This window comes from Salmo salar, chromosome 12 (genome assembly GCF_965601325.2).
Source record: "Salmo salar chromosome 12, fSalSal1, whole genome shotgun sequence".
NCBI classification, from domain to species: domain Eukaryota; kingdom Metazoa; phylum Chordata; class Actinopteri; order Salmoniformes; family Salmonidae; genus Salmo; species Salmo salar.
The window spans coordinates 56,389,359-56,461,447 of record NC_138302.1 but is presented as its reverse complement, the minus strand read 5'-3'; the positions used below and the strand labels follow the sequence as shown (position 1 = coordinate 56,461,447).

General features: G+C 43.2%; 4 protein-coding genes across 10 annotated transcripts in view; 3 read left to right on the top strand and 1 right to left on the bottom strand.

The window, feature by feature from the left end:
* Positions 1-14,226, top strand: part of LOC106565103 (plasma membrane calcium-transporting ATPase 1) — a 166,397-nt gene extending 152,171 nt beyond the window's left edge. For 4 of the 7 annotated variants that reach the window (XM_014131832.3, XM_014131834.3, XM_014131831.3 and 1 more), the window contains one exon: positions 8,372-14,226. In XM_014131832.3, coding sequence (XP_013987307.1) covers positions 8,372-8,614 — 243 coding nt within the window. In that variant the 3' untranslated portion in view covers positions 8,615-14,226. Of the gene's footprint in view, positions 1-144; positions 356-8,371 lie in introns of all 7 variants that reach the window. The other 3 variants (XM_045691506.2, XM_014131833.3, XM_045691507.2) reach the window with 2 other exon arrangements.
* A 6,864-nt stretch (positions 14,227-21,090) lies between these two features.
* On the top strand, positions 21,091-37,314 carry pth4 (parathyroid hormone 4). The gene is made up of 3 exons (XM_014131839.3): positions 21,091-21,765; positions 34,656-34,744; positions 35,046-37,314. Exons 2-3 carry the CDS (start codon positions 34,659-34,661, stop codon positions 35,356-35,358), a joined length of 399 nt encoding a protein of 132 aa, XP_013987314.1. The 5' UTR covers positions 21,091-21,765; positions 34,656-34,658; the 3' UTR covers positions 35,359-37,314.
* On the bottom strand, positions 36,827-45,817 carry LOC100196684 (C->U-editing enzyme APOBEC-2). Its single transcript, XM_014131835.3, has 4 exons — positions 45,195-45,817; positions 42,203-42,427; positions 40,162-40,470; positions 36,827-37,599 (listed from the first exon to the last, which is right to left on the bottom strand). Exons 1-3 carry the CDS (start codon positions 45,575-45,577, stop codon positions 40,167-40,169), a joined length of 912 nt encoding a protein of 303 aa, XP_013987310.2. The 5' UTR covers positions 45,578-45,817; the 3' UTR covers positions 36,827-37,599; positions 40,162-40,166.
* A 24,287-nt stretch (positions 45,818-70,104) lies between these two features.
* elf3 (E74-like factor 3 (ets domain transcription factor, epithelial-specific)) overlaps positions 70,105-72,089 on the top strand; it is a 4,898-nt gene continuing 2,913 nt past the window's right edge. The window contains exons 1-2 of the mRNA XM_014131843.3: positions 70,105-70,385; positions 70,768-70,943. Of these exons, the coding sequence (XP_013987318.1) occupies positions 70,775-70,943 (169 nt within the window). The 5' untranslated portion in view covers positions 70,105-70,385; positions 70,768-70,774. The remainder of the gene's footprint in view (positions 70,386-70,767; positions 70,944-72,089) is intronic.

Here is a 72,089-nt window from a genome sequence, read left to right as displayed (position 1 = left end):
TGCTATCTTTCCCTTCCTCCCTCTTTTTTTTCTCTCCCTTCTTTCTATCTCTATCTCTCCCTCTCTCCTTGCCCCCTTCTCTCTTTCTTTCTCTCCCTACGTCTCTCTGTTTCTTGTGACTATGCTGTGGGCTGTTGTTTGCAGATGGACGTGGTCTATACGTTCCAGACGGGTCAGGCTCCGGTCCCGGGGGCATTGAGACGCCAGCCCTCTGTGGTCAGCCAGCACAACGACGCCAAAACTGTCTCTAGCCCCACCCACGTAGGGCTTTCCTCTTCCTCCCTGTCTGCCAACTCTGCCGGGGCCCCGCCCCTTCCTGCAGCCGCCGCCGCTGCTTCCCCCTCCACTGCAGGCAGTGAGTGAGCGGTTGCGATGGCGACCCCTTAACAACAAGCTATCTTTTCTCTGCCTCCTCCTCCTCCCTCTCCTCCAGTCAGAATGCTGCATGACTGACTGTTTGATTTCTTGATTGAATTGCTGACATGCCGTCATTACCTCATCCACAGCCTGCCGATGCCTGCTGACAACTTCCTCTCTATGATTGTCTTTCTATCTTTCTCTTGTTCTATGTCTGTTTTGTTCCCTTTCTCTCTCATTGTTTTATTTACTCTGTCCTCGGTTTCACTTTCTCCTCGGTTCACTCTGGCTTTCCTATGGCTTTCCCAGTTCATCCTGGGGGTTGGAGTTCTCCAAACTCCTAATATGATCTGCATGTATTAACCCAGGTGAGACCTCGCCGTGAGACGAGATCAACCTAAAATAATTGTCAGGAAGTACAAAGAGCCAAATATGTCTCAGTCCTAACTCTGAAAATCCTAGCATCTGGAATCCTGACGTCCATTTTATTTCCCTGGCTGTGGTCGGTCCGGCAATACAGCGGCCTCGGTAGAGAGATAATTGGACAGGCTAATCTCACACAGGGTATAATCTGAAAAGGTTAAATCCCGCAGGCAGGCCCTAATCTGAGAGGCTGTTATCTGAGGCAGGGCCCAGGAGGTCTCACGAGGGTTAATAGCGAAGGGTTAATTGCATTTTCTAATAACTGTGCATCACTCCATTTCCTGAGCTGCCTTCTGTCTGTCTGTCTGTCTGTCTGTCTGTCTGTCTGTCTGTCTGTCTGTCTGTCTGTCTGTCTGTCTGTCTGTCTGTCTGTCTGTCTGTCTGTCTGTCTGTCTGTCTGTCTGTCTGTCTGTCTGTCTGTCTGTCTGTCTGTCTGTCTGTCTGTCTGTCTGTCTGTCTGTCTGTCTGTCTGTCTGTCTGTCTGTCTGTCTGTCTGTCTGTCTGTCTGTCTGTCTGTCTGTCTGTCTGTCTGTCTGTCTGTCTGTCTGTCTGTCTGTCTGTCTGTCTGTCTGTCTGTCTGTCTGTCTGTCTGTCTGTCTGTCTGTCTGTCTGTCTGTCTGTCTGTCTGTCTGTCTGTCTGTCTGTCTGTCTGTCTGTCTGTCTGTCTGTCTGTCTGTCTGTCTGTCTGTCTGTCTGTCTGTCTGTCTGTCTGTCTGTCTGTCTGTCTGTCTGTCTGTCTGTCTGTCTGTCTGTCTGTCTGTCTGTCTGTCTGTCTGTCTGTCTGTCTGTCTGTCTGTCTGTCTGTCTGTCTGTCTGTCTGTCTGTCTGTCTGTCTGTCTGTCTGTCTGTCTGTCTGTCTGTCTGTCTGTCTGTCTGTCTGTCTGCGTGAGCAGTGTTTAGTATTTTTCAGATTCCTGTTTTCTACTTCCAGTGGCTACATATCAGAAAGCATGTATCTTCTACCTTCTCTCCAACTGTTACTAAAGACACGTAGGGCATCTTAAAGGGCTAGCCACGGTCACATTTCATGGGCTGATAGCTCAGCCATCTCCATGTCTAGCCCTGAGGATACATGTGTGGAAAAGGAGAAAGTCAGTGTATGACTGAATGAGTGTGTGAGTGATTGATTCTGTGTCAGAAGTGATGTAGTCATCTGCGTGGTTAGTGTATAGAGAGTCCATTAGTTCTGGTGATGGTGTTGGACTGTTTTAGTAAGAGAGATGAGCTAAGTCGTGTGAGATATGATAGTCAGCTTCCTCTGTACAGATGAGAGGGACAGAGGGATGGGGATGACCTTGTCCTTTGCTAGGGGGAGGGATGGAGAGGTGAGAGGGAAGAAAAGGGGGACGTCATTCCTCACACCACGACACAGCACTTCCTCTCCCCCCAGAGATACACACATGCCGTCTGCCCAGCAACAGAGTACTGAGAGAGACGCGCACACACACACTCTCTCGCACGCACGCACGCACGCACACACACACACTCGCTCGCGCGCACACATACACCCTCACACCCTCAGAGGGCTGCAAGGAGATGGCTGACAGATGCTGCAGCTACTCCCTTCTCTCTCCTTCCCCCTTTCTCTCGTTCTCTCTCACGCCCTGTCTCTCTTCTCCAGTTGCCCCCTAACTCATATGTATGGATGAGGCCCTCTTGTTTTTCTACTTCACATGCATCTTTCTTTCTCCCTTGCCCTCAATCTCTCTTTCTCAGTCTCTCTCGTCTTGTCGTCTTTCTGTCTTCTTCTTCTCTTCCCTCTCTCTCCTCCCTCTCCCTGTCAGTCCGCTATTCAGGGAGGACTTATGACTCAGTGTGTGTTTTATTACATTTTTTTTTAAAAGACTTGGCTGGCAACCCCAGAGCTGACTTCTTCCTCCATGACAGCCTCTGCATCTCACTCTGCGTTTTTCTCACTAAAAGAGATTTATGGGGAAGAAAGATAGCCATATATTTCTACCACATTTTGTTATGTAAAAAGGGTGATGGATGCCTGTGGTACACTGGTGTATCTTCGCAACCGCCAACACGCTCACACGAGAGGCACGCAGAGATCAGATAGATATGAGAGGACTTAGAAACCTAGAGAACTACACACAAATGTAGACACACACACACACATATATTAGAGGACTTAAAGCCCTGGGCTTAAGAGGCAAGGTTGCAGAGACACTCGTCACACACTGAGGTTCTGGAGCAAAGGAAAAGGTGGTGCAGGTAACGGATTTGCAAATTGAACTAAAGTCTCTGGAAAACGTGTGAATATGATTAAAGGAAGAAAAGATGATTAGGACTGAAGAATACAGTGTGGAAAATATCTAAATATATTAAATAGGTCATGTAAGACTGAGAATACAAAGTGGAATTGAAGTAGCTCATAGGAATTTGTATCAGCTTTAAGGCTCATGGAGTGTTGAGTCAAGCTGTCACCTTTTACCTTTCACCCCTGACCCCTATCCCCAATCTATGCACACATTTAGAGCTGCTGGATGATGGTCGTTTAACATGATGACTTCTTTTTTTCACCCATGACCTTTTCTCCTTTCACTTTCTGATCCAATTGCTGTAGGCCCTGATTCCCAAACCTTTTGCTATTTTTCTTATTTGTCTTTCACTCTGTTTTCTCTGATACTATTTCCCATGTTGCACTCCTTCATCTCTTGCTTCTCTCGCTCTGCTGTATGTTTCCATCCTCTCCCACTCTTATGTCTCTTTCTACTCCTCTGTCTCCCTCTTCTCCCAAGACTCTCCTTAGTGACTGCAGGGTAACAATAAAAGACCAGTAGTTTTCATCCTTGTTTTACCATGTTTATTTGTGTGTGTCCGAGCGTGCATACGTGTGTGTGACTATTTTCTTCCTGGCACGGAAATAGAGCAATGAAAATGAAAATATTTTTTTTTCGACATCACAATGCTCTCTTAAACAAACACATACACACATAGCCAGAGAAGTCTGCCTGAAATAAGAATATAAATATCAAGAATCATCACAGAGGTTGGATGCTGATTGGATAGTCTGTAGAGATGAGGTCCACATACAGTCCACCAAAGTGGAGCTCATTTCTCGACATAATCAGCCACATCATGCCAGAGAACGCTGTGGAAATGGAAATGATTGGATATGACCCTTTTTCATTTTTTCTTATTTCTCTCTCTCTCACACACACACACACATACTACCGTTCAAAAGTTTGGGGTCACTTAGAAATGTCCTTGTTTTTGAAAGAAAATCACTTTTTTTTGGTCCATTAAAATAACATCAAATTGATCAGAAATACAGTGTAGACATTATTAATGTTGTAAATGACTATTGTAGCTGGAAACGGCAGATTTTTTAAAAATGGAAATGGAATATCTACATGGGCGTACAGAGGCCCATTATCAGCAACCATCACTCCTGTGTTCCAATGGCACGTTGTTAGCTAATCCAAGTTTATCATTTTAAAAGGCAGAAGATCTCGTACAATGCTGTGTACTACTCCCTTCACAGAACAGAGCAAACTGGCCCTAACCAGAATAGACAGAGTGGGAGGCCCCGGTGCACAACTGAGCAAGAGAACAAGTACATTAGCGTGTCTAGTTTGAGAAACAGACGCCTCTCAAGTCCTCAACTGGCAGCTTAATTAAATAGTACCCGCAAAACATCAGTCTCAACATCAACAGTGAAGATGCGACTCCGGGATGCCTTCTAGGCAGAGTTGTAAAGAAAAAGCAATATCTCAGACTGACCAATAAAAATAAAGGTTTAAGATGGGCAAAAGAACACAGACACTGGACAAAGGAAGATTGGTTAAAAGTGTTATGGACAGACAAATCTAAGTTTGAGGTGTTCGGATCACAAAGAAGAACATTCGTGAGACGCAGAAAAAATTAAAAGATGCCAGAGGAGTGCTTGACTCCATCTGTCAAGCATGGTGGAGGCAATGTGATGGTCTGGGGGTGCTTTGGTAGTGGTAAAGTGGGAGATTTGTACAGAGTAAAAGGGATCTTGAAGAAGGAAGGCTATCACTCCATTTTGCAACACCATGCCATACTCTGTGGACGGCGCTTAATTGGAGCCAATTTCATCCTACAACAGGACAATGACCCAAAGCACAGCTCCAAACTATGCAATAACTATTTAGAGAAGAAGCAGTCAGCTGGTATTCTGTCTATAATGGGGTGGCCAGCACAGTCACCGGATCTCAACCCTATTGAGCTGTTGTGGGAGCAGCTTGACCGTATGGTACGTAAAATCAAATCAACTTTTATTGGTCACATACACATGGTTAGCAGATGTTAATGCGAGTGTAGTGAAATGCTTGTGCTTCTAGTTCCAACCATGCAGTAATATCTAACAAGTAATCGAACAATTTCACAACAACTGCTTTATACACACAAGTGTAAAGGAATGAATAAGAATATGTACATATAAATATATGGATGAGCGATGGCCGAACGGCATAGGCAAGATGCAGTAGACAGTAGATGGTATAGCGTACAGTATATACATATGAGATGAGTAATGTAGGGTATGTAAACATTATATAAAGTGGCATTGTTTAAAGTGACTAGTGATACATTTATTACATCCAATTTTTTATTATTAAACTGGCTAGAGATTTGAGTCAGTATGTTGGCAGCAGCCACTCAATGTTAGTGATGGCTGTTTAACAGTCTGATGACCCTGTAGGCCGTCTAATTGTTGTTGGTAATCAAGTCTACCACTGTAGTGTCGTCTGCAAACTTGGTGATTGAGTTGGAAGTGTGCATGGCCACGCCGTCATGGGTGAACAGGGAGTACAGGAGAAGGCTGAGAACACACCCTTGTGGGGCCCCAGTGTTGCGGATCAGCGGGGTGGAGATGTTGTTTCCTACCCTCACCACCTGGGGGCGGCCTGTCAGAAAGTCCAGGACCCAGTTGCACAGGGCGGTGTCGAGACCCAGGGTCTCGAGCTTAATGACGAGTTTGAAGGTTACTATGGTGTTAAATGCTGAGCTGTAGTCGATGAACAGCATTCTTACATAGGTATTCCTCTTGTCCAGATGGGTTAGGGCAGTGTGATTGCGATTGCGTCGTCTGTGGACCTATTGGGGCAGTAAGAAAATTGGAGTGCGTCTAGGGTGTCAGGTAGGGTGGAGGTGATATGATCCTTGACTAGTCTCTCAAAGCACTTCATGATGACGGAAGTGAGTGCTACGGGGCGATAGTCATTTAGCTCAGTTACCTTTCTTGGGAACAGGAACAATGGTGGCCCTCTTGAAGCATGTGGGAACAGCAGACTGGGATAGGGATTGATTGAATATGTCCGTAAACACACCAGCAAGCTGGTTTGCACGTGCTCGAGGACGCGGTTAGGGATGTCGTCTGGGCCGGCAGCCTTGCGAGGGTTAACACGTTTAAATGTTTTACTCACGTTGGCTGTGGGGAAAGAGAGTCCGCATGTTTTGGTAGCGGGCCGTGACGGTGGCACTGTATTGTCCTCAAAGCGAGCGAAGAAGTTGTTTAATTTGTCTGGGAGCAAGACATCTGGGTCCGCGACGGGGCTGGTTTTCTTTCTGTAGTCCGTGATTGACTGTAGACGCTGCCACATTCCTCTCGTGTCTGAGCTGTTGAATTGCGACTCTACTTTGTCTCTATACTGACGCTTAGCTTGTTTGATTGCCTTGCGTAGGGAATTGCTACACTGTTTGTATTCGGGCATGTTTCCGGTCGCCTTGCCCTGATTAAAAGTAGTGGTTCACGCTTTCAGTTTTGTGTGAATGCTGCCATCAATCCACGGTTTCTGGTTGGGGAAGGTTTTAATAGTCGCTGTTGGTACAACATCACCGATGCACTTGCTAATAAACCCGCTCACCGAATCAGCGTATACATCAATGTTGTTGTTCGACACTATCCGGAACATAACCCAGTCCACGTGATCGAAGCAATCTTGAAGCGTGGAATCATACTGGTCAGACCAGCGTTGAACAGACCTGAGCACGGGCGTTTCCTGTTTTAGTTTTTGTCTATAGGCTGGGAGCAACGCAATGGAGTCGTGGTCAGATTTGCCAAAAGGAGGGCGAGGGATGGCTTTGTATGCGTCACGGAAGTTAGAGTAACAATGATCCAGAATTTTCCCAGCCCGGGAAAGTAAGAAGTGCCCATCAAGCCAATTGAACTTGTGGCAACTAGAATGCCAAAGGTCTGCAAGGCTGTAATTGCTGCAAATGGAGGATTCCTTGACAAAAAAAAGGTTGAAGGACACAATTATGATTTCAATTAAAAATCATTATTTATAACCTTGTCAACGTCTTGAATATATTTCCTATTCATTTTGCAACTCATTTCATGTATGTTTTCATGAAGCTCTGACGAAGGCCGTGAGGCCGATACGTAAACTCATTAATGTTCAGTGATACTATCAAGCGCAATGTGCGGTTTCCTTTTTCCTTCATGTATGTTTTCATGGAAAACAAGGACATTTCTAAGTGACCCCAAACTTTTGAATGGTAGTGTAGGCAAGTAGATAGAGAGAAATTGTTTGCTCACATTGTGGTGTAGTACAGATTATAGTCTAATTAGGTTATTGTAGGGAGTGTTGAGTACCATCGGCTTCATAAGTATATTTGAGTGTGTTTTTGTGTGAGAGGCTGAGCGTGTACTGTGCGTGCGTGTGTGTTTGTGTGTGAAAGGCTGAGTGTGTACTGTCGTGTGCGTTTGTGTGTATGAAGTGCATGTTTTTTTTCCCCCATTGATGTGTCAACCTTTCATGTCCTCTACCAATGTCTTCTCATCATCTCTCTCTTCCTGCACTTTCCCTCACCACACTCCCACCTATCACACCAAATATCCCACTCGTCTTTGGTCGTCAACCAAGGAGCCCAACAGACAACTCCCTCCATCCCTTTATTCACTGAAGAACATTGAGATGCTGCCAGCTAGCTGTACTGTTCTGTAGCTGTGTGTAGGCTGGTGTGTTGGTGTGCATCCTAGCGTCACAGTGATAAGACACTGCAGCTTGTAGCCTCAGATAGCACTGTACTGTATGTGTTTGGGGGGGGGGGGGGGGGGGGGGTGTTGTAGAATTAAGTATCTGTGTGGTTGTGTTCCTGATGCTTGCTAAATATCCATCCATCGTCATCATCAAGTGTTCCCACCTCGTAAGTTGGTATTTTAGTATTGTACTGTGTTTTTGTGCTCTTTTTGTTTTGCGGTGCTCCTTCTCTATTTTCCACTCCACTCTTATGTACTGTACTGTATTGTAGTGGACTGGAGGTTTTTGTGTGTATGATTTGGGGGTTGTTTGTCTTCCTTTTGCTTGCTGTTTGATTTAATGCTCGGCGAGTGATCAAGACTGCAAAGGGCGACCATGACATTCCAGAATCCTTCACGTCTCACCTCTCACTGACCACTTTTTGCCCCCCCCCCCCCCCCCCACACAGCAGATTACCCATAAACCCCTGCCTGTCTGCCTGACTCCTCTCATCACCATCAACACAGGAAGACCGAGCCAGGACCCTCATACTAACTGTCCTTTTTATTTATCTCTTTCTCTCCATCTTTCCCCTCTTTCTCTCCCCTGTCTCTCTCTCTCCCCCTCTCTCTCTCTCTCTTCGGTCTCTCTAAAAGATTAAGGTGGTCAATGCGTTCCGTAGCTCCCTTTACCCGGGGCTAGAGAACCCAGAATCCAGAAACTCCATCCATAACTTCATGGCCCACCCTGAGTTTGTCCCCCTGTCTGAGGAGGAGGCGCAGATCCCTGAGAGAGAGGAGTCCAGCAGCGATGAGGTGGATATGGAGATCCAGCCCATCCCCAGCTCCTCGACTGGGGGGGGACAAGCTCCAGACGTCAGCCACGAGACCTCCTGCTGATCACCTCCTCTCTTCTCCTCCGCTCTGATCTATCTATCCACCCCTGTCGGCCAGCTGGCATCCCCCCTGCAGTTCCTCTCCTCCATCATGAGGAGGACCAGCGGTGCGCCCCTCAGATCCTTAGACTCATCCCACAGAGGGTGCACCCAGAGTGGGCAAGGGGTCCCGGTCCCAGCGCCTCCCCCTCTTCACCCCTTCCTCTTCCCTCCACTTCCTGAACCCTACCCCCACCTCTCACCTGACCACCCCCACCTTGCCATTCTCATCGGCTTGCACTGACTGTGTCGCGTGTGCCCTTTAAGTCTGTGCAGAAGAGTGACATGCAGAGCATCCAATCACATTGTGCCCCTAACTCATGGGTGGGAAGGACCATTTGGGGTCCACCAATCTGCTCCGCCGAAGGCCGTAGCCTGTCCTTCTGTCCATCTTTGGGGTTTTATATCAGTTTTTTTTTGTTTTACCTCAGAGTAGCCTAGAACTGAAACGCAACATGTTTATCCTTCTGTACTAGCTTATACTCTGCATACACTAACTGGCACAGAACTTTAAGAATATACCCATGTGTACATTAATGTTGGATGTACATGCATGTAACTGCCAAAATAAATAAGACACTTAAGTGAGGGATACAAAGTATATTGAAAGCAGGTGCTTCCACACAGATGAGGTTCCTGAGCTAATTAAGCAATTAACATCCCGTCATGCTTAGGGTCATGTATACGAATACCCAGTTGCCCATTATTTTGGCTACCATGGTTAGAAGAAGATGCCTCAAAGGAGCATAGGGGGTTTAAAGTGTGTGTGTGTGTACACATGTCTCAGTCCCTCGATCTCAACCCAACTGAACGCTTATGGGAGATTCGTGAGCTGCGCCTGAGACAGCATTTTCCACCACCATCAACAAAACACCAAATTATGGAATTTCTTGTGGAAGAATGCTGTCGCATCCCTCCAATAGAGTTCAAGACACTTGTAGAATCTATGCCAAGTCGCATTTAAGCTGTTGTGGCAGCTCGTGGTGGCCCAACGCCCTATTTAAGACACTTTATGTTGGTGTTTCCTTTATTTTGGCAGTTACCTGTATATATGCTTTATAGGCTCAACACAGCTCCAAGCTGATTGGATGATCAGATGTACATGGCCCATGTGATTAGCAGCTTTCAGCTACTACGTTTCTCTTCTCTATTTCTCAATCTGTGTTTTAATTGTACAGCATGTATGCATTTGATCTGTTTTGAAGCAGGATGTACTAATGGGTTATTCAGTTCAATGCAGGAAACCATGTCTTCATTAATTCTGATACACTACAGCTTTTCAATGATATCGGTTCAATCATCTAAACATCTCTCACTTTAATTTGGTTCTTCTGGGTCCATTTAACATGATTCCATTACGATTTATCCAGTTTTTTTTTGAAGGACAGTGTAAAGAATGCTATGATATTTTAACAGAAAAGTGAATTCTCTTAAAACAACATTTTCAAAGTAAAGCTTGCAGCAGGCTAGAGCCAGAGGGCACCAGTTCTCTGTGGAGTAGGGTCATAGCAAGACGATGTGGAGGTAAAAAAGGGGGAAGGGGCGTCTCCCTCATCCGATGACCTCATCCTTATCTCATCCAATCAGGGTTCTGGTTTTCCCTAGCCCTTTGAGAGTAAGTTGACAGCTTATGAAACTGCCTCAATATGGAGTAAGATTAAGAACGTCAGAGTGAAGTGAATGATATTTCACCCCCATCTCTCGTATGCATGACGTATATTATCCATGTTTCATCTGTGTTGAGTAGAATGGGAATTTAGAGATGGGTTATGTGAGACATTATTTGGGGTGGGGTTAGGACGTACGTATTCCTGTGGACAGAAATGGGTAATTGTTTTTGCTTTAGTATGTCTCAACAAAAAATCCACCAAAAAAAGTCCACACAAATACATTCTCTGTACCTTAACAAGACAAATTTAGTCCTCGTTTTACACTGTTGACAAAGGGGTGTTGGGCTTGTTCCTGTTAGCTCCGGTGTGAGTGTGTTATGTTGTTATCGAGCATCACTGTGTTGGCTGCAGAGTGACACAGGGGACTATCGATCTCTCCCATCATGCCTCTGGGAGAGCCAACCGTGAGTGGCCCAGATATAAATCCAATATCTCCCCCTCCCTCCTCACCCGCCCTGCTCCCTCACACCCTCCCTCCTCCGGGCTGCTAGGATAGGGACACAGCACATCCCCACATGTCCTCTAAGGTCAACCAACCACAGATAATAGCGTAACAATAAGAGGAATACTCTAATAAGAAGAAGAAGGAAAAAAAAAAATACTCAACCAGAGATGTGTATGAGAGCTCCTGTATTCAGTAGTGTATGTTGTTGTCAGAGGTGTCATGCCCGTAGGGGGCACAGAGGCACGTGCTCCCTCAGATTTGTCATGTTTAAAATATATTTTTTGGGGGTCTTTTTTTTTCTCTGTAATACTACTAGGCACCTAGCAATTTTATATAACTATCTACCAAGAAACCATTTCAGGCTATCAATACAGTTAGAGTAGCTAGCTTGTCGTCCTCTTAGCTGGCAAGCCCGCTGGCAAGGTTGGTAGACTTTAGAAAAGCAAGCAATAACTAAATGTACTGAATAAGACTCACATTCCTTTCAATATTTTACCAGAGATGCAGAGAAGTATATTTAGTTTCTTTTTTTTTTAAAGAACCACCAGTCAGGAGGACACAGACGGCTCAATTGGTATGCTTAGATATTCAGAAAAATAGATATTTTTTTACATAGAATTAAGCATAATGATTATGGCTCTAGATTACAGGAAAAAGCTGCTTCAGATGTTTGAAAAATGCTAAATTCTCCAATTTATGGTCGGGGGGCTTACCACCCCTCCGGACCACCCCACAGCCATCCTCACGTACTTTGTGCCCCCTAAGAATTTTGGGGTGCATGACTCCCCTGGTCATTGTTGTATTTGATGGTAGAGAGAGTGTAAACTTGGGCTGACCCCCTTTCCCGCCTCCGGCCACCAACTCTGTGACAGAGATTGTGACGCCCTCGACAGGACGTGTGCTATCGATTACCAGTAATGTACTACTGCCATATTTTCAACCTTATTTTCATATCTAGGTTGCTTACTTCGATAGAACCCTCTGGTGATACGCCTTTTCTACTTACTCAGAGCCATATTTTCTAGGTTGTCGTTGTTCTTTTGTATCCCATCGTTATTGAGGTTTCCTTTCTATTCCCCCTGACCAAAAAAACAAAGACAAAACAATGTGTCACTGCCGATACAGTATATAAGTCATGGACCACTACGATGTTTACAGAACATAGTCAGCCTGACGCAGTAAGCCTGCTCGTGCTGCACTTCACTCAACCGGCTAGTCTCCCTCATTCCCTTTGCTTTCGTGAGTCTTAGTACATAGTTATGGGGAAGCTTTCTTGCATGATTTTCATAGAAACTCAGTGTTTTGTTCATTTTTTACAATTCTTCTTCTGTATTTTTATATTAAGTACTTTTTGGAAATATATAAATATGTATAGGCTGAAGAGTTTTGATGACAGTACAGACCATGAATAAGATCAATCGACAGTGTAACATGTTTTTGCCGTTCTATATACAGTATATTTATGCCACATTTGTAAACCATGCTTGGTCGTCTGATGCTGGGGCTAACTAAATTAAAATAAACTGTTTACTCACTGTAGGTCATGTGATTGGGACATACTCTTTCAGCAATCTAGTCTTACCGCCCCTTTCCCCTTCACTATATACAGTCTTAAAGAGATAGTATCTTAAATTCTGCTATTTCTTTCAATAGCTTAAAGGGATAGTTCGGGATTTTGGCAATGAGACCCTTTATCTACAGTACTTCCACAGAGTCCGATGAACTCGTGGATACCGTTTTTTATGTATCTGCGTCCAGTATGAAGGAAATTAGACGTAGTTTCGGGAGCTAATGCTAAAGCAATTGTGCTAACACTAGTTAGCAACTTCCTTCAAACTGCACACCGATACATAAAAATGGTATCCACGAGTTCATCTGACTCTGGGGAAGTAAATAAAGGGCCTCATTGTCAAAATCCCGAACTATCCCTTAAAATAAAATGTGGTCCAATGAAAGTGAGTGAAATAGAACATGGTAGTAAACAGAACATTGAAGATATGCTAAATGAATTGGGGGTATATATATATATATATATTTTTTAATCTCTATATAAATATATTTGTTAATTTTTTTCTGTTCTTTCAGACTAATATGACTGCGAGTTTAACTTATTTTGTGAGAGGATCGGTGCTCTCAGATGCCTGTGTAGTGACGTTAGTCGACTTGTCAAAGAGGGTATGAATTTCATCCAAATTCAGCATTACCCTTTTAATTCTAATGGCTTAGTACACTGTTTATGGGAAGAGAATAGAACTGTTAAACCGGTAGTGACATCACTTCCTCTTCCTATTTTTGTCCATAAACAGAAACTAGATGCCTTCGATGCGGTGTCCGTTCGACCATTAGACAGTCTCACTTTGGGGACACATTTTCAATTCGAATCCTTTCTTTTCTTCTGACGTACTCTATTTGGAAGGCTGCGCTTATACATTCAGTATGTGTAAATATTGTCATAGGATGATTTTGAACTTAACTTTTAACTCTAGGTAATGAAAAGGGGGCAATCAGTCAGGGATCACCGAGCATAGCTTTAAGAATGTTCTGCCAAAGTCTTGCTTTGTACAATCATTGCTTTTCTGTCCTTTTTATTTTTGCACAGATTGTTTTAAACAATTATTGTCAGGTTAAGGTGTTTTCCTTATTTTCCATCTTCCCAAAATAGCAAATGTTTTTGCATGTAAACGTGGACAGAGAATACAAAGAGTTTGAAGCGTCACTAAGATTGTCCCTCTTTTATTGCCATGGCCTTGGTTTGTGCTGTTGTGATCTCTTACTGGTTGCCCTCCCATTCCATCCCACAGGTGAACATATACTCCATCCTCTAGAAACACCCCAATGTTTTTTTTTTAAATTATTTTTTTTTACCTTGGCACAACTGTACAACAGAAGCAGACCAACAGGTCTGTATGTCTGAGGTGGAGGGAGAACTAAAGAACGGCTAGACCGACCACATAAAGCCTATGTTTGGTTTCTGTGATGGATAAGCCCACCGTGGCTACTGACCAATCTGTAAGACCTTTTCCTCTTATTGCACAGGTCTCCATAATGACTCATGTATGACAAAATGAAATTGCTAAGGCATTGTGCAATAACTGTTAACTGTAATGGACTGCATTGCTTCTCTAAAGCTTATCTTTCTTAGATAGCTTTTTTTTCTTCTTTCGATTTGGGGGATTTCTTTGGGGAAGCTTCTCCGCAGTTGTAAATAAAAAAAAAAAAAAGGTTTGAAAACTGGAATATCACAGTTTAAAGTCATAACCCCTTATTTTACGTAGGACGATATTTACCCGAACCAGTTCTTGTGTTTTAATACATTTTCAATTGTATCTAATTGAGAAAAGACCGAAAAATAACTTTCTGTCATTGATATGATGCACAGTAATAGACACTGGTGTTATTTTTGTATAAACATAATACCATCTATGTGGCATGCATGACGTATAAACAATTTTGTGGTTTAAAGCAATATGTCCGACCTGGTTGATTGGTACTTTCGTGTTCTGTGTAGCTTAAACCACGCTGTACTAAAAGAAGAAAAATATACCTGCATTTGGGAAAAAAGCTAAGTGTTTAATATGTGTTCAATGTTCTGCATGGTTAAGTATGGAATGAGACATCCCAAACGTTGACTTGCTTTCAAAACAAAAGTTGCACGTACAAACTCGTACACATTTTGACTCCGTTTCTGTCCTCCGTGAAACATACACTGAGAAGATGCTGCCTTGAAGATATGGAATGGATGTGTGAGTGAATGGGACTTAAATTCAGTTGCACAAAGATATGTTCAATTAAGGGTTGTGTCTGTAGGTAGCAGGTCCCTGTTGGGTGCTTCATCACTAGTGTTGAATGATTCCTACTTGGTTATTAGCTAAGGTACTTCTTGACTGTATCCTGTGTCATTGTTCATTCCCAATGTGTCTCACTGCAACCATGCAGTCTACCATCCTACTTTACCCCATCTCACCACAGAGGACTGATGTGATAACCAACAAAAACGGCATACACACAACACTGCTGTATATCATGCATAACACAATAATAGTTTCGCAGTTAATATTAGTTTTATTTATCCATGAGAGAAGTCATTACTTGGGGTTTTATTTATTGTTGGCATTTAGAAATAACATTCCTAAATCAGTACCCCCATGCTGAATCTATTTCACCACCAAATGACAAGTAATTATGATACCACGCTGTTCACTGTTTCTTCCATCATCCAGCCACAGCCACGGAGAATCACTCTTTACCAAGGTAGGCATTTGCTCATCAACTCATTTCACACCGATCACATGAATCGATTTCCTCATTGCCCTCCCTCAACTCTCTTTCTCTCCTCTCTCATTCCATCTCCCTCCATCCAAGGACAGCGCTCATCTGTCAATTCCAAACAGCAGTCAACCTCTCTTCTAGCTGCAGCATCTAGATGGCTGCGATTCTTCACTGGTTTATTCAACAGTTCTATCCATTATGGTAGTTTCTTTTTAGTTGATGCTTTGAGGCTCGTACACAAATTGACCACCACGGTTTCTGTCTTCCTCTCTTTCGATATCCCGCTAGTTGTTTTTTCCTAGAAAGGCTGTTGCTCTGTCGGTGCGACCTGTGTGTTTGTCTCTGTGTGTCTTGGGGCCCCAGCTTTCCATGTTGATAGTCCTGCACCACCTGCCCAGACTCGCTTAGATTACCAGGGCTCAGACCTGTGTGTGTGTGTGTGTGTGTGTGTGTGTGTGTGCGTGTGCGTGTGCGTGCGTGTGCGTGTGTGTGCGGTCACCAACGGCTATGGGGCAGAGCAGAGATGTTTCAGAGGCCATATGTCTCTTGTCTAGTTAAAAACACATGGCTAACTTGCTCTTGTACCAGAGAAGAATTCGATCTCGGTAACAAATGAATGGTATTCTGCTAGTATCTACAGCAGCCTAGCTTGTCTCTTCTCTACTCTGTGGGTTGAGCTGCTGGTCCAGAGGAGTAAAACATAAGAGAGAGAAGGAGAGCTTCTCCTCTATTCTTCCTCTGAGTCGGTGTCGTTTACATCCCCAGTTACTGTGACCATCACAGCTGTGCCTCGTCTTAAACACTGCTTTCAACTGGTGTCTCTCTTCATCGCTATGCTGTTGAAACCAGGCAGTTCCATAGACCGAGAGATATTCAGAATCTCTGTTCCCAAGGAGACCTGTCCCGAGAAGGCGGCTGATTGGTTGATCTGAGCATGTTGGAGTGACCGCATTCCATCACTCATTCTGGTTGGCTTGGCGTGAACATAATTGTACAACCATTTCAAAGAGCACTGTCTTGTTTTGTTATCTTGAACTGTGTTAACACTGACAGCTTTTGAAATGTGTTTTGCTAATTTCTCTCGCACTTTGGATGAGCCGTTGTTTCATCACCCTGTCCTGTGCTGACGTTAATGCAATCATGACTAATTCTGACAGGCACTCGGCATGGCTTGGTGTTAAAGTGAAATGCGTTTTGGCTTCATGGTCATGTTCCCACAGCGCTGAGATACTGAAACAGTCAGGCCTGTTGTTTTAGAGAAACAACCGCAACATCAGAGATAAGGGAGGAATTAAATTGGCTGAAATTGTTCATTAAATACGTCGCTGTGGTTCCTTGAATTGTGTGTGCGTGTGCGCATAATAATGAATGTGTGTGAGGGTTTGTATTGAAGCTCATTTTCTGTGGGTACAGTAACAGTCTGTAAAAGTTCTTGGAGGGCCTTTCGAGCAGCACTTTTCCTCAGTGTGTGTCTCACCTGACAAACATACAGACACAACACATACACATTCGCTGTACTCTCCATATCCCCCTTTTGTAAATAAGATTCATTATCATTCTAAATGTCACCCGTTTGCTTCAAACTATGCAACAGTATTCTACAATTATAATACTGTTGTTTTTAGTTATTTTCACAATTCTTCTCTTAAAGGCCCAGTGCAGTCAAACGTGATTTTTCTTGTGTTTTATATATATTTCCACACTATGAGGTTGAAATAATAGGGGAGAGTGGGTTAAGTTGAGCCTATGGGGTAAGTTGAGCAACCCTTGTGTTAAGGAAATCATAAACAAAATGTATAATTTGACTAAATATTTAAGAAGGTAATTTCGTGGAGTCTGTGAAGGAAGAAACCATATTAAAAAAGTGGTAAGCAAGTTAGATCAAAAAAACAAACAGATTTTATCCAAATCAAATGAATTCATTGTGTCAGAGCAGCGTTTCCCAAACTAGGAGTCTTTTTGAAAATGGGGTCGCGAGAGAAACTCTGAAAATAACCAAAACATTAGGTCCGTAACCTCCGGTAGCCGCTAGAAGTGGTTGTAAAAAACAGAGCCATTTCTGTTTTCTTCCTAGTGTGTGTCTCTTTCTAACGGTTTAAGTATTTTGTTTCCCTCTACAATGACTCGATAGAACAGAGTGGACAAGACCAGGCAATAAATCAGGCTGTTGGAAAAAAGAAAATCATCAACAATACATTATTTTCTACACAGAAGATCATACAAAAGTATTGCCTGATGATCTTCTGAACTTCCCAATACCTTTCTGATGCATTTTAGTCACTTCAACCCATACTTCCATCAGAATTAAATACTTTCAAAAATACTTTCAGACTGATTTGTAATAGACTGTCATAGCCCAATTAGAAAGTTAACATTGTCAATTGATTACATTATTGTCTTTATATGGCGGGGTCGCGATTCATTTTAAATATTTAAAATGGGGTCGCGGGACAAAACACTTTGGGAACCCCTGTGTTAGAGGTTTCATGATGCTTGCATCTAAACCAAAGTAGATCATTTTAAGATGTTCTATAAATCAGTTGGGGTCTCTAAAAGCTTCAATATGAGGTCCTAAACCTAGCATGAAGTGCATCCTTGTAACTGTGTGGGCTAATATCGTCAATATGTTTACCTTGGGGTAAGTTGAGCCAATAGTTGAGCAAATTGAAGTGTTTTCTTCCAAGGCATAATGCAAGACATTATCGCTGGGATATGAAGTAACAGCAGGGCCTGGCCTTTGTTAATAAGTGTTTTAAAAAGGTACAATGTTTTTCTTAGGTATTAAGCCTTTGTTAAAAGATGCTTAAAATGATTAAAAGACAAAAATGCGATTGTGTTGAAATGTATTTGGAAATAAAGATAGACATGGTTTTAGAAAGATACTGATAATATTTAATTTAGTACAGATATTTGTAGGAGGCTTAACTTATCCCATACCCAGGATAAATTGTGCCAAGAGACCACTTTTTTTGGGACAAACTATGTTTTCAAAACTGTAATGTTTACATTACATTAATTCAGACTATTTCCAGGGATACACAACATCCTGAAATACATGTAGATATCTTTGTTAGAAATAATACTATTTCGTTGACAGAGTGATGCTGAATATAAGAAATGGCTCAATTTACCCGTCTCCCCTACTGTGAAATTGTGAAAATGATGATAATGACTGTTTAGTGTAAGAGCTGTTGAAAAGACCACCTGAAATCTTAGGATGTTTTGGTGGGATGGAGTTTAGGCCTGCCTGGTAATATCACCAGTAAATGAGTTAATAGACAAATGACAGCTAGTTTTCAGTTTTCCCCTCCTCACTCAAACCAATCCCATACATTCCTAGCAAAATTGCTCTTTGCTAAGAAGCTATTTGTACTTATTTTTGACCATTTCAATTGAAAACAATCATCGTAAGGTTACTGTTACCCTGAAATGATTTGATATTGAGATAAAAACAGCTGCATTGGACCTTTTTAATGCTCTCCTCCTCTCTCTCTCCCTCTCGCTCCTCTTTCTTTTTGTCTGTGTGCTTGTTTATGTCTCAGTGGATGCAGTTGTTTCCCATATTTCAATTCTTTATACTAAAAGAAAAGCAGGTGTATTATGTGTGTGCACGATGTGCACCCACCCTGAATTTTTCTTTACTCTTTTGTAATATATGATCATGTGGAATGCCTTGGTCTTTATGTCCTGTTGTTTTGAATTTAACAGAACAAAAAAATGATAATCAAGCAATTGAGGTGAAAGTTATTATAAATATATATATATATAAACAAATCTATATACATAAAATAAAGCCATTGGAATTTGAAATACATTGGTTTCAGCGTGATGCTTTTTGTCATGGTTCATTGTCTTGTGTTAAATCACTATTTCACTGAAGTTTTTTTTTGTTATTCTATGATACAGTATCACATTTGATCCTTCCTCTCAAAACATTCAGGCCTTCTGGTTATGGAAAAAGTCCATGAGGCTGATTTTCCTAGAATAGAGATGTTGCTCGAAGAGTGTAAGAAAGAGTGATTTATTTGTCCTCTTTGTCTATTCTATTCATGTTCATCAACTTCTTTTTATTCCGGATCCTTCTCATTTTCGATCCTTCTCATCTCTTTCATGAAGTCAAGGTCAGAAAGGGTTTTAATGACATCAAATAATTGATCAAACAACACCACCGTGTGGGTAACATTGGTATTCCAACATTGGTATTCAATCAATCCATCAATCAAATTCTCTGTACCATATTTTGTAGCTGAAAGAGGACTGTTCAGATTATAGCATTAAAACATTGAGGTTTTCCTAGGCTATGGCCTAAGAAATTATGTGCATAGCCAATTGAACTGATATTTGGGCAAGAGTTGTACAAATCTATCTTTACCTACCAAATGAGAACTACAGCACAAGGTCTTATTCTGTGCTCAAGCAGGCAGCTTGAGTGTGTTTACAGGGTCACCAGGGCCTAGTTCTTCAAAATGAAAATGAATCCAGATCAAAATGATCCTGTGTTGGGTTAAATTCTGGTCCCCTTCAGATGTGGTCCATCCTTACTTTGGATGCAATTTTAAGGGAAAACTGAACAAAATCTCTGAACATATCACATCATATGATACAACAAAGAACATTTTCTATAATCCCATGACATGTCTATGTCTTTCTAAACTGAAGGAGGAACACTATGAGATCTGGATTGAGGTAAAACACAATAATTTGATCTGGAATAAATGTTTTGAAGAACTGGGCCCAGGTGGATAGTACTGATTAGTATGGTACCAGATTTGTTTTGATGCAGAAGAGCATGGGTGTAGTAAGACCATCACACCACTAGAGGGATTATACATTCTGAATCAATGGGGCGGCAGTAGGTCAGGGCTGTGCAAGAATACTGCATACTCCCTTACCAATGGAGCAGCAGTAGGTCAGGTCATGGCTGAGCATGAATACTGCATACTTCCTTCCCTCCTAGAAGTAATCAATGTTCTGAAAAAATGAATTGGTTGAAGAAACGTTGTTGAGACCCAATATTGTTGTTCAGCTAAACTCAGTTGGACAATTAAAGGAAAGACAGAACATTGCTCATAGATGCACAAATAAGATATAATATTTAAAATGGGTGAATCTTTCATTTAAATCAATTAAAAGTAGCTTTGTTACCTCATCCTGGTTTGAAAACACAGGGTTGCCGTCTCACTTACAATGGAATCGTGTTGGAACTGTTACTGCCAACATGGTGACCGTTGAAATTTAAAGCATTAACACAGCTGAATTCTGTCTGCACATTTTAGTGGCCTTTTATTGTCCCCAGCACAAGGTACACCTGTGTAATGATCATGTGGTTTAATCAGCTTCTTGATATACCACACCTGTCAGGTGGATGGATTATCTTGGCTAAGGAGAAATGCTCACTAACAGGGATGTAAACAAATTTGTGCACAAACTTTGAGAGAAATAAGCTTTTTGTGCATATTGAACATTCCTAGGATCTTTTATTTCACCTCATGAAACATGAGATCAACACTTTATATGTTGCGTTTTATATTAGTGTTCAGTTTAGTTGGTTGCTGGTCAGAGGTCTTCAACAAGTGAGAGAATCCAGCATTATAATCGCATACCGTAACTGCCCAAGCTCTTCTTTTCTTTTCTCCTCTCTCTCCCTCTCTCTCGCCCACAGACTTAACAGCAGGCTGCATTTCTCACCTAGGGAAACCTGGCCCGGAAGGTGTCAAGACGACTGCATTTCCAATGGCAACTCTCTCAGTGCCGTGGTAACGGGAGACTCCACTGTGGCAGGTTCATTAGGGGGAGGGTTGTGTTATGTCAGAGACCTGAAGAACAGAACAGCTCTAAGGCCCAGGCATCTTAACTAGTGGTGAGAAGAGGTGGGTATGCTAACAGAGAAGTTCAACCTGCTGCCCACTCAAAGTCTCTTCTCTGTTTCTTCATGCTTGTGCTACAGTTTGTTGACTGACACTCAAGTTGAATCCGAATGCTCCTCACAATACCCAAGGACCCAAAGCATCAAGATGTTGCTGAATAGCCTTTGTCTTGTACTTCACAAACACTGTAAATAAGATTGATTTTGGTATGCATTGGAATGACAAGCACCCCTATTCAAAGCGCTCTCTTTTCATTTAATGGTCTTTCAAAATTGTCTTTGAGAGAAATTGTTGGACAATGCTGATAAATCCTCTTTTCCTCCTACCTGTCATTAAACCAGACAATGTAGACAATACCTCAACTGATGAAAGCTATCCAAACCCCAAATCCTGAACATCAGAGGAATTCAATTATACTGATACAAATAATCTGATGAATTGCACGTTTTCCCCTCACATCCCTACCTCTTCTGGGAAAAACACCAGTCGAAAGCGTATAGACACTAGACAAAAAGCTTTGAAAATCCATTTTGGGATTGGAGTTTATGCCTACATTGACTTGGCGATTTGAACATACTGCATATTAGCATATCAATGGCAGAGAATGATCTGTGTCTCTATTTGAGGAAGGGGGAAAAAAACGGAGTGACATTTTATCTTTAGCAGTGTGACGTGTGTGTGTGTGCGTGACTGTGTAGCCTAATTAACGAGGGGTGTGAGTGTGGGTGTATGTGTGAGGTCAGCTATGGTGTGTGTGCAGGCGTGTGTCAGGGAGAGGTATAAAAGGTTAATGTCACCCTATCTGGGGGCTAATACAGTAAGAGTCTGAGGAATCAGGGAAGACTATAGCTGTATCAGGGACTATGTAAGTACACCTTAATACCTTCTAATTTCCCACAGGTAAACTGGCTGGAGATCGAATTAGAATTGACCATTACTGACTAGAGATTCTTGATTTCCGGGCGTTTGTAATAACTTAGTTTCAGGAATGTATCATACATTATGTCGTGAAGTGTGAATTGAGTAACTATGTAGTAATTACTTTGGTAACTCATTTTAAATGTGTCAAGTCTGTTATCATTACATTTCAACATTATTTCACAGTATCTGTTATTACCATGTATATCTGCATGACATAATTTTATTAAAAAAGGGGTTTCCCAAACTGTGGGTTCTCCAAGGGCTATGCAAGCAAACTCTGTATTACTCCAGTTGGTAATTACTAAAAGTCAACATGTATTTTTTTTTTGTGTTTTCTGAGAGTTTGATTGATGATGAACAGATTAACACCTAAACGATGGATTAACATTAGAACACCGAAAATGTTGCTCGTTTTCAAAGGAATATGCAGATAGAGACAGAGATACAGTAGGATGCAGATAAAAAAAAAATTATTGGGCCACGCTTGCGAACATTAGAAAAAGTTTAAGTTTAAACTTTTTCTCCATCTCAAAATGTGCATCAGCTAATTACAATTGTTGACGTAGTGGCACGTGATCAAATATATTTGTTAGCTATTCCCAACAGAGCTCTGTGCTAACCTGCACAGCTGGCCGTGATTATATCCGGTTCAAATTTCATATCAGCCAAATAAAATTGTTGGCATAGTTGGACCTGATCCAACATTCGTTCACGAAAGCACCCTTAACAGACGTCCAACGGCACGTTGTGATAATCAAAACAATGAGATTAGGCGTGCTTGACTGACTTCTCAAACAGCGCTCTGTACAGAGTGCCTTGCTCTTTGAAATTATTGCAGATTGTGGCATGGGTTCAAAACTCACATATGTATTTAATTCTTTCTTGTGTTAGTGTGTTGAGAAGAGAAGTGCCGCCAAAACCTTGTAAATGAAGATTACAAATACATTTAATGAGGACCTTCTTGCTGGAGTCCCTCTTGCAGACCAACACATAGGCTACTGGCAACGCTACATAAATGACCATCTGTACTATAGGCTATATTACGTAGACGTTTAGGCCTACAATTACATATACAACATGTTATATCCATTATTATAATCATCCACTTAGTCATATATAGGTTATTTGAATCGAGCATCGAGGACCAGAAGTGAAGTGTTTTCCTTCAAAAAAAAATGCCTGATGTGAGGGGGGGCTCAAACCCACGGTTAATGATGTACGATAAACTTAAATGTTGTATAGACCTTTGTTTTTTTCATTAAAGCACATGGATGTGTGCGAAACAGTTTAGCAAAAACTTGTGATTTTGTCATATGTGAAAACATGCCTTTTAGAATTTTGTCTAATTTTAGTAGTAGCCTAGTGTAACGCGGGGGATTTACACCTAAATATCTATTCATTTACATTTACGTCATTTAGCAGACGCTCTTATCCTGTAGCCAATACTACACCGCCTTTGTTATACACGAGCAGGAAGTCATCAGGACTTAACTTCAACACAAGTTCTTCAAATCAGGAGTAGAGCATGGGAATAAACAGGCCAGGTATAATACACAAATATAGATTTGATTCACAATAGGACTAATAGAAAGCTTAGACTAGAACAATCGTCTTCAGCGCTTAGCACTCTGCACAGAATCTTCTGGCCAAGGAATCAGAGTTATACCATCATCAATATCATCATCATCATCATCATCATCATTCAATAATCAAGGTATCACGTTTAAGTTCTGTTGAACTGGCCAACATACAAAACATGCATACCAACAATCCAGGAGGGCACGTCAAGGGAGATAGAGAGCGGCACCAATGGAGACGTGCACTCTTGCCATCGAACATTAAACTCCTCCATTTGAGCTACACCATGGTCACTGCTCCCATCCTCCCATGACATGCCAGTCTTTACAATGTTAGGGGAGCCCCTGAAACAAAAGAAAATCACAGCTTTTATACCAACAGCCCCTGTAGGTCTAAGCCTTTTATCAATGAAGCTAACATATGTAATTGTTGGAAGATGGTCATAAAATGGATCATTTTGCCATTTGATTTTAAGGACATAAATTATGAAACATTGAATTTGGCCTTTACTGCTGTAGCCCATAGAAACACATTGAATATCACATTTGTACATGGAAAAACTGAAAATAAATCCTTAGGAATAAGATTTTAAAGTGTCTGTCCTATATCTGAGGTATATGAAAACTCAGAAAAAAAAATGTTTTAGACCCATGTTGGGTAACTTTATTTGTGGCACTTTTTACCCCCATGCACTTTGTGCCATTTAATGGGTTACCTTCAGATGACTCCCCTGAATACCTTTCGATATTGGTGACTTATTAGTTTGTAGCTCAAACGGTTCAGATTCTATAGACGATTGTGACAATTTTCTTGTCCGGATCCTCTCACGTGTAGAAAAACACTGCTTTCACAATCCCCATGTCATGCTCAGTCTTTGCAATGGCAGAAAGGTGATTGAGCTGCAGCCACTCCAACAAACGGTAAGGCTCTAGCATAAACACATCGGGAGCTATTCAATATCCAAAATGATGTCACTGTTTGACTCACGGGCCACAGGCGCATCTATCGACTTATATATTTTTATTATTAGAATGAGGTGCACCTGTGACTGACAGACGCAGGAGGCTGTGTTCAAGAACCAGAACAAACTTCAATCCCTTCCACCCTAATTTTGGAATGTGTCCTCATATTCGACACAAAGTCAAAAAAAGCAATCTACTCAAAATCTCTGCAAGAAATAAGGATAAAATAAGGGTAAAGGGTAATAATGCAAAAACACACTATAAATAAAGTTTTGGGCAACAAATAACATGCAAAAGGCACACTCGAGATACTTACGGGATAGTAAATATCTGTAACGGCTGTCTGAGGAAGAAGTGGACCAAAATGCGGCGGAGTTAGGGTTCGTCATATTTAATTCAACGAACACTATGCAATTCACAAAAACAACAAAACTGACAGCCAACACAGTCCTGTCAGGTGCAACCACAATGACAAGAACAATTACCCACGAAACACAAAGGAAACGTAGGCAACTTATGTGTGACTCCCAATCAACCACAACCCTCTACAGCTGTGCCTGATTGGAAGTCACACGGCCAAAATCAATGAAACAATAAAAAACACACACTCCCTTCTGCCACATCCTGACCCAACTACACCCTCAACTGGTCAGGACGTGACAGTACCCCCCCCCCCCCCCCCCCCCCTCAAAGGTGCATACCCCGAATGCACCTACACAAAACACAGAAAAAAACGGAAAAAAACGACAACAAACCAAAAAAAATCCCCTAAACAAAAAAAAAGGGAGGGAAGGGAGGGTGGCTGCCGTCAACGACGGCACTGTGCTACACCCTCCCTCCCCAACCCACTTATCCTGGAGGTGGCTCAGGTGCAGGACGTGAACCTCGCTCCACCTTCGGCGTCGCACACTTCGGTGGCGCCGATAGCTGCGCCGGGCAGACGGGCCACTCGGGCTGACCCTGGCAGACGGACCACTCGGGCTGGGCCGGAGGACAGGAGGGTCACTCGGGCTGGGCCGGAGGACAGGAGGGTCACTCGGGCTGGGCCGGAAGACAGGAGGGCCACTCGGGCTGGGCCGGAAGACAGGAGGGCCACTCGGGCTGGGCCGGAGGACAGGAGGGCCACTCGGGCTGGGCCGGAGGACAGGAGGGGCAGTCTGGCCACTCTGGCAGCTCCGGGCAGTCTGGCCACTCTGGCAGCTCCGGGCAGTCTGGCCACTCCGGGCAGTCTGGCCACTCTGGCAGCTCCGGCTCAGGATTCACCAGGCTGGGGAGACATAACGGAGGCCTGGCTCTGGGCGCAGGCCCTGGACTCACCAGTCTGGGAAGACCCGCTGGAGGCCTGGTTTGAGGAGGTGGCACAGGAGGGACCAGGGTGGAGAGACCCACTGGAGGACTGGTCCGTGGAGGAGACACGGGCTTGACCAGGATGGGAAGACATGCAGGAGGCCTGGTTCTGGGCTTAGGCACAGGACGTGCAGGGCTGGGAAGACATGCAGGAGGCCTGTTTCTGGGCGCAGGCACAGTCTTTACCAGACAACCAGCACGCACCTCAGGACGAGTATGGAGAGCTGCCTCAGGTGACATCATTCCCACGACACGCTCATTAGGGCGAATGCCGTACTTTATGCACCACACTAGCAGCTCTCTCATCTCTCTCTCTCTCTCTCTTAATTTCCCCATTAACCCCGTCACAGTCTCTGCCTCGTATCCCTCGCTCACCTCCAATGTCATCCCGACTGGCTCTGGTTCCGATCTCAGTTCCACCGACTGTCCCGTGTGCCCCCCCCCAATTTTTTTTTATTGGGGCTGCCTCTCGCGCTCGTTGCGCTCTCTCTCCTCGTAATAGCGCCTCTCCGCTCTCGCCGCTTCAATCTCCCACTGCGGGAGGCGATGATCCCCAGCCTGAGTCCATGGTCCCTCTCCGTCCAGGATCTGTTCCCAAGTCCATTGGTCCATCACGCTGTACTCCTGCTGCTCCTTCCTCTTCCGCCGCTTGGTCCTGGTTTGGTGGGTAATTCTGTAACGGCTGTCTGAGGAAGAAGTGGACCAAAATGCGGCGGAGTTAGGGTTCGTCATATTTAATTCAACGAACACTATGCAATTCACAAAAACAACAAAACTGACAGCCAACACAGTCCTGTCAGGTGCAACCACAATGACAAGAACAATTACCCACGAAACACAAAGGAAACGTAGGCAACTTATGTGTGACTCCCAATCAACCACAACCCTCTACAGCTGTGCCTGATTGGAAGTCACACGGCAAAATCAATGAAACAATAAAAAACACACACTCCCTTCTGCCACATCCTGACCCAACTACACCCTCAACTGGTCAGGACGTGACAATATCAAAAAGACAGAGCAAAAAGGGATGTAATCTCGTCAACTTCTTGTTTCTTCATATTTTCTCCAGCTTCTCATCACCAGTCAGTTCACTTGGGGACCATAAACATATACAGTACCAGTCAAAAGTTGACACACCTACTCATTCAAGGGTTTTTATTTATTTGTACTATTTTCTACAGAATAATAGTGAAGACTTCAAAACTATGAAATAACACATGGAATCATGTAGTAACCAAAAAAGTGTTAAACAAATCAAAATATATTTTATATTTGAGATTCTTCAAAGTAGCCACCCTTTGCCTTGATGACAATTTTGCACATTCTTGGCATTCTCTCAACTAGCTTCACCTGGAATGCTTTTCCAACAGTCTTGAAGGAGTTCCCACATACTGTATGCTGAGCACTTGTTGGCTGCTTTTCCTTCACTCTGCAGTCCAACTCATCCTCATCTCAATTGGGTTGAGGTCGGGTGATTGTGGAGGCCAGATCATCTGATGCAGCACTCCATCACTCTCCTTCTTGGTCATATAGCCCTTACACAGCCTGGAAGTGTGTTGGGTCATTGTCCTGTTGAAAATCAATTGATAGTCCCACTGAGCGCAAACTAGATGGGATGGCGCATCACTGCAAAATGCTGTGGTAGCCATGCTGGTTAAGTGTGCCTTGAATTCTAAATAAATCACAGACAGTGTCACCAGCAAAGCACCCCCACACCACCACACCTCCTCCTCCATGCTTCACGGTGGGAACCACACATGCCGAGCTAATCCGTTAACTTCTATGGGCGCAAGCGTCCCACCCCTGGTACACCCTATCAACAGCAGGTGAAATATCAAGGGCGCCAAATTTTAAAACAATTAAATGTCATAATTCAAATTTCTCAAACATACAACTATCTTACACCCTTTGAAAGATAAACATCTCTTTAATCTAACCACGTTGTCCGATTTCAAAAAGGCTTTACTGCGAAAGCATAAAGTTAGATTATGTTAGGACAGTACATTGAAAATAGCTGTGTGTAATGTTTTGTCAATGCAAAGACAGGCGTCACCAAAAGCAGAAAACCAGCTTAAATTCTGCACTAACCTTTGACAATCTTCATCAGATGACACTCCTAGGACATTATGTTAGACAATACATGCATTTTTTGTTCTATCAAGTTCATATTTATATCCAAAAACAGCGTTTTACTATGGCGTTGATGTCGAGGAAATATTTTCCCTCCAATACCGCCAGACAATCAGCACAACAAATTAAATAATTACTATTCAAAAACATTGGTAAAATATTATATTGTCATTCAAAGAATTATAGATTAACATCTCGTGAAAAAATTATCTTCATCAGAAGGCACTTCCAGGATTCCCAGGTCCATAACAAATGTAGTTTTGTCGAAAAAGCTCATAATTTGTGTCCAAAAAGCTCCGTGTTGTTAGAGCATCCTGTAGGCTACTCAAAAACATGAACGACGCCCGCCGGACTTGTCTTCACCAAAGAGGGAAAAAAAATATTTACGTTCGTTCAAACATGTCAAACGTTGTATAGCATAAATCATTAGGGCCTTTTTCAATCAGAACTTCAATAATATTCAAGGCGGATGATTGCATTCTCTTTTAAAACGTATTGGAACGAGAGTACCCAAACATGCACTCGCGCGCCAGAGTAGTATCGGCCATCCGCTTATGACCAACATTCCAAGTCTCTTGTTCGGTCAGTTTTCATAGTAGAAGACTCAAACCACTTTGTAAAGACTGGTGACATCTAGTGGATGGCGTAAGAAGTGCTCAATGATTAATAAGTCCCTGTGTGTTTCAATGGCATAGGCTTAAAAGTTATTCAACACATCAGATACACACTTCCTGTTAGAAATTGTCTCAGGGTTTTGACTGTCATATGAGTTCTGTTATACTTACAGACACCATTCAAACAGTTGTAGAAAATTCAGAGTGTTTTCTATCCAAATATGTTAATAATATGCATATCCTAGCTTCTGAGGTGGTGTAGGAGGCAGTTAAAAATGGGCACATATTTCTTTCAAAATTCTCAATACTGCCCCCTAGCCCCAACAGGTTTTAACCTGTTGGGGCTAGGGGGCAGTATTTGCACGGCTGGATAAAAAAATGTACCCGATTTAATCTGGTTACTAATCCTACCCAGTAACTAGAATATGCATATACTTATTATATATGGATAGAAAACACTCTAAAGTTTCTAAAACTGTTTGAATGGTGTCTGTGAGTATAACAGAACTCATTTGGCAGGCAAAACCCTGAGACATTTTCTGACAGGAAGTGGATACCTGATGTGTTGTATTACCTTTAAACCTATGCCATTGAAAAACACAGGGGCTGAGGAATATTTTGGCATTTCCTATTGCTTCCACTAGATGTCACCAGCCTTTACAAAGTGTTTTGAGTCTTCTGGAGGGAGATCTGACCGAACAAGAGCCATGGAACGATGATGGCCCATTAGACACCTGGCGCGCGAGTTCATGTTGGGTACCCTCGTTCCAATACGTTATAAAAGAGAATGCATTCGTCCACCTTGAATATTATTCATGTTCTGGTTAAAAAAGGCCCTAATGATTTATGCTATACAACGTTTGACATGTTTGAACGAACGTAAATATATTTTTTCCCCTCGTTCATGAAGTGAAGTCCGGCGGGCTTAGATCATGTGCTAACAAGACGGAGATTTTTGGACATAAATGATGAGCTTTTTTGAACAAAACTACATTCGTTATGGACCTGTGATACCTGGAAGTGACATCTGATGAAGAGAATCAAAGGTAATGGATTATTTACATAGTATTTTCGATTTTAGATCTCCCCAACATGACGGCTAGTCTGTATCGCAACGCGTATTTTTCTGGGCGCAGTGCTCAGATTATTGCAAAGTGTGATTTCCCAGTAAGGTTATTTTTAAATCTGGCAAGTTGATTGCGTTCAAGAGATGTAAATCTATAATTCTTTAAATGACAATATAATATTTTACCAATGTTTTCTAATTTTAATTATTTAATTTGTGGTGCTGACTTGACTGCAGGTTATTGGAGGGAAACGATTTCCTCAACATCAATGCCATAGTAAAACGCTGTTTTTGGATATAAATATGAACTTGATAGAACTAAAAATGCATGCATTGTCTAACATAATGTCCTAGGAGTGTCATCTGATGGAGATTGTAAAAGGTTAGTGCATCATTTTAGCTGGTTTTATGGTTTTGGTGACCCTGTCTTTGAATTGACAAAACATTACACACAACTCTTGTAAATGTACTGTCCTAACATACTCTAAATTTATGCTTTCGCCGTAAAACCTTTTTGAAATCATAAAACGTGGTTAGATTAAGGAGATGTTTATCTTTCAAAGGGTGTAAAATAGTTGTATGTTTGAAAAATTTGAATTTTTACATTTATTTGGATTCAAATTTGCCGCTCTTGAAATGCACCTGCTGTTGATGGAGTGCACCACGGGTGGGACGCTTGCGTCCCACCTAGCCCATAGAGGTTAATGAACCTGCTCTGCATCTCACAAAGACACGGTGGTTGGAACCAAAGATCTAAAATTTGGGCTCATCAGACCAAAGGACAGATTTCCTGTGGTCTAATGTCCACTGCTCGTGTTTCTTGGCCCAAGCAAGCCTCTTCTTTTTACTGGTGTCCTTTAGTAGTGGTTTCTTTGTAGAAATTCGACCATGAAGGCCTGATTCACGCTGTCTCCTCTAAACAGTTGATGTTGAGATGTGTCTGTTACTTGAACTCTGTGAAGTATTTATTTTGGCTGCAATTTCTGAAGCTGGTAACTAATGAACCTATCCTTTGCAGCAGAGGTAACTCTGGGTCTCCTTCTCTGTGGCGGTCTTCATGAGAGCCAGTTTCATCATAGCACTTGATGATTTTTGTGACTGCACTTGAAGAAACTTTAAAAGTTCTTGAAATTTTCCGGATTGACTGACCTTCGTGGCTTAAAGTAATGATGGACTGTCGTTTCTCTTTGCTTATTTGAGCTGTTCTTGCCATAATATGGACTTGGTCTTTTACCAAATAGGGCTATCTTCTGTATCCCAACCTTACCTGGTCACATAACTGATTGGCTCTAACGCATTAAGAAGGAAAGAAATTCCACAAATTAACTTTTAACAAGGCACATCTGTTAATTGAAATGCATTCCAGGTGACTACCTCATGAAGCTGGTTGAGAGAATGCCAAGAGTGTGCAAAGCTGTCATCAAGGCAAAGGGTGGCTACTTGAAGAATCTCAAATATAAAATCGATTTGTTTAACATTTTTTTGGTTACTACATGATTCCATATATGTTATTTCATAGCTTTGAAATCTTCACTAATATTCTACAATGTAGAAAATTGTAAAAATAAAGAAAAACCTTTGAATGAGCAGGTGTGTCCAAACCTTTGACTGGTACTGTAGCTCGCCAGACTCTATAATACATCATACCCTACTCACTCGTGCGCCCTGGCACAGTTCTCTTCATAGATAATTTTTCATCTTCATAATTATATTTAAAAAAATACTTGGTGCATAGGATCAGTTGCCAAATGTTATCAATAATAGGCCTACTTACTGGAGCTCCTCGTCAGCAACTTGAAGCCAAGTTATGCTTGCTCTGGAAATGCGATCTGGAGGCTCTGTACTTAGGGTTCGTGCTTCGTACTGACTCTTCATGTGCCTCCCAAATTTTGTAACAGTGCGGAGCGGTCCGTATAGCTCAGCATCGACATGATTGGTTGATGGTAGATGAGGGCGGTAGGTTCTGTATAAACACAAACTCACTTCCTTGACAACTCCCTTCACAACAGCTATGCGAAACACAAGAGGTAAGAATGCTCTGACTTCATGCGGAGACCGCATCTCATTAAATGCTACACGGCCACCACAGACAATGTCAGATTGACCATGTAGCGGCTGTTACGCGCTCATTGGTTACACTGATGGCATGGGCCATTTCTCGGCCTGCACCCCACAGCCGAACCGAAACGAAGAACCCAGTCCCTCTATGCTCAACCATGTACTGTCACTGAGGCAGCCATAAGCTCCGTAACAGAGAAGCACTCTTCTCAGCAACATCCACCTCCAACTTCCCTCAAGGCAGTGACACCTCCAACCTGACACACATACTTATCCAGCTGCCAGGCTACACGCCACACACACTGTGATGTCAGCGGGCACCGCCATTATGGACACAACCGTGCCAAGTACCGTTCCTTAGCGCATCTCAATCCCACTCACCCAAACACCACAGCGCACACCAGGCTTCAGAGGCTCCCTAAAACCAAGGCCAACCCAGGGCCGCACACAAAATCAAAATGCACCAATACCAGTAACGACCCGTCATCAAGGGCAGGTGGGTCAGAGCACCTGTTTTGAGCCAAACCTGTTTAGCTAAAATATAGATATCTATTTTTAGTGCCTGTTTTGCATGTTATTTTGGCATTAATCAGTTTGCAAATAATGTAAAAAAAATAATAATGGAGTTATTACAGTCACTGTTCCTTTTGTACTGTCAGCTCATTGTTATATAATACTTTGGTAATTGCATAGCAATGTAAAGTGTAAAGTGTTACTGAGAATGCTAACAGTAACAAAATATGGCTATTAAGTGTTGAAAGGGTGACTGCCTGCTTAAATCAACTACTGCCAGTGCCGGACTACAGCATTTGAGGCCCCGGGGCACAGACCTTTTTTTTAAGAAAAAGCTAATATCCTGCAATTCTACACTTTTTACCTTTGGGCAGAAAAAATTGTGTTGTTTCATAGCTCACCTCATGCTTTTGTTCACATTATGACAGGAGGCTGAGAGAGAATTTTGCCATTTTAAAGCACATTTTTGGTTCTTCTACACATTTTGCCATGCAGTTGAGAAAGTTGTAATCCTGTAATTCTATACATTTTGCTAGCATATGCCATCTGGGGCCCCCCCGACACATTTTTGGGGGGGCGGGGGTTGTGGGCCCCCTTGAGGTGGGGCCCCCGTTTGGTAATCCGGCCCTGACTACAGCTAAGGTAGGTTGAAAATCATGTTACTTTGTATTCTAAGTAACCTATCTCTTTAAAGATGGCATAGTGTGTTTGAAACAAGAACACTTGCCCTCAGATGAACAAAGAGGTTCAAAGTTGTTTTTGGTAAGCATCCAACTTACTGTTTGCAAATTTTGCAAATGGCTTTGAATTATTCTGCAGTATGTTCAGGTATCATAAAATGAATTGCAGCTTTCCAGATACGTTTTAAAATGTCACGTTCACAAGTACAGTGAAATGCCTTAATTGCAAGCTCCAAACCCAACAATGCAGTAATCAATATCCATTTAGCACTAAAATTAACATGAGGTAAATAAAAAAATATATATATATAGATATGTACACAATACAGTGCATTCGAAAAGTATTCAGACCCCTTGACTTTTTCCACATTTTGTTACGTTACAGCCTATTTAAAAAAAATGGATTACATTGTTTTTCCCAATCAATCTACACACAATACCCCATAATAACAAAGTCAAAACGGAAATATCATATTTACATAAGTATCTGACCCTTTACTCAATACTTTGTTGAAGCACCTTTGGCAAAGATTACAGCCTTGAGTCTTCTTGGGTATGAAGCTACAAGCTTGGCACACCTGTATTTGGGGAGTTTCTCCCATTATTTTCTGCAGATCCTCACAAGCTCTGTCAGGTTGGATGGGGAACATTGCTGCACAGCTATTTTCAGGTCTCCCCAGAGATGTTAGATCAGGTTCAAGTCCGGGCTTTGGATGGGCCACTCAAGGACATTCAGGGACTTGTCCCGAAGCCACTCCTGCGTTGTCTTGGCTGTGCGCTTAGGGTTGTTGCCCTGTTGGAAGGTAAACCTTTGCCCCAGTCTGAGGTCCTGAGCACTCTGGAGCTGGTTTTCATCAAGGATCTCTCTGTACTTTGCTCTGTTCATCTTTCCCTTGATCCTGACTAGTCTCCCAGTCCATGCCACTGAAAAACATCCCGACTGCATGATGCTGTCACCACCATGCTTCACCTTAGGGATGGTACCACGTTTCCTCCAAACATGACACTTGGCATTCAGGCCAAAGAGTTCTATCTTGGTTTCATCAGACCAGAGGTGGCTTTTGGCAAACTTCAAGCTGGCTGTCATATGCCTTTTACTGAGGACTGGCTTCCATCTGGCCACTTTACCGTAAAGACCCGATTGTTCAGTTTGGCTGGGCGGCCAGCTCTAGGAAGAGACTTGGTGGTTCCAAACTTCTTCCATTTAAGAATGATGGCCACTGTGTTCTTGTAGACCTTCAATGCTGCAGAAATGTTTTGGTACCCTTCCCCAGATCTGTGCCTTGACACAATCCTGTCTCGGGGGCTCTAAAGACAATGCCTTCAACCTCATGTCTTGGTTTTTGCTCTGACACGCACTGTCAACTGTGGGACCTTATATAGACAGCCTATGTGTGTGCCTTTCCAGATCATGCCCAATCAATTGAATTGACCACAGGTGGACTCCAATCAAGTTGTAGAAACATCTCAAGGATGATCAATGGAAAATGGATGCACCTGAGCTCAATTTAGAGTCTCATAACAAAGGGCCTGAATACATATGTAAAGAAGGTATTTCTGTTTTTTTTGCAAACCTTTCTAAAAACCTGTTTTCGCTTTGTCTTCAACCCATTACACTAGTCAAGGATGCAGAATTTGTTACAGGAAATAATCACTGTCACTGCTCAGGTTAGCATGGGGATACATGTGCCAGGTTATGTAATGGGAACAGCTAATATGTAGCGTTTGATCACGTGCAACTACATCAACGATTTTAATTGGCTGACTCGCATTTTGACAGGCAGAAAACGTTTCAAATGAAACTTTTTCTAATGTTCGCAAGAATGGCCCCAGTGAGTTTTGAGGAATTACATGAAGTTGTTGTGAACGTTTCATCTCTGCAGACGATGCTGGTATCCCAAAAGCATGTGCAGTCGGTTGCTGTCATGGTTCTTGTCGTCTTCACAGTCGGTCACTGTCAGGAGAATGAAAGGTAAGTCTCTGGTTCCTCTTAAGGTTTATTCCTTTATTGTTTTTTTTAATACTTTTGAACATGCTGAAAGTTCCTGAAGTCTATTTTTCACACCTTGTATTTGTTGCGAGCAAACTACACACTGCAGCTCTCTCCTCCTTGTCTCTCCTCCTTTATCATCTTTCTATCACATTATTTTCAGAAGACATTACTGTACTCCTCTCCCTCCCTGCTTAATAATACATATATTCTCTGCCCCTCACCCCTCCTCTTCTCTCCTTTCCTCTACTCCTCTCCACTCCTCCCCTCCTCTCCACTCCAGCAGGCGAGCGGTAACGGAGCACCAGCTGATGCATGACCGTGGCAGGACCATCCAGAGCCTGAAGAGACTCATCTGGTTGTCCAGTGCCATGGAGGGGCTCCACACCGCCCAGACCCGCTCCTCCTCCCTGCTTCCCCGCACCGCACTGAACCCCATCCCAGGCTACACCCCGGGCCTCTCCCCTGCCCTCAAACCACACTCTGCTGGCTCACAATCTGGGGAGGCCAGCAACAACCACAAGGGGTCACTGGAGAGACTTATGAAAAACTTCTTCAGCCCCAACCTCATGGACCTCTCTGAGGGGGAACCATAGACCCCGCAACTCCTCAACTCCCAGAACCATCTCTATTTCGCATTCTGTGTCGCTGCTTTGATTTTCAATGAGTATGTTAGCCTACTAAAAGTCTGCACATGAAAGTAAAACAGACCATGACTTTTATTCATGGCTATCTGCTTTGAGCCTGCTATTTTTTACATGTTTTTCACCCATTAGATCTCTCAGCCTGGTCTCATAGACTAGATGTAACATAGTAAATGCAAATCCGGGACACTCAAATGAACTAAAGTAGGGTGGGTGGGCGTATAATGCGAATGTCTAGCAACCTTAAGGTTGCGTGTTTGAATGTCATCAAGGACAACTTGAGCATTTTTGCTGATTAGCAACTTTTCAACTACTTACTACTTTTTAGCTACTTAGCATGTTAGCTAACCCTTCCCCTAACCCTTTTAGCTGATCGTTCCCCTAACCTTAACCCTTTTAGCTAAACCTAACCCTAACTATAACCTTAACCCTTTGACCTAAGTCCTAAACGTAACCCTAACCCCTAACCTCAACCCCTATTCTAGCTAACTTTAGCCAGCTACCTAACGTTAGATACCTAGTTAGAATTCGTAACTTATCATACATTTTGAAAATGATAAACATATTGTATGTTTTTCAAATTCATAACATATTGTAGGTTCTGTAAATTCGTAACACATAATATGAATTTTAATTTGTAACAAATCATATGAAATGGGTGATGGACATCCACAAATGAATACATACAATATGAAAGGTAGCATATCATACTAAATGGAGTGACTCGGATTTACATGCAGAATAATACTAAATGCTCTGAGATCAGGTTGGATCTCTGTGAAGATGTACTGTAAATGTCAACTAGTGCTGTATGCAACAATGCATGGTCGTCTCAAAATACTTTTTCTTTATCCGCTTGACGATGATCGCAATCATTTTTAATTGATTCTTAATTTACTCTAATGTTCTGTTAAATGTCTTTATTAACCAAGACCCAGAAATATCTGCAGATTGCTTTGACTCCCCTGTCTCTGATGGTCGTTCACATGTTCCCAGTGTATCAGTGCTGTAAATATTGTGTGATGAACATTCCACAGTCTTTTAATAGAACCACTCTATTATAGAACCACTCTAATCTGGAACCCCTCTAATCTGTGAATAGTGGCTGATTGGCGCTCGTTTGTCCCATCGGGAGACTAGAGGCAGTCCTCTTAAAAGTCGGCTGGAGCTAGGCTTTTGTCTAGATAACTCAACAGCCAAGGATTTCTGCTCTGAGTTCCATGGATTCTAACTGGGTTTTCAACCTATTAGTGGAGATGATTATGTGGAAACTTGTAGACCAGGGGATGTATCATTTAAAGGAAAGTAGATGGCTTTAGTTGTCACAACAAGAAAAAGGGGTCAACCACATTTATTTCAAATCCAAATTGTCCGTTTTTTTTGTGCTAACAATGATTTAGAAATGAGAAAAAGATAACACTTTTAAAACTCCACACTTCTTTATTTTCACTGTGTATAAATAATGTACTTTGCTTCAATTTCTACAGACAGATCTATATAATCTTGAAGTTGAAATCGTGTGCTCATGCGACGCTACAATCTCTACTCATTCTTTCTGTAAGAAATGTTGGATCATTCAATCACTATTGAAAACGAACACCATCAAGTAACATTAATGTTTTTTTTGCTACAATAAAACGTGTAAAACAAAGATATTGAACGTATCTCATCATAACTCACAAATGTTGAATTACTCCTAATAACAAACATATCTGTTAATTCTCTAGAACTTAACAGTTTGGGGTATTGTCATTAACAATATCTATATGAATATTCATACATAGAATATCATTCTAGTCCTCTGAATGACAGACTCAACATTAGTGCAGTTATGAAACGTCCTTTCAGGACAGAAGGAGAAGGATGAATTATTATAACTTCAATTGTAATAAAATAATAACTTATACTTTTATTATAACCAATAGTCATTGCAAAGCTCTTATCTTGATGTTGAGGATTGATCCACAGATCCATGTGTCCTGTGAGGACAACCCCAGAATAGAGAGTGGAAGCTGGGACAGAGAGCTCCATGTGGAGGAGGTGGTCTGGAACTGGCTTCATAAAGGCATACACAGCAGGATGGCTTGACGCACATGCGCAAGCACACAAACTGGTTGAGTCCTGTACACATCACTGAGGATCTGAGATGGTGGAGGTGGCAAGTGATGGGAGAATTCTGGGCCAACAGTATTCCTGACAGAGACAGAGAGAGAAAAAGAGAGAGAGAGGAGGGAATGAGAGAGCATTGAAATCCACAGCAACTCAAAAGTTATTGATATCGCTTCATCGGAAGACAAGAATACTACACTTCACACTCTGTTGACTTATCAGAACTTTAACTAACCTTTAGGCATCCTCTGAGGATCAGAACCCCAGGATTGAAGCTAAACTTCAAGTCTTCAGGCCCTAATCCCACACTGACTGGTTATGAGGCTGATTGATGACTCTTCTATCCCTTCTCATGGCCCTAACATTCAATGCTCATCGACACCCTGCCTCCATGTATACCCCTGCCTTCCCCTGTATCCCCAGCCTCTCTCCCAAGGCACCTCTCTGCATCCCCCCTGCCTCTCTCTGCCTCTCCCTGCCCCTACCTGATCTGTCTTTTCCTGCCTTTCCTTACCTTCCTGCTTTCCCTACTTTTCCCCACCTCCCCTGTCTCTCCATACCTCCCCACCTCCCCTGTCTCTTCCTTTCTCCTCTGCCTCTTCCAATCTCCCCATAAATGTTAGCAGCTGCCCCCATTAGGCAGCAGTGGATCAGCCAGGGGAAAACAGTAACTGTATCTGTTTGTCTTTCTCTCTGGCGTCATCCTCGTTGGCTTCATTGGTCTGGCCCCTCACTGGTTTTGCATGAGAAAAATACACATTTCTGAGATCAATGACTGCATGCAACTATGTGCATCCCTGCATACCGGCATGTGTATTTGTGCCTGCATAAGTGTGCATATGTTGGCCTATGGCCTATATGTGTGTTCCTCTCCCCTCCACCTAATGTGATCACTACATGATGTCAGCCAGTTTCTCTTTAGTTATACTACAGTAATATTACAGTAACTCACTGTGATCACTGCATGATGTCAGTCAGTTTCTCTTTAGTTATACTACAGTAATATTACAGTAACTCACTGTGATCACTGCATGATGTCAGTCAGTTTCTCTAGTTATACTATAGCAGTGTTCAGCAACCTTTCAAGATCACTTTCGCAGTCAAAAAGCAAGGTGAGCTCTACCACTCAGATAAAAAAAAACTAACTTAAAAACCTAAACCTAAACATTAACTTAATAAAAACAGTTCTGTAGGAATGAGGTTTGTGCGGTAGGCCTAATACATTATCACAGCATATTGGCTACATGCCTGGCCTGCCAATATTGTTATTCTCAGACCATATTAAATTTGATAACAAAATAGATCAGTTGGTATAGAAGCTGCAAGGCACAGTTGAGCATAAATATAAATAATTTGCAGATAATTAGCTTTTTTATTTTACTGGTCTGATGGTACCTGGTCTGATGGTCATGGTGCTTTCAAGACAGCTGGGGAAAAAACGAAGTCAAATCATGACAACAGTCAACTTCAGGTCAGTCAATTCCCAGATGTCTTGAATGCACTGAAGTCGGAAGTCTGAGATTTCCAAATTGCCAACTGGGCTCCCGAGTGGCGCAGCAATCTAAGGCACTGCATCTCAGTGCAAGAGGTGTCACTACAGTCCCTGGTTTGAATCCAGGCTGCATCACATCTGGCTGTGATTGGGAGTCCCATAGGGTGGCGCAAATTGGCCCAGCGTTGTCTGGGTTTGGCTGGGGTAGGCCGTCATTGTGAATAGGAATTTGTTCACTGACTTGCCTAGTTAAATAAAAATTATATATATAATAATTTGAACATGGCATTAGTCTCAGTGGTGGGAGAGAGCAGCAGAGGGTCTGCCTCTCACGGTCCCTGCTCTTTCCTCCGGTGAGACTGGCTAGAGAGAGGACACAGTCTTCCACCTGAAGGTGAACCTCGAGTTGCATCTGCCTCAGGCACAAATTCATGTTGTTCCTATGACCAGAGAAAGTGAAATACTCCTCGATATTAAAATAGACAGGACGAGCTGCTATTAATAATAGAAACGCAGGGCTATCTATACACTTGGCTACGTATACATTGCAGCGGGAGTGGAAGTAGAGAGAAGCGTCTTTTATGTTTTGTAATAGTGTCGAATAAAAGCAGTGTTGACAGTGTTGAATAAAACTTAGACATGAACTCACTCATAAAAACTGCAGCTCTTTGCTATATTTGACAGGCTCTCTTTGCTGTATTCTTTGACAATTATGAAATCTCACGTAGGCTAGCATCACACTTTGCTGTGGATGGGGTCGTGGAAGCTGTAGGTATGCACAGTAATTTCAGCTATCCGATTGGCCAGTAAAGTAGGTGCACTGGAGTTAGCCACAGATAGCCACAGAGTTTTTCTTTTCAGACAAATGAAATTGTTCAAAATGGGAACACTTTGCCTACCCGGTGTGCAGGGCTTCTGAATCAAGTGCATCTACCGCCAACAGTGCAACACGAAGAACAAAGGGAGCTTTTCTACAGAAATGTTTGGTGATCTACTAGGAATGCCTTGAAGGTCGACCAGTTGATCGTGTTCGACCAGTTGGTGACCAGTTGGTGACCACTGTACTACAGTAATACCACAGTAACTCACAGCGATAACTGCATGATATCAGCCAGATTCTCTAGTCATACTACAGTAACACTACATTAACTCACTGTAGTCACTGCATGATGTCTGCCAGTTTCTCGTGGTAGTACTCATAGTTGTCCTGGCAGTCCTCCCAGGGGGTGAACGTTAGGTCGTCATTCGCCACAAAAGTGTCCCAGACATAGGTGAAGTCCATGGGTTTCATCATCCTCAGCTTGCACCCTGCTTGAGACAGAGCATTCAGCCCCGCCTGGATGTCTTGATCCTCCCACTCAAACAGCCGGGCTGAGAAGAGAGTCATCTTGATGCTCTTCCTGGCCTGAAGGGCCTCTGCGATCTTAGCTGCACAGACCGCACAGGGACTGGATGACATGTACCTGGGACAGGGGAGGAGGTAAAGTTGAATTAGGCACAGATGATGAGGTCATAGTTAGGGTTCTAATTGTTGCATTAAGTGCTGCTAAATTTCTGTGAAACGAGCCACAGCTTTCTGCGTAGATACTGTACGGATGTGACAGTGCATTTGAGAGAGATTTCACAGGTCACGGTATATTTGATAGATATGGAACAGGTGACTGTGTGTTTGGCCGATAGTTACCAGGTGTATTTCACAGATATGTGTCTGAGAGATATGTACCAGGAGACCATGTATTTCAGCAATATGTCCCAGGTTACAGTGTATTTGAGAGATATGTCCCAGATTACAGTGTATTTGACCGGCTAATACTGTAGATATATCCCAAGTTACAGTGTATTTGAGAAATATGTCCCAGGTTACAGAGTATTTGAGCAATATTTCACAGGTTACAGTGTATTTGAGAGATATGCCCCAGGTTACAGTGTATTTGAGCAATATTTCACAGGTTACAGTGTATTTGAGAGATATGCCCCAGGTTACAGTGTATTTGAGAGATACATATCAGGTGACAGCGTATTCGAGAGATACTGTAAGCTAATGGTCAAACGTTTTAGAACATCTACTCATTCAAGGGTTTTTCATAAAGCTTCTTAGGGCTAGGCCCCTTTTTTCTCAATTTCCACCTGAATGACGTGCCCAAAGTGAACTGCCTGTTGCTCAGGCCGTGAAGCCAGGATATGCATATAATTGGTACCATTGGTAAGAAAACTATTTGAAGTTTGTAGAAATGTTAAAATAATGTAGGAGAATATAACACAATAGATATGGTAGGAGAAAATCCAAAGAAAAAACAACCAGAATTTTGTTGAGAGAGACCATGCTCTTACAATGGCAAGGGCATAGTGAAAATGAGCTCCCAGGATGCAATTCTTATGGCTTCCACAGGGTGTCAGCAGTCTATGTTCAAGGTTTCAGGCTTGTAACTTCCAAAACGAATAAGAAATATCAGTTTTAGTACAGGGACACAGTCTTGGAAATGCGTGTTTGCGTGCACCTGCTAAAATCGGTTTCCTATTGAACATACTTCTTTCCGTAATAAATATTATAGTTTGATTAGATTTTAGGGTATCTGAGGAGTAAATAGAAACATATTTTGACTTGTTGAAACAAAGTTTAATGGTACATTTTCAAATTCCTTTCTCTGCATGTTGAACAAGTGGATTACTCAAATCGATGGCGACAACTAAACTGACTTTTTGGGATATAAAGAAGGATTGTATCTAACAAAACGACACTACATATAACATGTTATGACCATCATGTTATAGCTCTGACAAATCAGAGGAAGATTTTCAAAAAGTAAGTGAATATTTAATCGCTATTTGTGAATTTATGAAACCTGTGCCAGTGGAAAAATATTTTGATGTGGGGTGCCATCCTCAAATAATCGCATGGCATGTTTTCACTGTAATAGCTACTGTCAATCAGACAGTGCAGTTAGATTAACAAGAATTTAAGCTTTCAACCGATAAAAGACACATATGTATCTAAATGTTTAATATCCATAATTTGTATGATTATTTAGCAGGCTTCAGAAGTTTTCTTAACACTTTTTTGGTTACTACATGATTCCATATGTTATTTCATAGTTTTGACGTCTTCACTATTATTCTACATTGTAGAAAATAGTAAAAATAAAGAAAAACCCTTGCATGAGTAGTTCTAAAACTTTTGACCGGTAGTGTACGTACCAGGTAATAGTGTATTTGACAGCAGGGTCGTAGTCTGGGAGAGTCTGGAGGAAGAAGGCCAGCTCAGCGTGGGCTCCTGAGTGTTCATCCTCCAGGTAACCTCTCATCAGACTTTCATCAGCCTTCCCCTTGTCCACCAGGTAACACAGGAACGTCTTGTTACGACCTGACGAGTACTCCACGTTCTTGAACTGGAACTTGAATTGGAACGGGTCGATGCGGTCCCTGGATGGAGAGGGAATATGGGGATGGGGTTAATTTAACAAATGGGAGAAGGGTTCTCTACCTTCAGTTCTCCATTCAAGGTTATTTAACTTTGGAACATTTTGTCAACCCAAACTTAATTGTGTTATAGTATATTATATCGAAGTGTTTCTTCTAAGAGTACAAATGTTATACAGTTATCATTACAGAATCACTCCTATAAGGGCCTCCCGAGTGGCGCAGTGGTCTAAGGCACTGCATCACAGTGCTAGCTGTGCCACTAGAGATTCTGGGTTCGAGTCCAGGCTCTATCGCAGCCAGCTGTGACCGGGTGACCCATGGGGTGGTGCAGAATTGGCCCAGCGTCATCCGGGTTAGGGGAGCGTTTGGCTGGCAGGGATGTTATTGTCCCATCGCGCACCAGTGACTCCCGTGGCGGGCTGGTGGCAGTGCACACTGACATGGTCGCCAGGTGTACAGTGTTTCCTCCAACAGGTTGGCTTCATGGTTAAGTGGGCATTGTGTCTAGAAGCACTGCAGCTTTGTTGGGTTGTGTTTCAGAGGACGCGCGGCTCTCGACCTTTGCCTCTCCTGAGTCCGTGTGGGAGTTGCAGTTGGGGAGAAAAGTGGTAAAAAGCTATATATAATAAAATATTATCTCCTATATCAGACAGACCGGGGTACACAGGACTAATTTTAGGGCATTGGCGTGGCTTAGCGTGGAATGCCAGCTCTGTATTTTTAGCCCTCTGACTCAATGACCCACCTCAACATTAACCATGGCGGTCCAGGGCTTTGTGTGGCCCCGAGGTGCTCAAGATCATCCCACTGGTACAGTATGTGGTCGGTACTAACTGGACAGGACAGAGGTACAGCACTACACTATCTAGCTATGGACACAACTCTATTCAAAAACCCTGTTCTTAACATTTATCATAGCCCTAACTCAAAATCAAGAGCAAAAAGCTCATATTTGTGCTCATCAATTTCGAAATTTGTTCCACTTTAACCCTGTCTAGTAATAATCTACGCTATTGTATATTGTGATGTAGTCAGATGGTGAAGGGGAACAGTCGCTTATTGAATACAATAGTTTTAGTGCCTCACCATAAACTAGAAGAAGTGCATACAACTTTTACGATAATTTATTTCCCAAGATGTCACAGCTCTTCAGGAGTCCTCTCTGGAAGGCAGGTCCATATCATGACAGGCATTCAGGAAACCTGACCCAGTCCAAATGTTTTGATTATGAGTCAGCTATTTTGTGTGTCTAACGGAGGATTTTAATGGATATCTTGAGTCAATTGCGAAGTGAATACACCGGTAATCACTAAGTAATGCGTAGGCTCTGTCCACAGAAATGGCTGAGGGTTGTTGTTTGGGCCTGTCCTGTTTTAAGAGGGTCATGTGTTTCAATCTCATAACGGAGTCTTAATCCCCTTTGACTAGCAGATCTCCTATTAGTCAGGCTGGGCTCTACCAGACGTGACACTCACAGACACAGAGGCCCTGTCCCAAAAATATGGAGAATGACTCTTATCTTATCACTTGTTCCTTCCTTAAATGTTGTCGTGCTGGTTTTGATTGCGTTCCTTTTATGTTGTCATGCTGGTTTGAACCAATTCAGGACACTTTCAAGAAGACAACACATCTGAAGTAAAAAAAAAACATTAAAAACATAGCTGAAACCCATACAAAGGTGGTGACTGGAAAGTATTACACTTTATCCCTTTGGTTTCGCAACATATGCGCTGTATATATTTCATTTGTTGCAGTGTTAACAAATGTAACCTCCAACACAGTCACACCCAAAGGATGACAACAGATCCACCAGATGGAGGGGTGATAAAAACAAAATCAGAGGGTATTTCCGTGCCCTGGGCCCCTCCGAAACCAAGACCCTTAAATCCCACCCTAAACAGGAACCCAAACACAGATCAACTCAGAATGGAAAAATCCCCCAGAGCTATATCTGAACCAAGCCCCTCACTGCTGCAACATGACCCACCACGCTAACACACCAAGTCACAGGTGATCAACCAATGACTGTGCAACTTTACAATCCAGGCCTCTGGTGGTTAACCAATGACTGGGCCAGATGAAATCGGTGGAGGCATATTTAAGCTCTCAGACAACACTGTGAAGGTATTGATAAGAGAACTTCCCTACATTTTCTGTCTGGCCTTATCAATAGGTTGGAAACGATCCAAAACAGTACGCCTTCATTTTGGATTTAATTTGACTTTATGGTTAAAGTCAGTGGCTATGTTCCTACCTAATATTTGACCACTTAGTTAACATTGTGACAGCAGTGCCACTCTTGAGTCGTATGGACAGTCACAACAAAACCACTGTGAACGTTCCAGTGTTCAACAGAGTTGAACATTCCACAATGTTCTACAATGTCTTTCAGTGTTTCACGATGTTCTAAAGCCATTTCCCACTGTCATGTTGGTATTTCTCTCCATAGTAGGAAAAGTAACCCTCGCCATCCCTCTAAAGGTCATTTGGCAACACTTTACATTCAGTTCTTTATGCCTACCTTTGGTAACAACTATATTATTACTCAGGTGAACATAGTAACTGCTATGTACAGTAGTAAGTTACTCTGTACTTTGGTAATTACTATGTAATTACTCAGCTATATTGTAGGAAACAAGACTTGAATAGTAATGACATGAAAGGCAAGTCCATGGCACTTTATGTATAATGAAATGAGAATGACAGCCAACCAGCTGCCAACAACAGACATACAGTACACACACACATGGTATCTGTTGTCACCCACCCTTCGATGATCTCCCAAGGGGGCAGCTCAATGGGTTCGTACTCCCCATTTTCTCCGTTAGCTTTAGCCGCCGCCGCTTCCACGTTAGCCACGTCTTCATTAGCTGTTGCTCCCTCTTCCATTGGGACCTCTCCGTTCCCCTCCACTTTCTCCCCCACTGCCAGGACCTTCCCCTCCTTCTTCACTACACTCGACTTCACCTCCCTCTTCACCTCCCTCTTCATCTCCGTCTTCATCTCCGTCTTCATCTCCGTCTTCATCTCCGTCTTGACCTCCTTCTTGACCTCTTTCTTGACCTCCAGAGTCACCGCTGTCTTTGTCGTCCTCTCTTTCTTCCTCGCCACCAGTTTGCTGCTGGCAGCAGCGCCCTTCTTGTCGGCCATGGTGACTGGTCCGGGAATGGTAGTCCTGTGTATGATTGTGAAGTGTGCAGTTGAGTGTGTGTGAGAAGGGGAGGTGGTAAGGGTCTGGGGTTTGAAGCAGAGATAGGGGAACGAGGACAGGAGAGTTACAGAGAGATAGAGGAAGGGGGATAGCAGAGAGAAAGAGAGAGAGATAGGAGTGGGGGTGAGAGAAAGACAGAGGAGGGGTACGAGAGAGAGAGAGAGAGAGAGAGAGAGAGAGAGAGAGAGAGAGAGAGAAAAAGCAGGATAAGGGGACAGACAGGGACAGGGGAGAGGTGGTGCAGACACACTCCGGCAGCTGCTGCCCTAAGTCCAGCCAGGTCTATTAAAAGACCCAGGGGGAGGGGATCGGCTCTGACTCCCCCCTGATGCCCCCCCCCCCCCCCCGATTCCCCTCTGTTGTGGTAGGAGAAAAGGGAGGGAGGGACCCCAAGGGGGGGCAAAGGCTTGATAGGTATTTATTTTGTACGATGTAACATGAGAGCCTTGATTAATGTGTTTGTTATTGCAGGGGGATGGTTAAAAAGATGGAAGTGGGGAGCCGGGTTTGTACACTGAGTGTACAACACATTAGGAACAAATCAAAATCTATTTGTCACAAGGGTAGACCTTACCATGAAATGCTTACTTACAAGCCCTTAACCAACAGTGCAGTTCAAGAAGAGTTAAGAAAATATTTACCAAATAAACTAAAGTAAAAAATAATAAAAAGTAACACAATAACATAACAACAGGCCATATACAGGGGGTACCGGTACCAAATCAGTGTGCGGGGGTACAGGTTAGTTAAGGTAATTTGTACATGTAGGTAGGGTTGAAGTCGTAGATAATAAACAGCGAGTAGCAGCAGTGTACAAAACAAAGGGGGGGGGGGGGTTCAATGTAATAGTCCGGTGGCCATTTGATTAATTGTTCAGCAGTCTTATGGCTTGGTGTTAGAAGCTGTTGAGGAGCATTTTGCTCCTAGGCTTGGCGCTGTGGTATCGCTTGCCATGCGGTAGCAGAGAAAACAGTCTATAGTATGACTTGGGTGAATGGAGTCTGACAATTTTATGGGCTTTCCTCTGACAACACCTATTATATAGGTCCTGGATGGCAGGAAGCTTGACCCCAGTGATGTACTGGACCATACGCACTACCCTCTGTCGCGCCTTACGGTCAGATGCCGAGCAGTTGCCATACTAGGCAGTGACCCATGCCAAATCTGGGGACCCATGCCAAATCTTTTAAGTCTCCTAAGGGGGAAAAGGTGTTGTCGTGCCCTCTTCACGACTGTCTTGGTGTGTTTGGACCATGATAGTTCGTTGTTGACGTGGACACCAAGGAACATGAAACTCTCGACCTGCTCCACTACAGCCCCATTGATGTTAATGGGGGCCTGTTCGGCCCGCCGTTTCCTGTAGTCCATGATCAGCTCCTTTGTCTTGCTCACATTGAGGGAGAGGTTGTTGTCCTGCACCACACTGCCAGTTCTCTGACCTCCTCCCTATAGGCTGTCTCATCATTGTCGGTGATCAGGTTGTGTCGTCAGCAAACTTAATGATGGTGTTGGAGTGCTTGGCCACGCAGCCGTGGGTGAACAGGCAGTACAGGAGGGGACTAAGTACACACCATTGAGGAGCCCCAGTGTTGAGGATCAGCATGGCAGACATGTTGTTTTCTACCCTTACCACCTGGGGGAGGCCCGTCAGGAAGTCCAGGATCCAGTTGGAGAGGGAGGTGTTTAGTCCCAGGGTCTATAGCTTAGTGATGAGCTTAGTGGGCACTATGGTGTTGAATGCTGAGCTGTAGTCAATGAACAGCATTCTCATACAGGTGTTCCTTTTGTCCAGGTGGGAAAGGGCAGTGTGCAGTGAGATTGAGATTGCGTTATCTGTGGATCTGTTGGGGCAGTTTGCAAATTGGAGTGGGTCTTGGGAGGATGCTGTTGATGTGAGCCATGAGCAGCCTTTCAAAGCATTTCATGGCTACCGATGTGAGTGCTACGGGGCGGTAGTCATTTAGGCAGGTTACCTTCACTTCCTTGGGCACAGGGACCATGGTGGACTGCTTGAAACATGTTGGTTTTACTGCTAACCTACAAAGCATTACATGGGCTTGCTCCTACCTATCTTTCCGATTTGGTCCTGCCATACATACCTACACGTACGCTACAGTCACAAGACGCAGGCCTCCTAATTGTCCCTAGAATTTCTAAGCAAACAGCTGGATGCAGGGCTTTCTCCTACAGAGCTCCATTTTTATGGAATAGTCTGCCTACCCATGTGAGAGATGCAGACTCAGTCTCAACCTTTAAGTCTTTACTGAAGACTCATCTCTTCAGTGGGTCCTATGATTGAGTGTAGTCTGGCCCAGGAGTGTGAAGGTGAACGGAAAGGCTCTGGAGCAACGAACCGCTCTTGCTGTCTCTGCCTGGCCAGTTCCCCTCTCTCCACTGGGATTCTCTGCCTCTAACCCTATTACAGGGGCTGAGTCACAAGCTTATTGGTGTTCTTCCATGCCGTCCCTAGGAGGGGTGCGTCACTTGAGTGGGTTGAGTCACTGACGTGGTCTTCCTGTCTGGGTTGGCGCCCCCCCTTGGGTTGTGCCGTGGCGGAGATCTTTGTGGGCTATACTCGGCCTTGTCTCAGGATGGTAAGTTGGTGGTTGAAGATATCCCTCTAGTGGTGTGGGGGCTGTGCTTTGGCAAAGTGGGTGGGATTATATCCTTCCTGTTTGGCCCTGTCCGGGGGTATCGTCGGATGGGGCCACAGTGTCTCCTGACCCCTCCTGTCTCAGCCTCCAGTATTTATGCTGCAGTAGTTTATGTGTCGGGGGGCTAGGGTCAGTCTGTTATATCTGGAGTATTTCTCCTGTCTTATCCGGTGTCCTGTGTGAATTTAAGTATGCTCTCTCTAATTCTCTCTCTCTCTTTCTCTCTTTCTCTCTCTCGGAGGACCTAAGCCCTAAGACCATGCCTCAGGACTACCTGACATGATGACTCCTTGCTGTCCCCAGTCCACCTGGCCGTGCTGCTGCTCCAGTTTCAACTGTTCTGCCTGCGGCTATGGAACCCTGACCTGTTCACCGGATATGCTACCTGTCCCAGACCTGCTGTTTCCAACTCTCTAGAGACAGCAGGAGCGGTAGAGATACTCTCAATGATCGGCTATGAAAAGCCAACTGTCACAGGTGTCATAGTGGAGAGAAGACCAAGGCGCAGCGGGTATGTGGAGACTCATTTTAATTAAAAAAAGAGTAAAGCATCCACCGGACAAAAAACAATACACACGACAGGAACAGTCTTGCAGGCACACAAAACGCAATGCAAGAACAACTACCCACAACCCCAAAGAAAAACACACACTACTATATAGGGCTCCCAATCAAAGGCAACTCAACACACCTGCCTTCAATTGGGAGTCCAATCACCAACACAACACTTAACACACACAAAAACCCTGCCACGTCCTGACCAAAACTAATACAATTGCTCCCTCTGCTGGTCAGGACGTGACACCAACTGACATTTACTCTTGAGGTGCTGACTTGTTACACCCTCGACAACTGTGAATATTATTATTTGACCATGCTGGTCGTTTATGAACATTTGAACACCCTGGCCATGTTCTGTTATAATCTCCACCCGGCACAGCCAGAAGAGGACTGGCCACACCTCATAGCCTGGTTCCTCTCTAGGTTTCTTCCTAGGTTTTGGCCTTTCTAGGGAGTTTTTCCTAGCCACCGTGCTTCTACACCTGCATTGCTTGCTGTTTGGGGTTTTAGGCTGGGTTTCTGTACAGCACTTTGAGATATCAGCTGATGTAAGAAGGGCTATATAAATACATTTGATTTGATTTGATTTGGGTTTATGCAGATTCAGTCAAGGAGAGGTTGAAAATGTCAGTGAAGACGCTGCCAGTTGGTCCGCGCATGTTTTGAGCACACGTCCTGGTAATCCATCTAGCCCCGCGGCTTTGTGAATGTTGACCTGTTTAAAGGTCTTGCTCACATTGGCTACCAAGAGCGTTATCACACAGTCATCCAGAACAGCTGGTGCTCTCGTGCATGCTTCAGTGTTACTTGCCTCGAAGCGAGCATGAAAGGCATTTAGCTTGTCTGGTAGGCTTGCGTCACTGGGCAGCTCGCGTCTGGGTTTCCCTTTGTAGTACGTAATAGTTTTCAAGCCCTGCCCCATCCGACGAGCGTCAGAGCCGGTGTAGTAGGATTCAAAATTAGTCCTGTATTGATGCTTTGCTTGTTTAATGGTTCGTCTGAGGGCATAGCAGGATTTCTTTTAAGCGTCCAGATTAATGTCCTTCTGCGGCAGCTCTAGTCTTTAGCTCGATGCAGATGTTGCCTGTAATTCATGGCTTCGGGTTGAGATATGTACATATGGTCACTGTGGGGACGACGTCGTCGATGCACTTATTGATGAAGCCGATGGTATACTCCTTAATGCCATTGGATGAATCCCGGAACATATTCCAGTCTGTGCTAGCAAAACAGTCCTGTAGCGTAGCATCCGCGTCATCTGACCACTTCTGTATTGAGCGAGTTACTGGTACTTCCTGCTTTAGTTTTTGCTTGTAAGCAGGAATCAGGAGGATATAATTATGGTCAGTTGTGCCAAATGGAGGGCAAGGGAGAGAGCGTTGTATGTATGTCTGTGTGTGGAGTAAAGGTGGTCTAGAGTTTTTTTCCCTCTGGTTGCACATGTGACATGCTGGTAAAAATTTGGTCAAACTAATTTAGGTTTGCCTGCGTTAAAGTCCCCGGCCACTAAGATCGGCGCATCTGGATGAGCATCTTCTTGTTTGCTTATGGCCTTATAGAATTGGTTGAGTACTGTCTTAGTTCCAGCATCGTTCTGTGGTGGTAAATAGACAGCTACGAATAATATAGATGAGAACTCTCTGGGTAGATAGTGTGGTCTACAGCGTATTATAAGGTACTCTAACTTAGGTGAGCAATACCTTGAGACTTCTTTAATATTAGACATCGCGCATCAGCTGTTACTGACAAAAAGACGTAGCTTCTCTGTTCTGCCGGTACATGGAAAATCCCGCCAGCTCTATTACACCTGCCCTTTCCATGACTTAGACTGACTAGGTGAATCCAGGTGAAACCTCTGATCCCTTATTGATGTGACTTGTTAACCTGTAACCTCCCCTTCATGTACACTAACTGAAGTGGATTTAAAGAAGGATTTTTAAACCTTGAGATAATTGAGACATGGATTGTGTATGTGTGCCATTCAGAGGAGGAATGGGCAAGACTAAATATTTAAGTTCCTTTGATCTGGGTATGCTAGTAGGTGCCAGGCACTGCTGGGTTTTTCATACTCAACAGTTTCCCGTGTGTATCATGAATGGTCCACCACCCAAAGGACATCCAGGCAACTTGACCCAACGTTGGGAAGCATTGGCGTCTACATGGGCCAGCATCGCTGTGGAACGCTTTTGACACCTTGTAGTCCATGTCCTGACGAATTGAGTCTGTTCTGAGGGCAAAGGGGATGAAACTAAATAATAGAAAGGTATTCCTAATGTTTTGTACACTCAGTGTATTATGTGTACCATATGGGTTTGCAAGTGAATATAATAAAATAAACATTAAGCCTGTTTACTTTCAATCGCTTCCACAGCCTTGGCCTTGGCCCACTGAACATACCATCCACTGCAGTGAACCATTCCCAGTATAGAGAAACAACAGTGTAAAGAAACAGATCAGTCTGTACAGGGTAAATCCATATGAATTCAATAATAAAAATGCTCATGGAAGAAGTGGTCAGAAAGTGACTTTTTGGACCTGAATCCCAAAACATTTAGGAGATAAAGTTGCTCAAAATTGACCTATGTTGCATACCTCACCATACCATGAGACATCCAGCACTGGAAATGATAAACGGTTGAGTTTGATATAATTTAATTAAAAGCTTACAAACAGGGTTGTGAAACTACTTCATACAATTTTGAATAATGCTTTAACCTTAAACATCAATTATCTAAAAACGCGTAAACTACAATTTCATTTTCGCATATGTCGTAGCTTAGGCCTTACTTTACATCCTCTGAGGTTTTTGTGGGTTTTGTCTAGAAGGGTTACAGCTTTTGTCAAAATGTACTTTTCGTAGCAGGTTTAGGATAACTTACGCAGCAGGTTAAGAGAACTAACGTAGCAGGTTAGGATAATTAACTTCTTGGGGCTATGTGGGACGCTAGCGTGCCACCCGTGGTGCACCCTATCAACAGCAGGTGCGTTTCAAGAGCGGCAAATTTGAAACCAAATAAATGTCAAAATTCAAATTTTTCAAACATACAACTATCTTACACCCTTTGAAAGATAAACATCTCCTTAATCTAACCACGTTGTCCGATTTCAAAAAGGTTTTACGGCGAAAGCATAAAGTTAGATTATGTTAGGAGAGTACATTGACAATAGCTGTGTGTAATGTTTTGTCAATTCAAAGACAGGGTCACCAAAACCATAAAACCAGCTAAAATGATGCACTAACCTTTTACAATCTCCATCAGATGACACTCCTAGGACATTATGTTAGACAATGCATGCATTTTTAGTTCTATCAAGTTCATATTTATATCCAAAAACAGCGTTTTACTATGGCATTGATGTTGAGGAAATCGTTTCCCTCCAATAACCGGCAGTCAAGTCAGCACCACAAATTAAATAATTAAAATTAGAAAACATTGGTAAAATATTATATTGTCATTTAAAGAATTATAGATTTACATCTCTTGAACGCAATCAACTTGCCAGATTTAAAAATAACCTTACTGGGAAATCACACTTTGCAATAATCTGAGCACTGCGCCCAGAAAAATATGCTTTGCTATACAGACAAACGGCCATGTTGGAGAGATCTAAAATCGAAAATACTATGTAAATAATCCATTACCTTTGATTCTCTTCATCAGATGTCACTTCCAGGAATCCCAGGTCCATAACGAATGTAGTTTTGTTCAAAAAAGCTCATCATTTATATCCAAAAAGATCCGTGTTGTTAGCACATGATCTAAGCCAGCCGGACTTCTCGTCATGAACGAGGGGAAAAAATATATTTACGTTCGTTCAAACATGTCAAACGTTGTATAGCATAAATCATCAGTGCCTTTTTTAACCAGAACATGAATAATATTCAAGGTGGACGAATGCATTCTCTTTTATAACGTATTGGAACGAGGGTACCCAACATGAACTCGCGCGCCAGAGTCTAATCGGCCATCACCGTTCCATGGCTCTTGTTCGGTCAGATCTCACAGTAAAAGACTCAAACCACTTTGTAAAGGCTGGTGACATCTAGTGGAAGCAATAGGAAGTGCCAAAACATTAATCAACCCCTGTGTGTTTCAATGGCATAGGCTTAAAGGTAATTCAACACATCAGGTATCCACTTCCTGTCAGAAAATGTCTCAGGGTTTTGCCTGCCAAATGAGTTCTGTTATACTCACAGACACCATTCAAACAGTTTTAGAAACTTTGGGGTGTTTTCTATCCATATATAATAAGTATATGCATATTCTAGTTACTGGATAGGATTAGTAACCAGATTAAATCGGGTACGTTTTTTTATCCAGCCGTGAAAATACTGCCCCCTAGCCCCAACAGGTTGTGAAATGCTAAAAAAAAAAATGCTTTTGAAGTCAAATTTAACAAAAGCTGTATCCTGTCTAGAGTTGTTGTGTTTTGCCCACATTTGGTTGAGACACAACATGCTCTTGAATACAGCATGGGTGTCATTTCAATCATAGAAATATAATTCATAGAATGGATCTATCCCTTCAGACCACTGCAATTAAGCTGGTACACCATTGAAATTGAAATGTAATGTTAACTTCTAATTACTGCCACAAAGTGGCCGCCAGTTCACTCACCTTCGAATGTCAAGTTAAATGGTAATGTCTATTCTATTATCTATATTTCCATGATTTCAATAGGTTTCCTATGGAGGGTTGACATTATAATTTAAAACAAAAGTCATTCTCATCCAAGTCAACATTCTCTGATGTGTGGACCTCCAACCATCTAAAAGACAAAAATGTTTGTACATTTTCAGGCAAAACATGAAACCCACCCGTATTCAAAAGCTGGTTGAGCATGGCGGACACAACACAAAAACCTCAGATTATGTAAAAAAGGGTCTAAGCTCCGTGTTTTTAGATAATTGACGTTTAAGGTTTTAAATAAATAATTAATTAAACAGTTTGACAACCCTGTTTGTAAGATTTTAAATGATATCAATCTCAACCATGTCTCTTTTCCTTTGATGATGTCACGCCCTGACCATAGAGAGCCTTTTTATTCTCTATTTTGGTTAGGTCGGGGTGTGACTGGGGGGGTGTTCTAGTCTAGGTGAATTTATTTCTATGTTGGCCTGGTATGGTTCCCAATCAGAGGCAGCTGTTTATCGTTGTCTCTGATTGGGGATCATATTGAGGCAGCCATTTCCCCACTGTGTTTTGTGGGATCTTGTTTCTGTGTAGTTGCCTGTGAGCACTCCATGACTTCACGTTTGCTGTTTATCGTTTTGTGCGTTTCACTAATAAAGATGTGGAATCCAGATCACGCTGCACGTTGGTCCGAGTATGCTTTCAGTTCCTACGACGAGTGTGACAGATGAAGACATTGTGTCTCATGGTATGATGGTGTATGCAAAATATATACTTTGAGCACCTTTATCTCGAATGTTTTGGCATTCAGGTCCAAAAAGTCACTTTCTGAGTAATTCTACAATGGGCAAATATGTATGGAAGGTTTTGTTCAAATCAAAAGGGCTGCTGTCAAAAAGTGATTGAATTCAAATGGATTTAGCCTACAGTAAATCTGTCTCCGTGTAACTTAATGCTGAAGGGGTTTTTCCCATCTCCAACACCACCTGCCCTGCTCCCAGCTCCCTAAACGGTACTCTCAGGGTTATATGTGGCGCTGCAAAATGCCAAATGGCGAACAGAATTAGCCAGTCAGTCACTATTGAAACATAGTCAAATAGTCAACCACTGAATATAGTCCTGATATCCTCTCTGCGGTATGTGGGACGCTCGCCAACAGCCAGTGAAATAGCAGAGCGCAAAATTCAAAACAACAAATCTCATAATTCAAATTTCTCACACATACAAGTATTATACACCATTTTAAAGAAACTTCTCGTTAATCCAACCACAGTGTCTGATTTCAAAAAGGCTTTATGGCTAAAGCATCCCATTAGATTGTTAGGACAGCACCTAGACAAGAAAAACCACACAGCCATTTTCCAAGCAAGGAGAGGCGTCACAAAAACCAGAAATACAGCTAAAATTAATCACTAACCTTTGATGATCTTCATCAGATGGCACTCATAGGACTTCATGTTACACAATACATGTATGTTTTGCTCGATAAAGTTCATATTTATATCCAAAAACCCCATTTTACATTGGCATGTAATGTTCAGAAATGTTTTGCCTCAAACTGCCGGTGAATGAGCACATCAATTTACAGAAATACTCATCATAAACGTTGATAAAATATACAACTGTTATGCATAGAATTAAAGAAACTTCTCCTTAATGCAACCGCTGTGTCAGATTTCAAAAAAGCTTTACGGCGAAAGCACACTTTGCAATAATCTGAGTACAGCGCTCAGTCACCAAAACAAGCCATACAGATACCCGCCATGTTGTGGAGTCAACAAAAGTCAGAAATAGCATTATAAATATTCACTTACCTTTGATGATCTTCATCGGAATGCACTCCCAGGAATCCCAGTTCCGCAATAAATGTTTGTTTTGTTTCGATAAAGTCCATATTTATGTCCAAATACCTCCTTTTTGTTCACATGTTCAGTTCACTATTCCAAATGCAGAAGGCGCATACACTAAGTCCAGACGAAAAGTCAAAAATGTTTCATTACAGTTTGTAGAAACATGTCAAACGATGTATAGAATCAATCTTTAGGATGTTTTTATCATAAATCTTCAATAATATTCCAACCGGACAATTCCTTTATCTTTAGAAATGAAAAGGAACTCAGCTTGCTCTCATGGCTGTGCGCGTGACTGAGATCATGTCGTTTTTCCAGACACCTGGTTCAAATAGCTCTTATTCTCTCCCCATTCACAGTAGAAGCCTGAAACAATGTTCTAAAGACTGTTGACATCTAGTGGAAGCCTTAGGAAGTGCAATATGACCCCACAGACACTGTATATTCGATAGGCAATCACTTGAAAAACTACAAACCTCAGATTTCCCGCTTCCTGGTTGGATTTTTCTCAGGTTTCTGCCTGCCATATGAGTTCTGTTATACTCACAGACATCATTCAAACAGTTTTAGAAACTTCAGAGTGTTTTCTATCCACATCTACTAATAATATGCATATCCTAGCTTCTGGGCCTGAGTAGCAGGCAGTTTACTCTGGGCACGCTTTTCATCCGGACGTGAAAATACTGCCCCCTACCCCAAAGAAGATATCAGCTCTATTTTACACCAATGATGCTATGATGATTAAATTATCCTCATATTAAATTCTGCTTTGATGGGATTTGAATTTTGGAGTTTGAAGCCATTACAGTATTACCGGGTAGTTTAAAACTGTCATGCACTTTCACTCCTTTTCCACTAGGGGGGAGTAGGAATGTGTCTGTGTACAGTAGTTACAAGAAGAGGACAGTTCATTGCCTATGATTGAAGGAGCCATTTCTCTCTCTCTCTCACTGACCCCAGACTACAACAGGGAACCAAATAAAGTGTTTCTCATGATTTATAATTTTTATGATTTTTACTCAGATCTCTATTAACTGTTGAAGGAGCAGCAGCTATTCTTCCTAGGTTTCAAACAAAACATAGAACATGACAAAATACAGAACACTAATGGGCAGGAAGAGCAACACAAATGTAGTCATATCCATAACTCACCAACACAAATGTAGTCATATCCATAACTCACCAATCTTGCTTGTTCATACCTGATAGGTGTGGGTTGTTAGCCTTGTAGGAACCACCCTGGTCTCACCAGCTTTCACTCTGTTTCGCTACACGGTAGCACATTGTAAATTGGCGAGATTAGGATGGTTCGTACGAGGCTAATAACCCACACCTCTCAGGAATGAACAAATAAGATTGCAAATGGATAGCAGTCTAGATCAGGGTTTCCCAAACTCGGTACTTGCCCCCCTTGTGCAAGTTTAGTTTTTAACCCTAGCACTACACAGCTGATTAAAATAATCAAAGCTTGATGATGAGTTGTTACTTGAATCAGCTGTGTAGTGCTAGAGCAAGATGTGCACCCAGGGGGAAGGGGGGGCAGAGTTTGGGAAACCCTGGTCTAGACCATGGTGAGATAAGAGCTCACTAGAAGATGAGGAGGAACGCAGATATAAATATAAATCTCAATTTGATAGAGAAGTACAAAGGAAAGAGAAAGGGAAATAGGTCACACACACACACACACATCCACAGACTGTAAACACACACAAACCATATGAGGTCATTTCAAATATTTGTGGTTGTGTTGACCATGCTAATCTGTACCCAGGTTCTCAGGCATTACACCACATCACTGTGTGAACATTAACCAGGTAGGCATGGGCAGAGATCTGTAGCCCCCCTCTCTCCTCTCAGGCTAGGTTCTGTTTTCACTGCCCTTTGTTTCTCTCCTTTTCCTTCTTTCACTCTTACTCTCTTTCTCACTCTCGTTTGCTAACTCTCTCTCTCTCTCAATGAAATTCAATTCAAAGGGCTTTATTGGCATGGGAAAATAAACAAGCAACACATTAGTAAACATTACACTCACAAAAAGTTTTAAAAGAATATAGACAATTCAAATGTTATATTATTGGCTATATACAGTATCGTAACAATGTGCAAGTAGTTGAAGTATGAAAGCGAAAAAGCTTTTCTGAAATCAACAAAGCATGAGAAGACTGCTTTTGTTTTGTTTGTCAATAAGGGTGTGCAGGGTGTATACGTAGTCTGTCCATTGGTATTTTGGTTAGAAGCCAATTTGACATTTGTTCAGGACATTGTTTTCACTGAGGAAATGTTGGAGTCTGCTGTTGATGATACTGCAGAGAATCTTTCAGAGATTGCTCCTGATGCATTTTCCTGTCACGTCCTGACCAGCAGAGGGCGTATTGCTTAGTCTAGGTCAGGATGTGGCAGGGGGTTTGTGTTTGTTAAATGTTGGGTTGATGATTGGGACTTCCAATTGAAGGCAGGTGTGTATAGTTGCCTTTGATTGGAAGTCCTATATAGGTGTGTGTGTTTGTCTTTGGGGTTGTGGGGAATTGTTCTGTGTTGAGCCTATGCTTTGCCAGACTGTTGGTTGTTCGGTCATTCTCGTGAGTTCGTTTTGTTGTTTTGATGTTCATTTAGTCTGTAAATAAATACACACGATGAGCATACACACACCTGCTGCGTTTTGGTCCTCTTCTCTCCAGTACGACATTTTCAAGGATGAGTACGACTTATTCTATGACAGAATTCCCCACCAACAAAGGACCAAGCAGCGGAAGAAGGCTGGCGAGGACTGGGAGACACAACGGGTAAGGGAGACCGAGAGGCACCCCCAATAATTTTTTAGGGGGGGGCACAAGGGCTGTTTGACGGGGCAAGAGCTGCCCGCCAGTCAACAGTCGTCGTCAGAGCTGCCCGCCAGTCAACGGTCGTCGTCAGAGCTGCCCGCCAGTCAACGGTCGTCGTCAGAGCTGCCCGCCAGTCAACGGTCGTCGTCAGAGCTGCCCGCCAGTCAACGGTCGTCGTCAGAGCTGCCCGCCAGTCAACGGTCGTCGTCAGAGCTGCCCGCCAGTCAACGGTCGTCGTCAGAGCTGCCCGCCAGTCAACGGTCGTCGTCAGAGCTGCCCGCCAGTCAACGGTCGTCGTCAGAGCTGCCCGCCAGTCAACGGTCGTCGTCAGAGCTGCCCGCCAGTCAACGGTCGTCGTCAGAGCTGCCCGCCAGTCAACAGTCGTCAGAGAGGTCAGACTGCGCTGACCTGCCGGAGTGGCCAGACTGCGCTGAACTGCCCAGACTGTCCCCAGTTGCCAGACTGCCCAGACTGTCCCCAGTTGCCAGACTGCCCAGACTGTCCCCAGTTGCCAGACTGCCCAGACTGTCCCCAGTTGCCAGACTGCCCAGACTGTCCCCAGTTGCCAGACTGCCCAGACTGTCCCCAGTTGCCAGAGTGGTCCGACTGCCTGGAACGGCCTGCACCTGAGCCACCTCCAGGATAGGTGGGTTGGGGAGGGAGGGTGTAGCACAGTGCCGTCATTGACGGCAGCCACCCTCCCTTCCCTCCCTTATGGTTTAGGGGTTATTGTTTGTTGGGTTTTTGTTGGGGTATTGGGGATTTTCTTGTTTTTCTTTTTTAGGTGCATCCTGGAGTCTGCACCTTGGGGGGGGGGGGGGTACTGTCACGTCCTGACCAGCAGAGAGCGTATTGCTTAGTCTAGGTCAGGATGTGGCAGGGGGTTTGTTAAATGTTGGGTTGATGATTGGGACTTCCAATTGAAGGCAGGTGTGTATAGTTGCCTTTGATTGGAAGTCCTATATAGGTGTGTGTGTTTGTCTTTGGGGTTGTGGGGAATTGTTCTGTGTTGAGCCTATGCTTTGCCAGACTGTTGGTTGTTCGTTCATTCTCGTGAGTTCGTTTTGTTGTTTTGATGTTCATTTAGTCTGTAAATAAATACACACGATGAGCATACACACACCTGCTGCGTTTTGGTCCTCTTCTCTCCAGTACGACATTTTCAAGGATGAGTACGACTTATTTTATGACATTTCCACAGTAATTATTGGGGTCAAATTTGTCTCCACTGTTATGGATTGGGGTAATTAGGTCTTGTTTCCAAATATTAGGGAAGATGCCAGGATAATGCTGAGGATAATGTTGAAGAATAGCCACTTTGAATTTGTGGTCTGTATGTTTAATCATTTTGTATAGTATACCATCAACACCGCAGGCCATTTTGGGTTGGAGGGTTTGTATTTTGTCCTATCCAATGTAATTGGAGAAACCAGTGGGTTCTGGTAGTCTTTAATAGCTGAATCTATGTTTTTGCTATTCGTTCTTTGTTATATGCACAAAGTTGGAGAAGTGGTTTATCCATACATCTCCGTTTTGGATAGATAGCTCTTTGTGTTGTTTGTTTAGTGTGTTCCACTTTTCGCATAAGTGATTTGATTCTATGGATTCTTCAATCACAATGAGCTGTTTTCTGTCACGCTGTTCCGTCTTTTTTCTTAGTGTATTTCTGTATTATTTTTGTTTTACCATAGTGAAGGCATAAGCTAAGGTTTTCTGCTTCTCTCTGTTTCTGATTGGATAGGCTCCTCAATTTCTTTCAAGTTTTACATTCTTCATCAAACCATTTCTCAGTGTCTTAGGTTTTCTGACAGAATTTAAATTTGATATGTTAGCTGATAGGTGAAATATATTGTCCAGGCTTCCTACTGCTAATTGTACACTTTCACTATTTTAGGAAAACAAGAACATTTTGTCCAGGAAGTTGTCTAGGAGGGATTGGATTTGTTGTTGGACAATTGTTTTTTGGTAGGTTTCTACACTACCTTCCCATCTATAGCGTTGCTTAATCTTGAGGACCCCTGTTAACGGGATTGGTTGGACAACAACCAGTGAGATAGCACGGCGCGAAATTCCAAAAATAATAATCTCAAAATTAAAATTCAAGTATTATACGGCATTTTAAAGATACTCTACTCGTTAATCCAATCACATTGTCCAATTTCAAAAAGGCTTTACGGTGAAAGCAAAACATTAGATTATTTTAGCATAGTACCTTAGCAAAAAAAAAAGCAATTTTCCAAGCACGGATAGCCATCACAAAACCAGATATACAGCTAAAATTAAGCACTAACCTTTGACAATCTTCATCAGATGGCACTCCTAGGACATCGTGTTATGCATGTATAGGTATTCATCCCAGAAGAAAAATAAAAAAATAACGAAGTCACGTGCACGCGCATCATAAGACACCTGTCCTCAGACTGGCCAGTGATTGACTGAGCCACAATTTTCTGCCCGGTAACAGGTGACGGATAAAACCAGTTCCTAAAGATTGTTGACAGCCAATGGAAGAGTTAGGAGGTGCAACGTAAATCCTATGTCACTGTAGTTTTTCAAGGAATTCAAAAGTAAAACTACATTTCTAATTTCTCCCACTTCCTGATTCAATTTTTCAGGGCTGATCATGGCTCACATCAACACCCTTATCCCAGAAACCCTAGACCCACTCCAATTTGCATACCGCCCCAACAGATCCACAGATGATGCAATCTCTATTGCACTCCACACTGTCTTTTCCCACCTGGATGAAAAGGAACACCAATATGAGAATGCTGTTCATTGACAACAGCTCAGCGTTCAACACCATAGTGCCCTCATAGCTCATCACTAAGTTAAAGACCCTGGGACTAAACACCCTCCCTCTCCAACTGGATCCTGGACTTCCTGACGGGCCACCCCCAGGTGGTAAGGGTAGGTAACAACACATCTGCCGCACTGATCCTCAACACAGGGGCCCCTCAGGGGTGCGTGCTTAGTCCCCTCCTGTACTCCCTGTTCACCCATGACTGCATGGCCAAGCACGACTCCAGCACCATCATTAAGTTTGCACACGACACAACAGTGGTAGGCCTGATCACCAACAACGATGAGACAGCCTATAAAGAGGAGGTCAGAGACCTCTTGTGGTGTCAGGACAACAACCTCTCCCTCAACGTGATCAAGACAAAGGAGATGATTGTGGACTACAGAAAAAGGAGGACCGATCACGCCCCAGTTGTCATTGACAGGGCTGTAGTGGAGCAGGTTGAGAGCTTCAAGTTCCTTGGTGTCCAGGATGAGATAGAGAAGGCTTTGTGTTCCATAAAGTGTCCAATGTTGTTAGTTGTGTGGTTTGGCATCAGAACAGCAAGTGTGAGCAGAGTCTGCTGAGCATCTGATACATGTCATTGGCTTGGGCTAGTGTAAAAGTGGGGGTTGGGCCTGTTTGCCTGCGTGTATGTGTGACTTTCATGTGGAGGCCCTTTTTGCGGGAGTTGGGGGGCTGCCTTGTAAAGGTGGACCTGGTCGTAAAGGCTGTTCAAGTCAAGGGTGTAGTGGTGGGCCAGGTAAACATTTGGTTTTGAGGCACAGTCACGGGAGATACTTGCATTTACCCACTGTATTGTAGCAGGATGGAAGTATTTTTGTGTTAGCAGAGAGGAGATAACCACTTGTACATTGGGGAATGTAGAAGTCTCTCTCTCTCTCTCTCTCTCTTAGCCCTCTAGACCCCCTCAATGCTGAGATTCCTCAGTGACTCATTGGCCTGTTTTCCAGGGTTAGTGAATGTGTAACTGGGGTTTTCTAACGGCCGTTGGCAAACCACCAACAAACCAAAGCTCCCTAAAACAGATCTCACAATCATTGTTTAACCTGAATTGTAGTTACATCTTGAAAGGAAATGCTGTTTCAGTAACTATAAGGGGGAAATTACGGTCTCTCATCATTGGTCTACTACTTCTACTACTGCTGCTACTACAATTACTACAAATACACACACACACTCAAAGATATGACACACACAGGATGTGTCTAAAGCAGCAGTGCACCCTACACGCATGCGTAGACCTGTCTATATGCACACTCTTACTTAATTATCTTCCTTTCCATTTATCTTCCTTTCCTTTCTCACTCTTCATCCCTCTTCTAAAGGAAAGCATGGCAACCCAATCTTTCTAGCAATGACAGTAGGTGTGAGTAATGTCAAAGGCAAGAAAGAAGGAGAGACTGACAAACAAGTAATGGAATTGTTTCTGTTGACGCCATGTCAGTGTGCCCAAAGGTCAAAAAAGCCAGTGTCTCAACACCAACCAGTCCAACAGCATTCCTGCCTATGTAGAAAAAGGAGGAAGGGAAGCGCTGCTAAGGTACACAATAGTAGATTGTGGTAGACAGAAGGGGCTCTTTGGTAAAAGTGGTAAATTGGTCATCAAAAAGAAAGGAGGACAAAGGCACTCTTCATATAATACATTTTATGGCAAGTTCAATGGAAATAAAGTTTAAAAACTCTGACGTGTTTCGGCTGCATGGCCTTTGTCAGGCAGCATTCCTGCCTAACCACTGTTTTCTCTTTTAATATGGAAAGGAAGGGAACAATTGGCGTTGTGAAATTTGGGGGAAATGATTACCTTCTTTACAGGTAGAGGTAATCAGCAGAGATCACTCAGGAGGTCACAACTTCAAAGCTGTTATGACATAACTCCTCACCTGCATAACTGTTTACGCACATCAGGCAATAACCATATAGAGCGGCCCATTCAATTCATGCCCGGGGGGGGGCATTACTATTTCAGGTTACAAAAAAACACCAGGTCATTCGTGAACGTTTGAAACTAGATATAAAGTATGTAGCAATTATAATGGACCTATACGTTTTCAAATATCTGCTCTTTTTCTGGCCCGCAAATTGGTTTTGACAAACAAATCGGTCCCAAAAAAAATCTGTGCGGCCCTCTGCTGAATTTTGAAATCTTGATGTGGCCCAGCGAGCCAAAATTATTGCCCACCCCTGCTATACACCGACACTATAACCTCTGATAAAACTCCTCTATTAAAGCCACTGTAAACTGACAACATGCCAATACTGTGACGGGAAATGCTATTTATAATGCTACTTATCTGTTTTCTCAGTAAGGCAAGGATAACCTTTGACCTCTACAGTCAACGCCTTACCTCACTCAAATACAAACTTGAGTACTTTAAGAACCCTCTCCCTTTTCCCATGCAAAAGAAACTACGCACAAGAGATTTCATGCATTAACCTGTTACACTGTAAGATAGAAGTAGAACTAAAACCATTATCACCCTTTGAATGATATGAGCTAAGATACTCAGGCCTCTGTCTTTGCACCAAAGAATCCTACAATATACGTGTATTGACCTTTATCAGTCACTAAGAGGTGACAGTGAGCCACAACAACCCACTGTCCCCCATCGACTTGACACTAAAAACCACACACCAAAGCCAAACGGCTCCAGGCTCTGCAGCACACAATAGAAGGATTAGGTATATTTGAGGGGTGGTTTATTGTCTAATTGCCCATTCACTCTACAATCAAACGACTGCCTCTGCTCTACGTCCAAGTTTCGGTGCAGCTCTCTTTGAGCCAGACGCAGTTTCATCTAACGACACATTGACTAGATGCCAGCTGGTGCCTCTCACCCTTAGTTCCATGACTCAGTAGATTCCAGTTAGACTGTTATCAATATGCTGCACCCCAACATGTGTATAACCAGAAAAGCGTATAGGATTATAAATAAAATAAAAGCAATATATATATTTTTTTATAAACAATTCACATAATCTAGAAAAATAAATAAATTAAGAAATATCAGATAGAGCAATGTCAGAGAGCGGAATGTAAATATATACTGAACAAAAATATAAATGCAACATGTAAAGTGTTGGTCCAATGTTTCATGAGCTGAAATAAAGGATCCCAGAAATGTTCCATATGCACAAAAAGCTTATTTTTCTCAAATTTTGTGCACAGATTTGTTTACATCCCTGTTAGTGAGCATTTCTCCTTTGCCAAGATAATCCATCCACCTGACAAGTTTGGCATATCAAGATGCTGATTAAACAGCATGATCATTACACAGGTGCACCTTGTGCACCACAATAAAAAGCTACTCTAATATGTGCAGTTTTGTCACAATAGAATGCAACAGATGTCTCAAGTTTTAAGGGAGCTTGCAATTGGCATGCTGACTGCAGGAATGTGTAAGGATCGATGCTGGTAGAGATGAGAAGCAGGTACAGGAAGTGAACATTTAATTATCAACGGACATGGAACGGAACAGGACAAGACAGCGCCTGGACAAGAACACATAACGATATTATTGCAGACACAAGGAAAACACGGGGAAGCAGACAGTTATAGACAGGAAAATCAACAAAGGGAAGGAGTCCAGGTGAGTCCAATGAGCGTTGCTGCACGTAATGATGGTGACAGGTGTGCGTAATGAAGGGCAGCCTAGCACCCTCGAGCGCCAGAGAGGGAGAGTGACAGTACTCCGGGTGCCACCCGGCATCCCACCTGGGTGAGCCTGACGGGCCGGCCGAGGCATGGGCGCTGGACAAGCCGGCTGGGGCATAGAAGCCCAACGAACCGGCAGAGACGTGGGAGCCTGGCGAGCCGGCTCAGGCATGGGAGCCTGACGATCCACCTGGGGCGTGAAAGCCCAATGATCCCGCTGAGGCGTGGGAGCCCGACGAACTGGCTGAGGCGTGGGAGTCTGGCAAGCTGGCTGAGGCGTGGGAGCCCTTTGGGCCGGTTGAAGCATGACGTGGGGTAGGCGCCTGCCGAGCCCACCGAGGCAAGATAACCTCTCAAGCCAGCTAAGGCGTAGAAGCCCGACAAGCTAGCTGAGGCACCCCGGTTCCCTCGGCACCCGGAACCGACGTCACCAACCAAAACTCCCTAATGCTTATTTTAGTGGTGTCTGCATTCAATAAATTGCCATGTCCGTACTGTGAGACGCCTAAGACAGCGCTACAGGGAGACAGGAAGGACAGCTGAGCGTCCTCGCAGTGGCAGACCACGTGTAACAACACCGGCACAGGATCGGTACATCTGAACATCACACCTGCGGGACAAGTACAGGATGGCAACAACAACTGCCTGAGTTATTGTCAGCAATAGGCTGAGAGAGGCTGGACTGAGGGCTTGTAGGCCTGTTGTAAGGCAGGTCCTCACCAGACATCACCGGCAAAAACATCGCCTATGAGCACAAACCCACCGTCGCTGGACCAGACAGGACCGGCAAAAAGTGCTCTTCAACGACGAGTCGCAGTTTTGTCTCACCAGGGGTGATGGTCGGATTCGCTTTTATCGTCGAAGGAATGAGCGTTATACCGAGGCCTGTACTCTGGAGTAGGATCGATTTGGAGGCGGAGGGTCCGTCATGGCCTGGGGCGGTGTGTCACAGCATCATCGGACTAAGCTTGTTGTCATTGCAGGCAATCTCAACGCTGTGCGTTACAGGGAAGACATCCTCCTTCCTCATGTGGTACCCTTCCTGCAGGCTCATCTGACATGACCCTCCAGCATGACAATGCCACCAGCCATACTGCTCATTCTGTGCGTGATTTCCTGCAAGACAGGAATGTCAGTTTTCTGCCATGGCCAGCGAAGAGCCTGGATCGCAATCCCATTGAGCACGTCTGGGACCTGTTGAAGGGTGAGGGCTAGGGCCATTCCCCCCATAAATGTCCGGGAACTTGCAGGTGCCTTGGTGGAAGATTGGGGTAACATCTCACAGCAAGAACTGACAAATCTGGTGCAGTACATGAGGAGGAGATGCACTGCAGTACTTAATGCAGCTGGTGGCCACACCAGATACTGACTGTTACTTTTGATTTTGACCCCCCCCCCCCCCCCCCCCTTTGACCCCCCTCACATTATTCCATTTCTTTTAGTCACATGTCTGTGGAACTTGTTCAGTTCATGTCTCAGTTGTTGAATCTTGTTATATTCACCCAAATACTTACACGTGTTAAGTTTGCTGAAAATAAACGCAGTTGACAGTGAGAGGACGTTTCTTTTTTTGCTGAGTTTATGTATATATACACAGAACAGGTGTGTACAGCAGTAGTTATATAAGATGAGCCATGACTAGAATACAGTATAAGCTGTACATAAAGTGTGTAAAACAGTATGTAAACATCATTAAAGTGACCAGTGCTCTAAGAGCAGGGCTCTATGTACATAGGGAAGCAGTCTCTAAGGTGCAGGGTAGAGTACCGGGTGGTTGCCAGCTAGAACAAGGACTAAGGCTTGTGGTGACTGTTTAACAGTCTGATGGCCTGGATATAGAAGTTGTTTCTCAGTCTACCGGTTCCAGCTTTGATGCACCTGTACTTCCTCCGCCTTTTAGATGGTAGAGGGGTGAACAGGCCGTCGCTTGGGTGGATGAGGTCCTTGATGAACTTCTTGGCCTTCCTGTGACATCGGGTGCTATAAATGTCCTGGAGGGCATGCAGTGTGCCCACGGGTGATGCGTTAGGCTGACCGCACCATGCTCTCAATATGTGGATGTGAATGGGGGCATGCTCTCTCTGCTGTCTCCTGTAGTCCATGATCAGCTCCTTTGTTTTGTTGAGGGATAGGGTATTTTCCTGGCACCATTCCACCATGGCTCTCACCTTCTCCCTATAGGCTGTCTCATAATTGTTGGTAATCAGGCCTAGTACAGTTGTGTCATCAGCAAACTCGATGATTGAGTTTGAAAAGTGTGTGGTCATGAAGTCATGGGTGAAGAATACAGGAGGGGGCTGAGCAAGCACCCCTGTGGGGCCCCCATGTTGAGGATCAGCGTGGCAGAGGTGTTGTTGCCTACCTTCACCACTTGGGGTCAGCCAATCAGGAAGTCCAGGACCCAATTGCACAGGGAGGGGTTCAGACCCAGGGCTCTGAGCTTGGAGGGCACTATGGTGTACAAGACTGATGAACAGCAGACTTACATTGGTATTTATCTTGTCCAGGTGGGATAGGGCAGTGTGCAGTGCAATGGCGATTGCATCGTCCTTCGATCTGTTGGGGCGATATGTGAATCGTAGTTGGTCAAGGGTGTTGGTCAAGGTGGAGGTGATATGGTCCTTAACACACTTAAATGACTTACTCACATCTGCCACGGAGAACGAGAGCACACAGTCCTTGTAAGCGATGGGGGCCCACATCGGCGGGCCCCTCGAAGCGGGCGAAGGTGTTTAGCTCTTTATAATCTGTGACTGTCAGAGTCCCTGCTACATACATCTTGTGTCTGTGCCATTGAATTGAGACTCCACTTTCTCCTTATACTGTCATTTTGCCTTTTTTATTGCCTTACAGAGGTCATAGCAGGTCTGTTTGTACACATCCATGTTCCCAGTCACCTTGCCATGGGGTAAATGCGGTGGTTTGTGCTTTCAGTTTTGTGCGACTGCTGCCATCTATGAACAGTTTTTGGTTTGGATAAGTTCTAATCGTCACAGTGGGAACAACATCCTCTATGCACTTCCTGATGAACCCAGTCACCGAGTCAGTGTATACATCGATACTATTCTCAGAAGCAATCAAGAACATTTCCTAGTCCTAGTGATCAAAACAATCTTGAAGCACAGATTCCGATTGGTCATACCAACGTTGAACAGTCCTTACCACTGGAGTTTCCTGATTAAGTTTCTGCCTATAGGTGGGGGGGAGTGGGATCTGATTTGCTGAAGGGAGGGTTGGGGAGAGCCTTGTAGCCATCCTGGAAGGGAGAGTAGCAATGATGTTGCATGTGCAATACAGGAGATGTGTTGATAGAATTTCAGTAACATTTTCCTCAGATTTCCTTGAATAAAGTCCCCAGTTACAATAAATGAGGCCTCCAGATATGCAGTTTCCAGGTTGCACATAGTCCAAGGAAGTTCCTTGAGGGCCGTTGTGGTGTCGGAATGGGGGGGAATATACGGTAAAAAATGTGGACACACCTACTCATTCAACGATTTTTCTTTATTTGTAAAACATTTTTTTTAAATAATGATCCACTGTAGTTTATCTTTGCTTCTCTTTGAGCTGTTCTTACCATAATATGGATTTGGTCTATTACCAAATAGGTCTATCTATTGTATACAACCCATACCTTGTCACAATCCAAATGATTGGCTCAAACGCATTAAGAAGGAAAGAAATTCCATCAATTTACTTTTAACAAGGTACACCTGTTAATTGAAATGCATTGCAGTTGACTATATCATAAAGCTGGTTGAGAGAATACCAAGTGTAAGAATTGACGCTGGAGTAGAGAAGCAGGTACGGAGAGTGAACATTTAATTATGAACGGACATGGAACAGGACAGGAACAGCGTCAGAACAAGGGGAACAAAAATGACATGACGACAATAATGCTGAAGCGGGGAACAGAGCTCGTGAACAGACAGATATAGGGGAGGTAATGAGAGCAAGTGATTGAGTCCAGGTGAGTTCAATGAATCGCTGATGTGCGTGACGAGGGAAACAGGTGTGCGTAATGATGGTGGTAGGAGTGCATAGTGGTGGGCAGCCTGGCGCCCTCAAAAGCGTGTGCAAAGCTGAAAATAGTAGAAAATAGCAAAAATAAAGAAAAACCTCTTGAATGAGTAGGTGTTTCCAAACTTTTGACTGGTACTGTACATGGCAGTGACGATGAACAAAGACAATTATCTTTGGAGGTAATGCGATCAGCATTTGATGGTGAGGTTTTCCAGATCGGGAGAACAAAAGGACTTGATTTCCTGTACATTACCACAATCACACCATGAGTTATTAATCATGAAACAAACCCATCCTCCTTTCTTTTTACCAGACAGTTCTTTCTTCCTGTCTACGAGATGGATGGAGAACCCCAATGGCTGAATGGATGGGGACAATATATCCGGAGAGAGCCATGATTCTGTAAAACAGAGTATGTTACAGTCCCTGATGTCTCTCTGGAAGGAGATCCTCGACCTGAACTTGTCTACTTTATTGTCCAGGGACTGAACATTAGCGAGTAATATACTCGGAATAGATGGATGGTATGCAAGCCACCTGAGTCTGACTAGGGCCCCGCTCCTTCAACCTCTTCTCTGGCATCAGTGTTTTGTTGCAGCTGACTAGGGAAGTTCAAACAAAGGATCCAGGACGAATTTCTTAAGGCAACATCTCTGCCACCACCTAACAAGTCCCACTATGACTCTGCAAACAAAGCCAATCAGAAAACTTCATGTTGTGTTTGTTTTGGCAAGCCAGACAATGTCTCTGGAAAATCTTATTTAAAATGGCCACTGAACCTGCGTCATGGTAACCATATGAAGTGAATGACTTGCAGTGTCAGGTCCTCGCGTTGGGTAAACATGTGTGGAGCTGTGGCTGAACCAGTTCACCGAGCCAAGGTCAACAGCAAATGTTGGAACAAATTACTTAATTCCTTAGAAATAAACCTCAGAGGTGGTGATGTGTGTGCGTGTGCGTGTGTGCGTGCGAGTGTGTGCACTCATGTGTAAGTGAGTGCGTGTGTGGCAGGTATCAATGTCGGGAAAGTAGCTAAATCTGGTGCGACGCGTTATTTCTCAGCGTTATTTCTCAATACTATTGAGAGTTAGGTTTTTGTTGTGCATTGCCACTGCCAAATAAAGTGACGGAAAACATGATATGAACGAAACATGTGGTTTCGATATGTTTCATGTGTTTGACACCGTCCCATTAATTCCAATCCAGCCTCACTCTCTCCACCCATCAACTCCCCCTCCCTTCCACCCCTTCCTTCTGTCTTTGTCCTCCCATTCTACACACCCGCCAATGCTCTTGAGCTTCATCATGGAGAGAAGGAGTGAGGGAGGCGGGAGGCACTACGTGGAGTGTGTGAGTGTGTCGGGGGGTGGCATAGCGGGAGGGCAGGTTTGTTTGGTTTTTCACTGATCTCTGGAAGAGAGGGAGAGGGAGGGGGAGAGAAGAGAGAGGGGTGTGTGACCCATGCCATGGCTTAATGGTACCATGGAATTCCCCCCCAGTTTACCCTGACCTGGCCCCTCCCACCTGTCTTACTTGGCTATAAAGCCTTACACAGGTAAATCTAGCAACAGGTACATCTTTTACTCTATAGAAAGAGAGCTAAAGGGAGAGAGAGAGAAGAAATAGAGTTAAGATTAACCGTGTACTGACAAGCTCTCGGAGTGAATCACAAACACCGGACTCTAAATCAAACTGTGGAGTATTATCATCGTTACCTGTTCATCGCTACCTGTCGGTCGCCTCAGAATCAGGTACGTGTGGAGATGGAGGTGCTCTTTGGGGAGTAATGGGGGGGGTGTTTTGGTCAGGGGTCACAAGCATTTTGACAGCATATGTTTTTGCGTATATTCACGCACAGCAGAGGAAAGTAAACAAAAACTGGTGTGTATTCATACACAGACAAATATTTTGCATAGATGCAAAGTACAACCACAGTGACCCACTTCAAATCAATGAATATAATAAGGCATGTTTCACTAACACATCAATATCCAAATGTTGATCATCCTTGTGTGCGCACCGAATGGTTCACTCAATTGTCTCTTAGAGAAAACATGTATATATGTGTTAATGAATCTATGTCCATAAACAGCATTCTAATGTCTTACTAACTGGACTGTCTCCTGGTTGTAGATAGCCCATGTCGTCTGCCAGTGAGCTGTGTAGGATCCTGACCAACGCTAACATGACCATGTACCAGACTGGGAGCTCAGAGCCGCTGCAGCCCAGCCTCACCACGGTGTCTCTGCCTGTCGTAGGAGACCTGCTGCACCTCTCAGACCTTTCCTCATGCAGTGCCAATATACTGGGTGAGAACAGTTATTAATACTTTTTTTTATTTTTTTGTTGTTGACAGGGACAGTGTACAAAAAAAAGAAGAATTCCCAATATACTGAGAAATTCTGCATTTCACCATATTTAGCTAACAACTCATTTCCATCTGCGGTCACCTGGACCCTATAGGCGTCTTACAACAATGCCTCTTCATAATAACTGAGAGCACCCAGAAGATGATACAAATATGATGTCTATTGAAGGAAGAAACAATAGACACAAACTGAAAAATGACAGAAGAGGATGTGTAACTTTCTCTGCTTTGTTATCAGCATGTGGGATACTTTAGTCCCTGATATGTCATTTTGTGTTGATCACCTGGGAAACCACAGTATGGATGTGTGTAATGTTTTCTTAGAGGATCTTTATGCAGTCATGAGTTTTGGCGGTTGTTTGGTTTTAGTCGTTGTGTCGGCTGGTGAAGTCCGTGGATATTTCCCATTGTCTCACCCTGGATAGACCTATTGGCTGAGCTTGTTGGCAGACACTCAGTCGACTCACACATTAAACATACTGCATATCCTTAAGCGAAACTGTCAGACAGACAGGGGATTGGCTGAACTTTGCAATGACCTCATTTAGAAGGCTGTTAAATCATTAACCGGGACAATGTTTAACTTGTATTTAATAGAGGAATGCGGTCTTTTCATCTTTCAGACGTCTCAAGCTTTATTTTGTTTGCCGTAGCCTATAGCTAGTGATAAGTGGTGACTAGACAGAGCGTCAGCAGAGCAGAGATAAACTAGGCAGCAGAGATAAACTAGGCAGCAGAGATAAACTAGGCAGCAGAGATAAACTAGAGCCAGACATCCTGACTTGGCCAGATCACAAAATCAGATTTTCACAGGTCCAGATCAGGATCTGGGTTCTTGTTGGGTTCTCATTTATTTGGAAAACGTTAGTTATTGTGGGTGGTTAGATTGACAAAGGTTTTATATTTTAAATGTTCTATAATAGTTATGACTGAAAACATAATGTGTAATTACTATCTATCCAGATTTAATCTATATCAAATTACTTTATTCTTGTTATGTAACTATAGTTTAAAAAAAAAAGTACTATGTATGTAAAATGTACATGTAACAACAAAAGAAAAAGCTGTAAAAAAAAAAAAAGATTGT

Excerpts from the sequence above, each read along its gene's own strand:
- pth4 (XM_014131839.3), top strand. The coding sequence starts at position 34,659 with ATGCTGGTATCCCAAAAGCATGTGCAGTCGGTTGCTGTCATGGTTCTT. Across the intron at positions 34,745-35,045 it reads CACTGTCAGGAGAATGAAAG|CAGGCGAGCGGTAACGGAGC; the intron begins GTAAGTCTCTGG and ends TCTCCACTCCAG.
- LOC100196684 (XM_014131835.3), bottom strand. The coding sequence starts at position 45,577 with ATGGCCGACAAGAAGGGCGCTGCTGCCAGCAGCAAACTGGTGGCGAGG. Across the intron at positions 42,428-45,194 it reads CCTTGGGAGATCATCGAAGG|GGACCGCATCGACCCGTTCC; the intron begins GTGGGTGACAAC and ends CTCTCCATCCAG. Across the intron at positions 40,471-42,202 it reads GTCAAATACACTATTACCTG|GTACATGTCATCCAGTCCCT; the intron begins GTACGTACACTA and ends CCCCTGTCCCAG.